This window comes from Tachypleus tridentatus, chromosome 6, assembly GCF_004210375.1.
Source record: "Tachypleus tridentatus isolate NWPU-2018 chromosome 6, ASM421037v1, whole genome shotgun sequence".
Classification (NCBI taxonomy): domain Eukaryota; kingdom Metazoa; phylum Arthropoda; class Merostomata; order Xiphosura; family Limulidae; genus Tachypleus; species Tachypleus tridentatus.
The window spans coordinates 18,805,461-18,877,549 of record NC_134830.1 but is presented as its reverse complement, the minus strand read 5'-3'; the positions used below and the strand labels follow the sequence as shown (position 1 = coordinate 18,877,549).

General features: G+C 34.7%; 1 protein-coding gene across 1 annotated transcript; it reads left to right on the top strand.

The window, feature by feature from the left end:
• The first annotated feature begins 12,448 nt into the window (after window positions 1–12,448).
• On the top strand, window positions 12,449–56,442 carry LOC143252035 (nose resistant to fluoxetine protein 6-like). Its single transcript, XM_076503584.1, has 13 exons — window positions 12,449–12,484; window positions 16,959–17,055; window positions 23,451–23,605; window positions 24,498–24,674; window positions 27,938–28,031; window positions 30,920–31,012; window positions 35,923–36,091; window positions 37,229–37,308; window positions 39,347–39,463; window positions 40,848–40,980; window positions 44,638–44,824; window positions 46,137–46,279; window positions 56,176–56,442. Coding segments are annotated over exons 2-13 (1,482 nt in total). The 5' UTR covers window positions 12,449–12,484; window positions 16,959–17,053; the 3' UTR covers window positions 56,308–56,442.
• Window positions 56,443–72,089: the final 15,647 nt, after the last annotated feature.

The window sequence follows — 72,089 nt, the reverse complement described above, 5'->3', positions numbered from 1 at the left end:
AGGGTCGCGGGTTCGAATCCCTGTCGCACCAAACATGCTCGCCCTTTCAGCCGTGGAGCATTATAATGTATCAATCAATCCCACTATTCGTTGGTAAAAGATTAGCCCAAGAGTTGGGGGTGGGTGATGATGACTAGTTGCCTTTCCTCTAGTCTTACACTGCTAAATTAAGATGAGCTAGCGCAGCTAGCCCTCGTGTAGCGTTAAGCGAAATTAAAAACAACAACAAACAAAACTCGCTTAAGCTAGCTAGCTTGGCTGGCCTTACGCTGCTTATAAGCTGACTCTTTGCCAACGAAGATACATGATGTCCTCGTAGAAATACTAAATCAGTGAAGTTGAACGGTTTGTAATTTTCAAAATCTATAAACACTCGCTTATTATTCGGAAAACTACAAATAATAAGGTCAGTCACAATTATAGATTCCGAGGCTTATAGTTTACTGATTGTAGTTAACCAAAAATAATCTATTACTACCTCTTGGTACATCGGTTTATAAACTTTCAGCAAGGTTCCAGAAAGTTCAATTGGCAACAATGTTGACAAACGCATTGTTGGTTATTACTCTCGAGAATCTTTTGCAAATTTAGAGAACAGGCGGAACTTGTGCAAAACATTTAACTATGAACGTTAAGTACATTAAAGTGAAACAAAAGCGAATATTAAAATAAATGTATAACAGTTAATCCGTTCGTGTAATTCTTAGAAAATTGAACTGGTGTGAGATATGTCCATATTGCTTAGAAAAGTGGACCAATATGTTATTTAGGTCATTGTAAAGTTTATTGTGGCGTTCATATAATTAGATCAATTTGTGTTTTGTCCGTGGTGCTCAGATAATTAAACCAGTATGAGATTTTAACATGATGCTCTGAGAAATGAGGCAAATGTATGGTTTGTTCATGATGCTTAGAAGAACAAAATATTATTATTTTACTCCCTGGTATTTAGACAAACAATTTAATATTGTAAAACTGTTTACCTCATCAGAAAAGTATAATAAGCTATTTTTTTATAAATTGCCGGCATGGCCAGGTGGTTAAGGCACTTAACTCGTAATCTAAGGGTCTTGGGTGCGAATCCGTGTCGCACCAAACATGCTCACCTTTTCACCCGTGGGGGCAATATAATGTGACGGTCAATCCCACTACTCGTTGGTAAAAGTGGGTGGTGATGACTAGCTGCCTTCACTCTAGTCTTAAACTGCTAAATTAGGGACGGATAGTGCAGGTAGCCCTCGTGTAGCTTTGCGCGAAATTCAAAAACAAAAGAAACTTTATAAATGTCCGATTGTTGTTACGCAGAATATAAATATAATTTTAGTTGCGATATATATATATGTTGTACAACATAGCTGGCTACAATATTATTTTAACTTACATTATACTTACGCGCAGGATTAAGTTATTTTTAAAGCTTTGATACTTTGCCTCGTTTGTTACGTGTTGAAAGTTACAAGAAGCACACTTTGATGTCGGTGATAACAATCAGTTCTTAGAAGCGTTTATTTAACAATTGTAAAAGAAACGAGGGAAACTTCGTTAGTTTTCTTTGAAACTGACACCAAATAAAACAAAGTGTACATGATCACGTGCTAACCTCACATCGGTGTAACTCGTTGACGTGTTATCCTCAAGACAGCTTTAACGCAATAAAACCAGAAACCTCGAGACTGACGCAGTCTGATATGTAAACAAGTTACTGAAGGCCATCCACCCACCCACAATTGACACGTGCCGTCCGAATGAAGTTAAAAGTACAAACGGTTACGTCATTTTGCGTTTTTATCCTTTTTAGGCTAGATATATAATTAGATAGGATGTTTGGACAAAATTAATGATACACTGAAAGTGAGTTCTATTTGTCTGTTTAATTAAAGAATAATTTTCGGAATATAAATGGGTTCAAAGTTTTCAAGGGATTCAACATGATGTAGTCCCACAAATCACTGCATACGACCTCATTAGAGCTTATTAGACACAAGTTTATTAACTAATTGTTATTTTAATGAAACGTCCTGTTACCATAACGAGATACCTGTCTTGAAAGGAATAATATTAGGTTAAGTCATCTTAAGGCACAGGACCACAATTTGTACAAATAGAGATAAATGATTGGGGCAAAATATATAACTTAATACATCAAATCTGCGATCATGATGATTGTATGACCATCTGAAAGATACGCGCATGACACAGGAGCTTATATGTTTTGGTAGTTTTTGTTTGTAATTAATCACAAAGCTACACAATGGGCTATCTGTTCTCTGCCTCCACGGGTATCGAAACTCGATTTCTGGCATTGTTATTTTGCAGACATACCACCATGCTATTGGGAGACTTAAAGATGTGTATGCGTAATAACGTATGCAATGTACGTTATTAATACAAATTTGATCAAAATATTTGCTTATTTTCTAATAAATAACATCATTTCCTAGCGAGTAAAGAAAATTATTAACGTTAATCTGCTTAATACAGAACGTATTAGTCCCCCGCTGGTACAGCGGTAAGTCTACGAATTTACAACGCAAAAATCAGAAGTTCGTTCCCCTCGGTGAACTCAGCAGATAGCCAGACACACACACACACAGAACGTATTAATAACACTTAGGTATCAATCTAAGCAATATGTGTTATATCAATATGTGTAATTTGTATAATGAGGCAGATTCTATGGACATCATGAACGATTTATTAGAACAGCAAACAATTTTATGAGACACTTATAAAAAGATTTATTATACAGCAGTTAACTTATCACTATTAAACACCTTACTAAAACAAGTATAATGACATAATATAACATTAAACTATTATAAACTAGGGAGTACTAGTCTGTTGGACGGAAGTTATGTAAATTAAAGAAAGATTATCTTGGACGTGAAAAGTTTCTTCCCTTACATGACATTGCAAAAAAAAAAACAACAACAACAACAACAACAACAATAAAAAAAAACACAAAAACGCCCATAAAAACTTCAAAACACAAAATTTGATACTGCAAATTTGCATGTATCTCAACATGGACACAACAAACCTTTACACAAATTTGGTGAAGAGCCATCAACAAGGGACGAAGTAGTTGCAAAAACCCGTGATGGGCAGAACACAGATTGCCCATTTCGTAGCTTTGTGCTTAAACTTAAAAAACAAAAAAAACAAATGTGCTTGTAGTTAACCACAACATTAAGTACTGATATTCAGAAATATTTGTTTGTATTAAACCACAACACTAAGGCTCAGTATTTGGGATTTATTTGTAGTTACCCAAAGTGTCAGGTTTTTCTACTTATGTGTGTGGGCAGGATTCTTTACAGTAGGTGTCTGTGATTGTTAGCGATATATTTCAACAATAAATAAACAACACACAATCCACTTGTTTTAAAATAATATATTAAAACAAATCAAACATATATACAAATGTTCGTCATACAATTAATTCACCACAGTTGTACTCAGAACCATAAATAATCGTCTCTTTTCATCAAAATCTACGAAGGCTGGTTCAGATACTTTAGATCACAACTAACAAAACGAACTATTCTCCTTTGCTTTGTTGTTACAAATCAGTGAAAATTTCAATTACATTACAGTGTTGGTTACCACAGCTGTAACCAGAGCTTTATATAATTGTTTCTTTTTGTCAAAAATACACATAGGTTTGTTCATTTACTTTCAAACACAACTAACAAGACAAATTATTCTCCTCTGTTCTGTTATTACAATACAATCTGCGATGACTTCACTTTATAAATCGCCACTTCACACTCTTATGGCAAAACATACAAACAAATACTCTACATCTATTTGACTATATCTCTAACTAACTTCATCTGAACTAACTTAAACTTCCTTTTGGACGCGCGTCTATAAACATTCCGACTAAGGCCTAGGACTTTCTGTACACGACCAGATATGATGTAATGATTCTCGAGAACACTTAGAAGGTGCTTGTGACGTGTCGCAAGCGGTAATTCACAACTAAACTACACAACGTACGATTCGCACAGTTACGTAAATAAACTTATGATAAACAACAGCTTCTAAAAAGAACTAAATCTAACCCTCACGACACATAAACAAAGTAAATTATAACGTTCACATTAAATCTGAAGATAAAATGAAACAGCCACGTATATCTAACACAACTTTGTGCATTAATGTCACCAAGGCTTTAGTAGTATTTAGAAACAGCAATGAGGATCAGTATTTTGGCCTTAATTAAGAATCAATATTCTCAAAGTTAACCTTTTTAAACACAGCATTGAGGATTAATATTCTGTATTTACTTGTAGTTAACCACATATTTATGAATTGTTATTTTGAAGGCTTTACTTATATATATATATAAAACATATATTACAATCAGTGTATTAAAATAATACCTTTGACCATACAGGAACTATAACTACAAAAGTAACACTCCCACTGTTTTACATAGTTTTTATACCTACAACCCTGTTCATCTAACCATAGTGTTGAGGATAAGTATTCTAAAGACTTTTCTTGCATTTTAATACAACATTGAAAAGCAGAATTGTAAAAGGTTTAGTTGTACACAAACATAAGTTACATAACACTGATGATCAACGTTATGGAGAATTTATTTGTATTTAACGAAGATTTGTAACACCAGTATTGTAACCTTCTAGTTAACCACAGCTTTGAATATTAGTATTCTAAAGCTTTACTTGTAATTTACCACAGTATTGTGGATCAGTATATTGAAGGCTTTTCATGGGTTCATGAAAAGCACGTCTACACGTTTTTTCCACGTTACTCTGGCGTTCAAAGGTTCTTCGCGTTAATAAATCTTTAATTTTCTAGATTAAACTTTATAGCGTGTTTGTACATTTTCTCGGATTCAGAAGATAAAGGCAAGTGATCTTGTTAAAACACTGTTTTTTGCTGGACGTTATAAGTTACCAATCAGCAACCTTCTTGGATTCTAACTCGTTACACGAAGTACTAATTTGCTGTTTCCCCTACCTTTTAATAATATCAATGAACTCAGCAATCAGACACGTTGTCTTTCATGTTATCTGGAAGTGTGGTAAGTATGAAAGACACCTCTAATGTTACGTATGAATATGGACACGTCCTTTCAAAGACGGCTCAGCATGGCCAGGTGGTTAAGGCGCTCGACTCGCAATTTGAGGACCGCGGGTTCGAATCCCGTTCCCACCAAACATGCTCGCCCTTTCAGCCGTGGGAGTGCTATAATGTTACGTACAATCCCATTATTCGTTGGTAAAGGAGCAGCCAAAGAGTTGGCAGTGGGTGATGATGGCTAGCTGCCTTTCCTTTAGTCTTGTAGTCTTGAGTCTCAAAGCTCGTGTAGCTTTGAGAAAAATCCAAAATAAACCAAACAAACAGTAATTCTAAAACCACTAAAAATAGTTTAATGTCTGGTAGTCTTTCATGATTCTTGTGTAGTTAAAACTAATCCAGCAAATAACGTTACAAAGGCTTAGTTGTAATGTCTGAAGTTGTTCAAAGAGACAATTATTATATTTCGAGTGAGTAACCTACGTACCTGGTTATGGTGCCTAGAGCAAACTATGTAGTGTCTAAAGTAGACCATGTTGGTGACTGTTGTATTTATAATAAACCACGTTAGTGATTGTGGTATCTAAAGTAGACCATGTTGGTGACTGTTGTATTTATAATAAACCACGTTAGTGATTGTGGTATCTAAGGTAGACCATGTTGGTGACTATAGTATTTATAATAATCCACGTTAGTGATGAAGTATTTATAATAACCCACGTTAGTGATTGTGGTATCTAAAGTAGACCATGTTGGTGACTATAGTATTTATAATAATCCACGTTAGTGATGAAGTATCTAAAGTAGACCGTGTTGGTAACTATAGTATTTATAATAATCCACGTTAGTGATGAAGTATCTAAAGTAGACCGTGTTGGTGACTATAGTATTTATAATAATCCACGTTAGTGATTGTGGTATCTAAAGTAGACCGTGTTGGTGACTGTAGTATTTATAATAATCCACGTTAGTGATGAAGTATCTAAAGTAGACCGTGTTGGTGACTATAGTATTTATAATAATCCACGTTAGTGATTGTGGTATCTAAAGTAGACCGTGTTGGTGACTGTAGTATTTATAATAATCCACGTTAGTGATTGTGGTATCTAAAGTAGACCATGTTGGTGACTGTAGTATTTATAATAATCCACGTTAGTGATGAAGTATCTAAAGTAGACCGTGTTGGTGACTATAGTATTTATAATAATCCACGTTAGTGATGAAGTATCTAAAGTAGACCGTGTTGGTGACTATAGTATTTATAATAATCCACGTTAGTGATTGTGGTATCTAAAGTAGACCGTGTTGGTGACTGTAGTATTTATAATAATCCACGTTAGTGATTGTGGTATCTAAAGTAGACCATGTTGGTGACTGTAGTATTTATAATAATCCACGTTAGTGATTGTGGTATCTAAAGTAGACCATGTTGGTGACTGTAGTATTTATAATAATCCACGTTAGTGATTGTGGTATCTAAAGTAGACCATGTTGGTGACTGTAGTATTTATAATAATCCACGTTAGTGATTGTGGTATCTAAAGTAGACCACGTTGGTGACTATAGTATTTATAATAATCCACGTTAGTGATTGTGGTATGTAAAGTAGACCACGTTGGTAACTGTAGTATTTATAATAATCCACGTTAGTGATTGTGGTATGTAAAGTAGACCACGTTGGTGACTGTAGTATTTATAATAATCCACGTTAGTGATTGTGGTATCTAAAGTAGACCATGTTGGTGACTGTAGTATTTATAATAATCCACGTTAGTGATTGTGGTATCTAAAGTAGACCATGTTGGTGACTGTAGTATTTATAATAATCCACGTTAGTGATTGTGGTACCTAAAGTAGACCATGTTGTTGACTGTAGTATTTATAATAATCCACGTTAGTGATTGTGGTACCTAAAGTAGACCATGTTGTTGACTGTAGTATTTATAATAATCCACGTTAGTGATTGTGGTACCTAAAGTAGACCATGTTGTTGACTGTAGTATTTATAATAATCCACGTTAGTGATTGTGGTACCTAAAGTAGACCATGTTGTTGACTGTAGTATTTATAATAATCCACGTTAGTGATTGTGGTACCTAAAGTAGACCATGTTGTTGACTGTAGTATTTATAATAATCCACGTTAGTGATTGTGGTACCTAAAGTAGACCATGTTGTTGACTGTAGTATTTATAATAATCCACGTTAGTGATTGTGGTACCTAAAGTAGACCATGTTGTTGACTGTAGTATTTATAATAATCCACGTTAGTGATTGTGGTACCTAAAGTAGACCATGTTGTTGACTGTAGTATTTATAATAATCCACGTTAGTGATTGTGGTACCTAAAGTAGACCATGTTGTTGACTGTAGTATTTATAATAATCCACGTTAGTGATTGTGGTACCTAAAGTAGACCATGTTGTTGACTGTAGTATTTATAATAATCCACGTTAGTGATTGTGGTACCTAAAGTAGACCATGTTGTTGACTGTAGTATTTATAATAATCCACGTTAGTGATTGTGGTACCTAAAGTAGACCATGTTGTTGACTGTAGTATTTATAATAATCCACGTTAGTGATTGTGGTACCTAAAGTAGACCATGTTGTTGACTGTAGTATTTATAATAATCCACGTTAGTGATTGTGGTACCTAAAGTAGACCATGTTGTTGACTGTAGTATTTATAATAATCCACGTTAGTGATTGTGGTACCTAAAGTAGACCATGTTGTTGACTGTAGTATTTATAATAATCCACGTTAGTGATTGTGGTACCTAAAGTAGACCATGTTGTTGACTGTAGTATTTATAATAATCCACGTTAGTGATTGTGGTACCTAAAGTAGACCATGTTGTTGACTGTAGTATTTATAATAATCCACGTTAGTGATTGTGGTACCTAAAGTAGACCATGTTGTTGACTGTAGTATTTATAATAATCCACGTTAGTGATTGTGGTACCTAAAGTAGACCATGTTGTTGACTGTAGTATTTATAATAATCCACGTTAGTGATTGTGGTACCTAAAGTAGACCATGTTGTTGACTGTAGTATTTATAATAATCCACGTTAGTGATTGTGGTACCTAAAGTAGACCATGTTGTTGACTGTAGTATTTATAATAATCCACGTTAGTGATTGTGGTACCTAAAGTAGACCATGTTGTTGACTGTAGTATTTATAATAATCCACGTTAGTGATTGTGGTACCTAAAGTAGACCATGTTGTTGACTGTAGTATTTATAATAATCCACGTTAGTGATTGTGGTACCTAAAGTAGACCATGTTGTTGACTGTAGTATTTATAATAATCCACGTTAGTGATTGTGGTATCTAAAGTAGACCATGTTGTTGACTGTAGTATTTATAATAATCCACGTTAGTGATGAAGTATCTAAAGTAGACCATGTTGGTGACTGTAGTATTTATAATAATCCACGTTAGTGATTGTGGTATCTAAAGTAGACCATGTTGGTGACTGTTGTATTTATAATAATCCACGTTAGTGATTGTGGTATCTAAAGTAGACCATGTTGGTGACTGTAGTATTTATAATAATCCACGTTAGTGATTGTGGTACCTAAAGTAGACCATGTTGGTGACTGTAGTATTTATAATAATCCACGTTAGTGATTGTGGTACCTAAAGTAGACCATGTTGTTGACTGTAGTATTTATAATAATCCACGTTAGTGATTGTGGTACCTAAAGTAGACCATGTTGTTGACTGTAGTATTTATAATAATCCACGTTAGTGATTGTGGTACCTAAAGTAGACCATGTTGTTGACTGTAGTATTTATAATAATCCACGTTAGTGATTGTGGTACCTAAAGTAGACCATGTTGTTGACTGTAGTATTTATAATAATCCACGTTAGTGATTGTGGTACCTAAAGTAGACCATGTTGTTGACTGTAGTATTTATAATAATCCACGTTAGTGATTGTGGTACCTAAAGTAGACCATGTTGTTGACTGTAGTATTTATAATAATCCACGTTAGTGATTGTGGTACCTAAAGTAGACCATGTTGTTGACTGTAGTATTTATAATAATCCACGTTAGTGATTGTGGTACCTAAAGTAGACCATGTTGTTGACTGTAGTATTTATAATAATCCACGTTAGTGATTGTGGTACCTAAAGTAGACCATGTTGTTGACTGTAGTATTTATAATAATCCACGTTAGTGATTGTGGTACCTAAAAAGTAGACCATGTTGTTGACTGTAGTATTTATAATAATCCACGTTAGTGATTGTGGTACCTAAAGTAGACCATGTTGTTGACTGTAGTATTTATAATAATCCACGTTAGTGATTGTGGTACCTAAAGTAGACCATGTTGTTGACTGTAGTATTTATAATAATCCACGTTAGTGATTGTGGTACCTAAAGTAGACCATGTTGTTGACTGTAGTATTTATAATAATCCACGTTAGTGATTGTGGTACCTAAAGTAGACCATGTTGTTGACTGTAGTATTTATAATAATCCACGTTAGTGATTGTGGTACCTAAAGTAGACCATGTTGTTGACTGTAGTATTTATAATAATCCACGTTAGTGATTGTGGTACCTAAAGTAGACCATGTTGTTGACTGTAGTATTTATAATAATCCACGTTAGTGATTGTGGTACCTAAAGTAGACCATGTTGTTGACTGTAGTATTTATAATAATCCACGTTAGTGATTGTGGTACCTAAAGTAGACCATGTTGTTGACTGTAGTATTTATAATAATCCACGTTAGTGATTGTGGTACCTAAAGTAGACCATGTTGTTGACTGTAGTATTTATAATAATCCACGTTAGTGATTGTGGTACCTAAAGTAGACCATGTTGTTGACTGTAGTATTTATAATAATCCACGTTAGTGATTGTGGTACCTAAAGTAGACCATGTTGTTGACTGTAGTATTTATAATAATCCACGTTAGTGATTTGTACCTAAAGTAGACCATGTTGTTGACTGTAGTATTTATAATAATCCACGTTAGTGATTGTGGTACCTAAAGTAGACCATGTTGTTGACTGTAGTATTTATAATAATCCACGTTAGTGATTGTGGTACCTAAAGTAGACCATGTTGTTGACTGTAGTATTTATAATAATCCACGTTAGTGATGAAGTATCTAAAGTAGACCATGTTGGTGACTGTAGTATTTATAATAATCCACGTTAGTGATTGTGGTATCTAAAGTAGACCATGTTGGTGACTGTAGTATTTATAATAATCCACGTATTAGTGATGTTGGTGAAGTATTTATAATAATCTAAAGTAGACCATGTTGGTGACTGTTGTATTTATAATAATCCACGTCAGTGATTGTGGTATCTAAAGTAGACCATGTTGGTGACTGTAGTATTTATAATAATCCACGTCAGATTATGAGTCGACAGCTTTAACCACCTGGCTAAGCTGGGCTTGGCTGACTTGATAGTTCGAACAATCAAAAGAGTAAATGTATGCAACTGATAAGCCTGTGTATTCTAATCATTAAAAATGTTTGCGTAATGAAGTTACACATTGTTAGCTGGATCAGTGTATGTAAGTTACGTGCATTAGGCATAGAGTTCCCAAAGCTTTCTCGAACCTTTACCACTTTTATTTTTTTAACTTCTCAGTTTTTATCATTCATTTGTTTTCTCTCTAGTGATTGATGCCCTCGGTAAGCCCTCTAGTGGAATAATGGAAGGCAGTGTGGTATTTCTTGGCTTTTATTCAGAATGTGTTATGACATCTGCTATCCCTCAACAAAACACGACAGTAGAAAACTTTCTCCCCTTCAGAGGAAAATATTGTCTACCAACCCTTTCATTTACAGGTACCACATCCACTCCACCTCAGGTAGGTGTGATGTGAAAACAAGAAATCATAACTATATTTCATGTAAGAAAGGTAACTAAACACTTCCAATAAAACCTAGCAGCTACACTAAATAAGACACAAGTTTCGTTTAAAAAATGTCGTGAACGCGACATTAACTTTCACTGCTAAAACTAACAGATTGTTCCTGAACAGTAGGTATGATTCGCCCACCATGCTTTACAGACACGTCAGGTAGGTGGATAAGTATTGTGGTATATGTGAAAGTTAGTTAAACATTCAGAACTACAAGAATGAGGTGAGGAAAAGCTATAGGCACATGAAGATGTAGAAATCATATAAGAGTAAATATCCTTAATGCTTAGCAGAGTAAAAATTACTAATTTAACTGTATGAGGAACACGATAGTCCGGTGCATAAAATGTTTTAACAGGATTACAAACGTTCTCTTGTTATGACTGTCAGAAAGTGTCAAACATCTTCTATATAAAACTTACATAGTGTTTACAGTGTCCAAAGTAGTCTTATCAGAACAGGCATCATCTGTCAGGTCTATACGAGGTGGTTTTCAATACTGAAGGAAGATGAACGAACTATGCCTCATTTTTTTAAACTCAGCATTGAGAAAGATAAACAAACTGTGCATAACTTCCATCAATGATCAGCACAACTTTGTGTGGTGAAGGGAAACAAGTACACCGTGTTCGTATTACGTCAACTGTGGAGATACATGATGGTGCTTAAAGATACAGGTGTTGGATCTAAGAGTCATATCAGAAAACGTTCAACAACAGAGTGATAGCTTGTTCTAGCAAATCAAACTTGTTACCATAAGCCAGTGGTTCCCAACCTTTTTTATGCCCCGCACCCCTAAAAATTTTTAATATGTTCTCGCACCCCTCACAGTAATTATTTATTTAAGAATAAAGGTGAAGGTGGCCAAAACAATTTTTATAATTAGTTTTTAATGATATATAAACAAGAAAACATATCTGTCGCAAACACTTTGAGTTTTCTTATAGAAAAGGCTATCTGCTGAGTTCACCAAGGGAAATCGAACCCCTGATTTTAGCGTTGTAAATCCATAGACTTACCACTGTACCAGCGGGGAACCTGTTGCAAACAAGCAGGGGCATTGGTTGTGAGTGATGGTTAACTGTTTCAACGTTGTTTTCTATTTTGCTGACACTAGGTTTACACAATTTCAAATATTTCCATGTCAAAGAAGCCCTCCAGTGGTTCAACGGTAAGTCTCAGGGCTTATAACGCTAAAAATTGGATTTTAATACCTGCGGATGGCAGAACGTAGATAGCCCAATGTGTAGTTTTGTGTTTAATGATAAAAAAACAAGCAATTTTATCAGAATAATATAAAACAAATTATTCAAATAGTAGATCTTATTTCTTGTTTAATGTTCAAACGACAAATATCTTTTCTAGGTTCTGATTCTTATTTAGAAACGTAATGAAGTCCGTTTCTTTTTTAAATAATTTCAGGGAATACCTGGACCCTCCTATACCGTTTTATCGTCTAGTAACCCAAAATTGGACTGTGTGTACCGTCGACGTGTTCTGTAGATGATGTTTCTCTTGCTTTTAACCTAGGTAAGTCTTGAGTTTTAGAATAATGTTCGAAATTTAGAGTAAACTTGAGTGCAACCATATTACGGCCTGATGATAAACTGATTAAAGCAGACGACATTTTAACATAACTTAGAATTTAGTGGCATATCCTCTAATTGGAACATTAATATTGTAAACTGAATCCCTAAAAATAATATTTTGATTTTCTGTTAAAGAATTGGAGCTTAAAACGATGTTAAGAATTAATTATAAGAATTTTAATGATTGTTTGTTCGATAAAATAGGAGAATCATTGGTGATGTTGGAAGTAGATTGCATTCTTATAGTTAAATAAGGTGCTTTTTACGCTAGTGTTTATCTCAGATATGTAACGAATATAGAGAAAACTTTGCGGATCATATGATATATGTGTAAAAAATATAGAAAATATACAATGATGTGAACTTCAGTAATAAAATGTTTAGCAAAAAATATTTTTTGTCAAAATATTATTAACAGATTAATAACCTTTACAATTCAGAAATGAAATGAGCTACGTTGTAAGTTTAGATACAAATGTTTACTTTATTTTGATCCTGAAATACTTGTTTTGTAATGTAAGTTGGTGCATCTTGGGTACATTGAGAAGTTTACCTGATTGTAAAATGGTCTATCTTAGGCAAATTATGAAGACAAATTATTGTAAAATGATATATTTTAGATATTGTGAAGGCTACCTGGTTTGAATATGATGTATCATGGATACGTTGTGAAAGTTAAATTATTGTAAAATTATATATTTTAGATGCTATGAAGGCTTCCTGGTTTGAATATGATGTATCATGGATACGTTGTGAAAGTTAAATTATTGTAATATGGTATATCTTGGATATATTATGAAGGCTAGATGTTGTATTTTAGACACTTTGTTTAGAAAGGGGTATATTTTGGAAAAATTATGAAGGCTTACATTATTATAAAATGGTATATCTTGGGTACGTTGTGGAAGCTAGATTGTTGTACCTACAGTCTTGGGTACATTGTGTAGGCTACATTATTGTAAAATGATATATTCTGGGTGTGTTGTGAAGGCTAGATGGCTGTAAGATATAACAGTTTACAACCATATGTCCTTTTCAACGTACGCAAGGTTAGATCTTTCAAGGTCTTGTTTCCTAAAAATAGGGCTTACGTTTTGTTCTTGCAGTATATATGACAACAGAAGAAAAGAGCAATTTTGAAATAAACAACATAAAGGGTATTTGGTACTACTATTGTAGACAAATATAACTTAGAAAGCTAAGGAACTTTGGAAATATCTTAAAACCTTGTAGAAGTAAGAGACTAAATAGTTTAGGTGATTATATGTCCAGTATCTATCTCGGAGATCGAACCATAAACTTTAGTGTTATAACTCCTCGAGCGTTAATGCTAAGCCACCACGGAAAGGCAAAATGGAATTAGCTTTTGTACACTATTAGCAGGTGTATTTTCATTCAAAACCAAATTTCTGTGAATCTCTACATGCAATTTTACTTTCGGATTATAATGCACTTATACTTTTAAAATAACTTTATTTTACAAAAAAAATTATTATTTTTTTTTCTGTAGCCAAATATGAATAACTTTATCACAAGCACAACCGTTCATTTGAAATAAAATATAACTGATTCGTACAACAGTTTCTTCCAGTCTCCACAACTGTCATTTGAGTTTTAAACAACTTTCAGTAAAAACCTCAATAAGAGCGAGAAAAGACTTTGGAACATGGGAATACAATAGTTACTTAAACCTAACAATAGACCACACATCCATTTTTCTCTCCAAGCTCACTCGATCATAAACAGGGGTGTGCAACAGGCGGCCCGCGGGCCACAACCCGGCCCGCCAAGCCATTTAGTGTGGCCCTAGTTGTTGTAATCTAACCATGTGGCCTGATCTGTAATCCAACACAAATGGAATATTTTTAAAAGCATCGATCCTACGGGATTCCCAGGCTTCGACTCGACAAACTTCTAAAATTATCTTTGCTAGAGAGGAGCAGGCCGAATTCGATTGGTCATGCCTCCTTAGGGCATGAATAGGTGACGTGCACTAGCACTATTGTCTACGACTCAACGTCATGTCCTGAACCTCGCCTTCGCCCGCTGGCGACAATTTTCCCTAACCTCTGCTGTCCGTCATTCATTATTGGTGAAAATTTTATTACCTTTTACAGTTACTACAAGAGATTGAAGGTAAATTGATTATTATTTAGCATATTGTTGTGACTTTACTGAATTTATTAAAATTTTTGCTTTCAGATGCATCTGATTCTATGTACAGTGTGACCTCGTTATTCGCGGGGGTTACGTTCTTTACCCTCCCGCGAATAGCGAAAAACCGCGAATATTGGATGCAGTTTTAAAACGTATATGTATGCGATTATATACTATATGAAATGCTTCCCAAACACTAATGATACTTATACTCATTGATGCAATAATAATGTAGCAATATTGCATACTGTTATGTATTTCACTAAATTGTACCGTGCGTTACCGGGCTGTGCTTTGCCGTTTGCGTTGTTGGGGAAGCTGAGGCAGTCAGCCAGTAGCAGTCCAATCTTGTTTGGTGAAGACGACAATTGATAAAACGGCTTGATTGAGTAAATACAACAGAAATCTCCTCGAAAAGCCCTTTCAGTCTCTGTGACCTACAAAACGCAGTTCGCGCATAACCCGCGAATATGCGGGGCCGCGAATGGCGAACCGCGAATAGGCGAGGTCACACTGTATTTTGCTATTCTCAATTAATTTAAGTACCGGAAGGCTATGATCGGATGCCAATTTAGAAACATGTGTTTCTGTCCATAAGAGGTTCCATGTGTAAATAAATTCTATGTTTTTTCTACTTTGCTATTTTCGTGAGAATAATTTTGTTTTGATTTCAGGGCTAGTAAAATGTCAGCAGTTAAGAAACGAAAAATTGATGATGAGGGAAGGTTATTCAACAGTGAATGGTGCACAAAATATCTTGTTGTCCCACATAATCAAGGTGTTGTCTGCCTCGTCTGTCAAACTACAATTGCAGTCATGAAAGAGTACAATATTAAGCGACATTACGCAACTAAGCACTCCTCCCAGTTTGATGAAATTGTTGGTCAGGCACGAAAGGACAAAATTGAACATTCAAAACATCCATTGAAAAGCAACAAGGTGTTTTTACCACTTTCAAGAAAAATTCAGAACTGGTGACAAAACTGAGTTTTAAGCTTTGTGAATGTATGGCAGAAAAGGGAAAGCCTTTCAGTGATGGAGAATTTATTAAAATTGTTTAACAATATTCACAGAATATGCATGTCCAGAGAAAAATATTTGGTGGAGCAAACTAGCCTTTCCCGCTTTACTGTCTCACGCAGGACAAAAGATCTTTCAGAGGACATCAAAGAAACTTTGAAAGAGAGATTGAATTCGTGTGAAGCTTTCAGTCTGGCTTTGGATGAAAGCACTGATATCAATGACACATCCCAACTTGTCATTTTCATCAGAGCTGTTACTGCAGGCTTAGATGTTTTCGAAGAGTTTTTAGATATGGCAAGCCTTTCCTCCACAATCACAGGACAGGATATTTGTGAACAAGTGCTTAAGGTTGTAGAAAAGTTTGAACTGAATCCTTATAAATTATGTGGTGTTACAACAGATGGTGCTCCTTCCATGACAGGTAGGACAAATGGATTCACCAAGAAATTTCTAACTGCAATTGGAGCACAAGACGTAGTTGTAAGCCATTGCATTATTCACCAAGAGAGCTTGTGCACCAAAGTTCTGGATTTTGCAGAAGTCATGAAAAATGTCGTCCAATGCGTAAATTATATTCGAACACGAGGATTAAATCATCGACAATTTAAAACTTTTTTAGATGAGCTGGACAGTGAGTATTCAGATGTTGATGAACATTTGACCAGTCAGTTAAGAGTGGCAACCACTTCTGTCAAAGCTGATATTGACAAGCTCTGCAAGGACTCTAAATTTCAAGTGTCGCACTAAAATGATCACTCATGCAAAAATATAAAATATTATTGCTTGATTTTTTAGAATTTTTTTTAATTTATTGTGCATGTACATGAATAAGCTTGTTTTTTAAGTGGCCCCGCTTGATTGATGAAGTTGGTTATATGGCCCACCGACGAAAAATGTTGCACACCCCTGATCATAAACATTATTAAACCGCCGTAAAAGAACAAAAAAATATATTTTTGGCCAAGATTTTAACAAGACGGTTTGCTTCTTCTTTCCGTAAAAGGGGTGATAAATTTTTAAATCTAACTAGTAAACGATATGGTTGTTTTAGACTTCACAAATCTACCAGAAAGATAAAAAGAGATAATAAACGGAAAACAAAATGTGTAAAATATTCACCTGGATAAGAAAATGTAATACGTGTGTGTGTGTGAGCATATATGTACAAATCAGAAATAGTGCGAATACATTTAGATTTACAATACACTAATTACTGGATTTTTTTTTCTCTTTAGCTGTAAATCAAGAGGCACAGGGCTGGAGAGCTTCTATATCTCATTGTTACACGCATGAAAACAAGATATCAGATGATGCAGCTGCTATTGCTGTGATGTAAGTACACACAGATACGGACCAGCATGACTAGGTGGTTAGAGCACTTGACTGGCAATCTGAAGGTCGCAGGTTAGAATCCCTCTTACACCAAACATGCTGGCCTCTTCAGCCTTGGAGGCATTATAATGTGACTGTCATTCCCGCTATTTCTTGGTAAAAGAGTAACCCAAGAGTTGGTGGTGGGTGGTGATGACTAGCTACCTTCCCTCTAGTCTTACACTGCTAAATTAGGGACGGCTACCGCAGATAGCCCTCGTGTATCTTCGCGCGAAATTCAAAACAAACAAACAAACACATTTGAAGGTTCTACGAGGAAGAGGTATTTTGCACCTGACACTCATGGGTACCTAAAATTTTTTCTAACATACCAAAATACCTACAAAGAAGAAGCGACAGTTACAACAACTCGTATTTATGTGTTGTTCGTATCAGGTTTTGTAGTTCTGTGTCAAAATAGAATGATATAACACTTGGTGACAGATTGTAGAAAAGTTAAAACATTTTCAGTTCTGCTACAATTTAAAAAATTCACTTCGTTTCACTTTATTTGAGGTTTCTTGTTTACGAGTTTTAAACAAAGAGAACCTGTGTGTGCCTACATAGATAAATAGTTCGAGTTCTATAGTACATTATACCTATTCTACGGATAAAACATTCTTGCACGTATGTTTTCAAATTTTAATAACACAGGCCTGCGGTGGTTTAATCGTCTTGAAATTTTAACACGTTCTATAGTAATTTCTATACTCTGATTCTGTAAATGACATCGATTTTCCTCCATTACTTACAGATATTTCATTAAACGTCATATGTATTCTTTGAATCATTATCATTTATATTGAGTTACATTTTATTATGCTTAAAATGGTGACAACTAGTGGCCATAGATTTCTCTAGATTAATCACGACGTCACATCCTTATCGATCGTTCTAGAACCACCAGAAACGCACTACTAGTATATAAAAGGTTAACAGGTTGTGATGACGTGTCACATCTTCTTAGTATTTGTCTGTGCGTGCGCTTTGACTTTGGTCCCCCGCTGGTACAGCGGTAAGTCTACGGAGTTACAACGCTAAAATGAGGCGTTCGATTCCCCTCGGTGGGCTCAGCACGTAGCTCGATGTAGCTTTGCTTTAAGAAAACACACACACACACACACTTTAGCCCCCCAGTGGCTCAGCGGTATGCCTGCAGACTTACAACGCTAAACACCGTGTTTCGATACCCGTGGTGGGTAGAGCACAGATAGCCCATTGAGTAGCTTTGTGCTTAATTCAAAACAACAACAAAAATAAAGCTTTGACTTTACTTTTTTTTTTCAATGGCAACAAGAGGTTTTGTAAATAAACCAAACATATTCTGTGATATTTATGGTAAATGTGTTGTAAATTTTATCTAAGTGAGTGTTTTTATTCTTTCCAGTTTGTAAAAAAAATCCTTACATGATAGGATAAAATTAATATTATTTTAGAAATTTACGTAGCTGAATTATTGGAAATCCCTTACCAAAACAACTTTCATGAAGTTTAAATTCGCGGGCTTGTGTAAGTAACTATAACCTTAGTTATCGGGTTATTAAAATAGAGTAGTGGTTCTAGATTATTTAAGAGTTACAAAGTTCAGAGAATTACCTGACGTTTTGGATACTTCTTTAAAGGGGGTGACACTTTTTGTTTTGTTTAAAGTAAAAAAAAACAAAACAAACCACTGATATTTGATGTCCAGAAGTCATGTTTCACGATTTTCGAATAAATGCGTTTTTCCTTTCACACTTACAACCACTGATATCTCGTAAGCCAGTGTCTATGATTTGTTTGTTTGTTTTGAATTTCGCGCAAAGCTACTCTACTCGAGGGCTATCTGTGCTAGTCGTCCCTAATTTAGCAATGTAAGACTAGAGGGAAGGCAGCTAGTCATCACCACCCACCGCCAATTCTTGGGCTACTCTTTTTACCAATGAATAGTGGGATTGACCGTCACCTTATAACGCCGAAAAATGTATTTAACATCAGATTAATGTTGACGAAGAATATACATAACATCAAATGTTGTTCTTAAGATCATTAATCTCTTCAAATAAAATATTTTTGGACATTTGTAATAACAGTGTAATCATGTTTATTGCTTGTGTTGAATTTCGCGCAAAGCTACCCCAAGGCAATTTGTACTAGCCGTCTTTAATGTAGAAGCGACAGAGTAAGGTTTGGTTGGTTTGGTTTGGTTTTTGGAATTTCGCGCAAAGCTGCTCGAGGGCTATCTGTGCTAGCCGTCCCTAATTTAGCAGTGTAAGACTAGAGGGAAGGCAGTTAGTCATCACCATCCACCGCCAAGTCTTGGGCTACTCTTTTACCAACAAATAGTGGGATTGGCCATAACATTATAACGCCCCCGCGGCTGAAAGGGCGAGCATGTTTGTTGTGACGGGTATTCGAACTCGCGACCCTCAGATTACGAGTCGAGTGCTTTCATCACCTGGCCATGCCGGGCCTTATATTAAAGAAGAAACTATCAGCCAGAAAAATAGTATTTGTGATATTTCAATATAATAGTACAAACTCAAATAGCGCGGGACTAATTCTCTTAAGGGACTTCACTTACAAATTTGTCCCCCGTTGGCTTCCCTTAAAACTATTATCGAGTTATGTCAGGATGTATCAGGAAGTGTGATACTTGTTCAAGTCAGACAGTATTACAAAACGTTATATGATGCTATTCCAGAAGAATGGAAAGACTTGGTTGAAAGAGAGATTCCCCCAATTACAGGTACGACAAAATTTATTTTTGAGGTGTTTGATTCAGACGGTGAAAATGTTATCCACTTAAATGATCTTCCTGTTAAAAAACTGATTAAGTTAATATACCAGAACTCCATCCCCGCTACTGCATGGAAAGATATTTTAATATATACTAACTGGAAGAAAATAAATATACTTATCACCCATTTAAAGGCTTTATCTTTACTGATGTGGATTATTTATTTCATCACAATGCTCTAATGACGAACGATAAACTTGTTCATATGCAATAACATGATACTGGTTTATGTACATTTTGTGGTAAGGAAACTGAAACAGTGAGACATTTATATTGCCTGTGTCCAATGGTTCAACCCTTATGGACATTAGTTTTCGACACTATTTCCTTTATCATTCAAAAATCAGTACCAATGAGTCAGAAACAGCGAATTCTTGTTCAGGGCTTCCTAGAAGGATTAAGAAAAGATGACAGCCTACAGTGTGTGATTTTGATTACATTAGCTAAATATTGTATTATAACTGTTAGGAAAATTTGTTTAGCCAAAAATATCCATTTAAATCTGTTGTCATTTTATAATGGTCAGTGAAGAAAGAAAATAAGTTTTGATTATTCCACGTATGTTATTCGTAATAATGTCAATTCTTTCTTTCAATTTTATTCTAAACTTGTTTGCCCTTGTTAACAACGTTACATTATTGTGTGTCCTTTATTATTACCAATTACAGATAGTATTCGGTGCAATCAATTGTATATAACTGCGTATTTGATTGTTGTACTTGTTTTGTATGTAATATATGTGATTATGAGGCCTCATCAAGAGGTTTGTAAATAAAAAAACAAAACATTGTAGGCACAGATAGCCTAGCTGCTTTGTGCCATAAAACACCAAACTAACCAACTCAACTGTAAGTATTGTTCAAGTTTTACAGTAACTATTCGCGTTCGATGTGCTTCAGTATTGACTCGAACGTGAGAATATTTTTAAAATTTGTATATTTTCTCTAATCTATTAATTGGCGTGTTTGAATTGTTTCTATAATAAGACACCTGAAAGAAACTAACTGGAAAGTTAATTAGAATCAGGAACTGTGTAAAACTTCGTGTGTGGAATGGTGTAAGAATATATATTAAATATTAGAATGAACTTCGTGTGTGGAATGGTGTAAGAATATGTATTGAATATTAGGATGAACTTCGTGTGTGGAATGGTGTAAGAATATGTATTGAATATTAGGATGAACTTCGTGTGTGTAATGGCGTAAGAATATATATTGAATATTAGAATGAACTTCGTGTGTGGAATGGCGTAAGAATATATATTGAATATTAGAATGAACTTCGTGTGTGGAATGGTGTAAGAATATGTATTGAATATTAGGATGAACTTCGTGTGTGGAATGGCGTAAGAATATATATTGAATATTAGAATGAACTTCGTGTGTGGAATGGTGTAAGAATATGTATTGAATATTAGGATGAACTTCGTGTGTGGAATGGTGTAAGAATACATATTGAACATTAGAATTAACTTCGTGTGTGGAATGGTGTAAGAATACATATTGAATATTAGGATGAACTTCGTGTGTGGAATAGTGTAAGAATATGTATTGAATATTAGGATGAACTTCGTGTGTGGAATGGCGTAAGAATATATATTGAATATTAGGATGAACTTCGTGTGTGGAATGGCGTAAGAATATGTATTGAATATTAGGATGAACTTCGTGTGTGGAATGGCGTAAGAATATATATTGAATATTAGAATGAACTTCGTGTGTGGAATGGTGTAAGAATATGTATTGAATATTAGGATGAACTTCGTGTGTGGAATGGTGTAAGAATACATATTGAATATTAGAATGAACTTCGTGTGTGGAATGGTGTAAGAATACATATTGAATATTAGGATGAACTTCGTGTGTGGAATAGTGTAAGAATATGTATTGAATATTAGGATGAACTTCGTGTGTGGAATGGCGTAAGAATATATATTGAATATTGGAATGAACTTCGTGTGTGGAATGGTGTAAGAATACATATTGAATATTAGGATGAACTTCGTGTGTGGAATAGTGTAAGAATATGTATTGAATATTAGGATGAACTTCGTGTGTGGAATGGCGTAAGAATATATATTGAATATTGGAATGAACTTCGTGTGTGGAATGGCGTAAGAATATATATTGAATATTAGAATGAACTTCGTGTGTGGAATGGCGTAAGAATATATATTGAATATTAGAATGAACTTCGTGTGTGGAATGGTGTAAGAATATGTATTGAATATTAGGATGAACTTCGTGTGTGGAATGGTGTAAGAATACATATTGAACATTAGAATGAACTTCGTGTGTGGAATGGCGTAAGAATATGTATTGAATATTAGGATGAACTTCGTGTGTGGAATGGCGTAAGAATATATATTGAATATTAGGATGAACTTCGTGTGTGGAATGGCGTAAGAATATGTATTGAATATTAGGATGAACTTCGTGTGTGGAATGGCGTAAGAATATGTATTGAATATTAGGATGAACTTCGTGTGTGGAATGGCGTAAGAATATGTATTGAATATTAGAATGAACTTCGTGTGTGGAATGGCGTAAGAATATGTATTGAATATTAGAATGAACTTCGTGTGTGGAATGGTGTAAGAATACATATTGAATATTGGAATGAACTTCGTGTGTGGAATGGTGTAAGAATACATATTGAATATTGGAATGAACTTCGTGTGTGGAATGGTGTAAGAATACATATTGAATATTGGAATGAACTTCGTGTGTGGAATGGTGTAAGAATACATATTGAATATTGGAATGAACTTCGTGTGTGGAATGGTGTAAGAATACATATTGAATATTGGAATGAACTTCGTGTGTGGAATGGTGTAAGAATATATATTGAATATTAGAATGAACTTCCTGTTTTTTATTTTTACACGAGGCTTTAAAGTTTGTACAGTATAACACTTGTTAATTTTTTCACGACGTTTCACCTCGTGATGCCAGGTAAACTTGATGAAACGTTGTGAACAAAGTTTCTTTAATTATACAACCGATAAATGATGTAAGAATTGTAATTTGACTAATATTTAATGAACATTTCAACACAAATTATTATACGCTCCCCGAAAATATACATCACTATTAATATCCAATAAATGTTAGTGTTATAGCTCCTCGAGCATAGTGTTAATCCACCAGGAAGAGGCAGAATAGAATAAGCTTTTATACATCATACAGTTTGATTTTCATACAAAATATTTTTTCTATGAGTTTCTACATGCAATAATGATTATACGCTCCCTGATAAATATGCATCAGTATCCAATAAGTTAGGAGAATAACAGCCTCCAGATAATTAAAACAATTTATTTCAATCTATACTTTACCATTTAAGTTCCATCTGTGTGCACTAATGATGATAAAAATCAACAAAACAGTCTAATAACGTAGTTTGGTGTAACGTAACTTTCATTGTGAATATAGTGTCTGTTATTACAGATTAAAAATAAAGTTTGAGTGAAACTTGGGCATGCTGAAAAGTATAATTTAATCTACTTATTTGTGAACAACAATTTTTAGTACATAAACATAAATAAAGTTTAATACATTATTTTGTATGTTTTCAGGACAGTTCTCCTGGGTGTTGTAAGTCTCGTTGTTATCAGTACCGTCTTGGAAATGTTCATACACGAGGTTCGTGAAATTAACTTACGTCTCAGAAGAAAACAGATAAATGGATCTTTGGAGATTCTTTGTGACCAACAAGTTCAGTCAAATACAGGTAAGCCTATATTATTATATCTATGTCTACATTAATTGTGCTCTAAGAGAGTTAATTATCAACTATGGAGTTATCTCTAAACGATCGTACATTTTGGAACGACCGACAGGTGTGTAATCGTTAAAAAAGGTGTCTATTGTTAGTATTTTTGGAGTTACAAAGTGATATATATAAATTTTTAAACTTCAAAAATGACTGTCAAATGTTGGTCAAGATTTATGGAACATAGTCAGAGAGTAATGATTATATAATGTAAAAGTTGCGATATCAAGATGAAGACTTATGAAATATACCCAGTGAAAGAATCGGGTAGTAGTTCATACTGTGAAAAGTTGTAAGGGAAAGCTTAAAGTTTATGAAAAACAATTAGAGCAATGGTTAGGGAGTAATACGTTGCCAAGCATTGTTCGGACAGGGTCAGGACACTAAGCGAAACGTTCAGGGAGTATGTACGGCTTTAAGCCCATATTGTATTTTGAAAACACTCTTTATAACACTTTCTAATTTCTATTTCCATATGTATTGCTACTGCTTTATTTTATTTCTTTATGTGAGACTGGCGAATGGAAGTTAAGACTGATAGACGGTGTACCCCTACCGCAGTGTGGGTCCTACTTCTTCAGTCACCTCCAAAACCTAGGGTACATTCTACATCCCATATTACAGCTTTCACCCTGGAATCTTTTTAAATAGTAAAACGTTTTTGTTTATAAGTTTTTAATTTTTTGTTTCGACTTGTTTTTAGATTATAAACAAACTAATATAATTAATCAGAGGTTTGGATTTGCTGTTTTTAACGCAGTCCTTCCTTTTGATTTTGTTTACTTAACTTTATCAGCATAATTTTCTGTAATATATATGTTTATGTGTGTATGTATTTTTCTTGGTTCAGCCGACAAAGTAATTCAAGTACTGAGGGCGTTATCGTTGAAGAAAAATGCGGAGAAACTTCTCAATACCTCAACATCAGAAGAATCCATTGACATTTTACATGGCATTCGTTTTATAACCATTGTGTGGATCATTACGGGACATTCCTGTTCTTTCGCTGTTCAATGGCTCTTTTTCAGTAAGTGTTTTAAATTCCTGTAACCATTTTATACATACAATAATGATTATACGCTCCCTGATAGGTGTCATTTGTACAAAAGAAATATGAAGAAACAAATATAATGAGCTGTTTGTTAAACTTTATCACACTCGAATAAAACTAGGAAGGCTCATGTTTTTTCCATACACGTTTGAACTACATATTATTGATTCGTGTCTTAAAATAGTTCAAAGCAGTTTTAAAATGGTTAACTCTGATCTTTGTCTTTAGTTTTACCATAGCAATGTAATTCATGTGGACTGAATGTTATTTTAGCTTTACAATAGTAGCGTAATTCAAATATACAGATTTGTAATTTTAACCTTACCACACCAGTGGAATCCAAGTTGATTGATCTGTGATCTCAGCTTTTTATAGTAGTGTAATCCAAGTAGGTTAATCTGTGGTTTTAACTTTACTATAACTGTGAAATCCAATATAAGTTAGGCTTATCTGTGATTTGAATTATTTCGCACTGTTATAAAATTGGAAAGAGGAGAATAAACGCCAGAGAATAACATTTAAAGCCCGACACACACAGACTATAGTTCTGTTGAAATGTTGAACGAACGTGTTAACTCATGTTTGACTTTGTACGGTTCATGTTTACCAGAACTTGAAGGTTTGTAGTAGTTTACAACATCAAGAATTATAGTTTCAAGTATACAAGTATTTCTAAATACAACATTACGATTATTTTGACAAGAAAACTAGCACTTTTATTTCTTAGAGTAAGTCAATAATGAATATTAAATGTAATCTCTTTGGAAGAAGCAAAGTAAATAAATACATCAACTATTCTTAACCTATGACAAGAAAATGTCAATCCAGCTACATTACTTCCAGTTATATTTATAATGATAAAAGCGATTTTATGTGTAATTTGTAAACAAAACAAAACTCCTTTTCTGTTTCATTAAAAACTGTGGTTATTTCATACGGTCCCCCGCTTCTTCAGCGGTAAGTCTTTGGATTTAGAACGCTAAAAGCAGGGGTTCGATTCCCCTCGGTGGATACAGCAGATAGTTCGCTGTGGGTTTGGTATAAGAAAACAAACACACTTATTTCATATGACTAAAGTCAGGGTCGCTATGTAAATTGTACCTTAAACTTCACTTTGTTGTTAACTGTTTCCTCGTGCCTTTTGGACTCTATTTTTCTAAATCGTTTTGTTTTACATTTCACTGTTTTACACATGATAGCTTTGAGTAATCAGTTAGAGAAAGACTAGAGGTTTAAAACTATTAATATTGATGTGAAGTAACTCAGCTTCCTACTTAATGCTATTTATTGAATGACTAGTGATCTTATGTTGTCAACGGTTGAAATTACACGCATGGTCTAACCTTAAAGATACACAGAGACAAATATAAAGTAAAATGAAAGAAAAGTAAGATGTCTGTCTTGGCCTGTGTAGTTATTAAGACTACGATAGCTGTAAATCTGTGATGAGCAACGAGAAGTAGTGATCTGAATGAGGAATTATGAACTAAATAAACATATTTCTAATGCATTATCGTACGAGGACTACATAATTGTAATGAATTTCTACCATAGAGTACTGCAGAATAACATTTATTAACGTATCATGAAGACTGGACTATAAATATGTGCTGTAAATAATGAACCTTAAAAGGCATAACTTACAAGATTGTTAACATCACAAATAAAATGTGATGTTGTTATTAATAGTGATTATTAAATCTATTTTCTGCAGATAGCGCTCGTGTAGCTTTGTGCGAAATTCAAATTAAACTTCTGTAATATAGCTCATTTGTTTTCTTGTTCGTCCATGCATGGACTGAGCCCTGAAATGGACCTGAGTATGATGTTATACTTTTACTCTGGCCCAAAGCTTTAAAAAAAAAAAAAAAAAAAACCTAAAGACAGACGCTATAATCGTTCGGGAGGGAGGAAGAGGTCAAATGTACCTGACCCTCCTGGGTATTTAACAACATCAATACCCAAATACCCACACAGTCAAACTTGAACTTGAACTCATTTGTTTGTTGTTAAAACAAAGGTGCACAAGGTGCTGTCTGCATTATGTCTACTTTAGATATCAAATTTTAACGTTATGAGCCGTCAAACTTACACTGCTAAATCAAGGACGGCTAGCACAGATAGCCCTCTTGTAGCTTTGCGCGAAATTCAAAACACGCCAAACCAAATCGTCAAACGTAAGCTAAAATTCTTGATGCTGAGTGGTTTATACCTGTTGTTTGGGCCCGGCACGGCGAGGTGGTCAAGGCACACAATTCATAATCTGAGGGTTGCGGGTTCAAATCCCCGTCACACCAAGCATGCTCACTCTCCGAGCTGTGGGGACGTTATAATGTGACGGTCAATCCCACTATTTGTCGGTAAAAGAGGAGTCCAAGAGTTGGTCGTGGGTGGTGATGACTAGCAGCCTTCACTCTACTCTTACACTGCTAAATTAGGGACGGTTAGTGCAGATAGCCCTCGTGTAGCTTTGCGCGAAATTTAATAAACAAACCTGGTGTTTAAGACACTATTGAACATGTTTTTTCCCCAAACCTGGTGTTTAAGACACTATTGAACATGTTTGTTTTTCCCCTTTATTCATGCATTTCGACTTTTACGTCTTGTAACCCGTTACATTGTTTACATTGAATTGTTCTGTTGTTGATATCAATAAAATGTTTTCTAATTGTCAACAAGTGTCAACAGCGAAATATGGCCTAATGTAATATTATTTTGAACTTATTGTTAGCAATGTTTAAAAAAAAAGAGAACAAATTCATCTTTGTTTCTTATTTGAGCCAGTAATATTGATTCCAACAATGTATTATTTTGATAGTTTGGAATAACTTTTAAAATCTACCGGCCAAAACAAGAAACCCAAATATTCTGATGTATTTAGATACAGTGTTATTCAAGATTTGTAACAAATATTGCCAATGGAAACAAGAAATCAATATTTTTGTTAATTTTAAATTAGGCAAAGTAATATATAAATATAGGGCCACAATGACGACACATAGTAACTAAACCCTTTACAAAGACTATTAGTCTACTATTTTATTTTGGTGTCGGGTTAGAGAAATGCTGGTGTTTCGTACTTACCATCAATTGTGAGTGGCCTCATACACTCGCTAAGAAGAACAATTTCAGATCTATTTCATACTATATTTCGAAAGTAGAAACAGCTTTGTAAATAGAAGTAACTTTTATTTTATTTTGAATATTAATTATTTAATTGTTTCATTTACTCTTGACAGAAGGTGGCGTTAACATGAAAAGTATGTCCCAGACGTTTTGGATTCAACCTCTTGTAAATGGAACGTTATCTGTCGACACTTTCTTCTTTCTTAGGTACAAAATTATATCTAGATACTAAATAGTATTTGATATTTACTTAATCAGAGGCATTATTTAGTAAATTTATTACGTTCGAAAAATTTGTAAATATACAAAAAAATTATAGAACGTAGTAAAAACATCTGTAAAATACAAAGAAACAAACATGATAGCAGTATTGTAATCTATTTATTTTTTAACGGTAACTCCTAACACTGTTATAAACCTTAGGCTCGGGGTGTTATCTTAACGTATGTTTGGAAAACTCGAGAAAACCCGAGGTTACTGGTGATTAACGTTATTTAATTCTCGGTGTGTGTTGATAGTTTAACTTTTTATACAATATACATAAAAAAAAGAACTTATATTGTCAATGAGTTTTAATGGGCAAACTACGCCTTCTTGTTATTAGTCTTTGGCGCAAGGTTTCAGCTACCTGTTTCAAGGCTTCACTTAATACGTTTGTATAGTTCATAAGCCTATACATATGAACGGGAAGGTAAAATATTGTAAAATGATAATCATAGAATACAACATTGTTGTTGTTACAAAGACAAAAACAACAATAATAAAAGTTATTGTTTATAGTCCTGACGTAGGACTATCAACTAGTTCAAAAGCGAGGGATTAAAACTAAAAATATTAATCTTGAGTGGAGTTTCTTATACAATATTGCTATAAGCGTAAATAAAATCACGACTTTTATCTCCAGAATGTAACTTTATTAGCTCAATATTTCGCTATTACGCCTTTCTTAGGAGCTATCGATATCCTACAAATAAAGTAATCAAGTTAAATCACTAAATATAGTGTCTTTTATTGCTAAATTAAACACGATTAGCGCAGATAATTCTCGTGTTTCTTTGTGTAAAATTCAGTACAAACCAAAATCTGTTATTTCTAGCTATCATATCATTCGAATGAGTGCAAATAAGTTGTTTTTTTTCCACTGAATGACATGAACCAGTATGACTTACATATTCAACTAGTGCAGAACTATGGATTTCATCATAGTAGGCATAGAATAAATTAACATAATGTTTTTAACATTTCTCTTATGTTAATTATTCTAAATTTTAAGTTTCTTTTAGCTTGACTAATGTATGCACAACCACATTCACCTTTAATTTTATAAATATAGGTTTTCTCAATTAGATTTAGTTTGTCTTTAGTTTTGTTTAATATTTATCCATTTTTTCCGATTGTGGGGACATTATAATGTGACGGTCAATTCCACTATTCGTTGGTAAAAGAGTAGCCCAAGAGTTGGCGGTGGGTAGTGATGACTAGTTGTCTTCCCTCTAGTCTTACACTGCTAAGTTAGGGACGGCTAGCGCAGATAGCCCTCGTGTAGCTTTGCGCGAAATTCCAAACAAACCAAACTACCAAATATTGATTTTAATTTAGTTTTTTGATTATCATTTATGATTTTATTAATTTTTCTCACAACTATATCAACAATACGAAGCGAGAAACTTTTAATTAATACTACATACTTAATTAACAACAGTTTGTTTTTTAAATGTATCGGATTACAATATAGCTTCAAATACCTGTTATCGTAAGAATAAAAATCTGACATTTTTGTGACTTCATGACATGATTCTTGGTGTGACGACATAACAGAAAACGCTTATGATAAAACGTAATTTCTCGCTGATTTTTGTTTCTCTTAACTAATACGTCCAAAACCGGTAAACTATTATTTACTTCAATTTAAGTGATTAGGGAAAACCAACAATATTTCTAAACGACGTCGCTTCACTACGAAAGTATCATCGATATATTTAACCCATATTTCTGGTTTAAGCTTAGTATTGCGTAGAGTAACAGTTCTAAATCTATCCAAGAAAAATATCACAAAATAAGAGAAGCAATTGCAAATTCATAAATAGGCATTTAGAGATCTTATTATTAAATTGAAAAAAAATGAATTTTAAAATTAAAATGACTGGTATATTGTTTACTCGTAATTTGTCTTCAAAACAATTAATATTTTGATCAATTGGTACTTTTGTGAAAAATGATACTATAATTAAAGATGGAATTATATCATCATTATTTAGACTTACCTTACTAATTTTTCTACAAATTTTATGTAAAGTTTGATTGTTTGGAATTAAGCACAAAGTTACACAATGGGCTATCTGTGCTCTGCCCACCACGAGTATCGAAACTCGGTTTCTAGCGGTGTGAGTCCGCAGGCATACCGATGTGCCACTAGGGGGCATGTTTAATAGTATAAGTGTTTTTGTCACTAAGGAAAATTCACATGCTAAAATTTAGCTACATTCAAGTCATACGACGTCATAGAAAATGTCGTATGTTTACAGATCTATTAAAGCTATGTTCTAATCCAGAGCATTTGAAAAATGAACAGGCATTAATAAAATAAGTAGCATTATAAATTAATTTCTTGCTCAATATAGTTGATACAGCTTAAGAAAATTTAACAAAATCACAAATGATAATAAAAAAGTTAACTAAAGCCAATATTTGATAAATTAGATAAAATGGAGCTGTTGTTTCAACCATATGTCCAAGGTTCGTCATGTCAAATTAAAAAACATAAAACAAAACATTACTTTCTTATTGTTCTGGTATCTCGATATGTGGTTAACATTCGTAACAGATGTTAGATTTTACAATATATTAAAACTGTCTTGTGAACTAACAATATCATTCTGTAACTTGAATTCAAATGAAAGAAAATGTTGTACTCTATATAAGTGAATTTCAATATCTTACCGACATCAGTCACTTTATCGGAAGAGTTTTGGACTAATCTTTAATACTATTCTTTCTCTTTTTGCCTGAAAGACATACAAAATTTATATATAATTTGAACACTAGATGGAAGTGGATTTCCATGGTTATTAATCATACGGTGTTTCTGTGTTTAGTGGTTTCTTGGTAACATTATTGACATTAAAACAACTGACAAAATCGGAAGGAAAACTTCCCCTGGCGTGGTTTTATTTTCATCGTTACTGGCGGTAAGTGTCATATTGTATAATGTTTTATCATGTTTATAAAAAAAAAAGTAAATCAAATTACACGTTTATAGTTTACATTTACTGGTACTATGAGACAATGTGATGGGCTTGTTTGTAAAGAACACAAAACTTTATACATTTAGAAATACAAGTAACGTCTCTGATGGATGTCAGTAGTTATGCCGGAGATAAAACGATACCTTCTAAGGATTGCATAACTATTATGCAATATGCCAATACCTGAGTGTTACATAACTATTTAATAATATGCAAAAGACCTGTACCTCGAGTACTACTCACTAGGAGTGGCATCAGAGGGCGCGTTGATATAATGTAGTCTTAAAACAAATAATGTTGATTTTACATTTCCGCTTTATAAGTAAAGTATTAAATAAGTTTTACAAAGGCGAACAATGTTGTTAATAGTAGTATTTCTATAAATGTTTTTTACTATAAATAAAACTATTATTAATTTACCATAATAAAAGGTTCTTGACAACATATCTTTTTAACACTGTATTATTTTCACAGTAAGTATTTTGCAATATGATCTACGTAAAAGAGACATATCTATTATGGACTTATTTACATGAATACGTTTCACAACAAAAACCACGAACAAACGTATTAATATCCTTATGGTATCTAAATTTAGATAACAGTTTTCCTTTTCGACACGTGTCGACAAAAATAATAAGCATTACACAAATAATATTGTCTTCACACCAATGATTAGAGTCCGTGCACGTTCAACAGTTCTTCTTGGTGGTTTTCTTATGTTGAGGTTATGTGAAGGTAGGCCTAATGGATCACATTATTCTCCCTTCTCATCAGACCCAACATGGCCAAGTGGGTTAAGGCGTTCGACTCGTAATCTGAGGGTCGCGGGTTCGAATCCCTCTCGCAGCAAACATGCTCGCCCTTACAGCCGTGGGGGTGTTTTAATGTTACGATCAATCCCACTATTCGCTGGTAGAAGAGTAGCGCAAGAGTTGGCGGTGGGTGGTGATAACTAGCTGCTAGGAACGGCTAGCGCAAATAGCCCTCGTGTAGCTTTGCGCGAAATTCAAAAATAAATCCTTTTTCATCTCCAACTATGTAAATAAAGACCCAGTGGCTACAAGCTTTATATGACTAGGGTCCAGAATGATCACTTACAATTGTTTTTCTGTATGGTCAGGTTGTGTATCACAGATAAACAGACCTCCAAGTTTCTTAGACATCGGTTATGAGGTTTCTAGACTGATCTATTTCAAAAACTTGACATAGGTTAGAACATTTATAATGTTAAATAAGGAGCTACCAAAATGTATTTAAAGTTGCAAATATTCCTGTTTCACTAAATTAAACTGTGAATCTCCAGTAGATAAATCACATGTAAAATCAAATACAAACAGTATACGTCCTCCCGATTATTGGTCATATCTTACATGAATTCACTGGTCTCGAAATTGTTTTCCCTTTCTACCAAGTAATGTTTCATAGTTTTGTACATATAAAGTTCTGCATCAAAGTCTGACTGTAAAGGTAAGCAGGAATCTGTTTGCCATCCATATTGATTTATATGAACTTGATATTGTGCTGTATGAAACTGTATGGATATTTCTTCCAAGATTTGTCAGTTGAATCGTTTTCAATAGATTCTATAATAAGACGTGGCGGTGCTTGACCTAAAATCACATTATCAATAGATTCTCGTAAGTTTCCTTATCGAATTAAAAACGATTTGTATTCTATATATATTTCAATGGATATTTAGTTATTCCTTTCTCAAATGTTTTAATGTGCCACAAAATGATTGATGCACTGATCTTGACTTTTCGAGCATAGGTAGAAATATGCTGTTTTAAAATTTTGAGTCCTGTTTCAACATTATACAAAACTTGTACCATTGAGCAACAACTTGTTCGGTAAAGAGATGATCAAATGTATTCCAGTGATCATGTTGACTGTATCACTACCACGTGCATCCACGTGGAGTCTTTGATTCCGTCATCCTCATCATCATTAAGATTATCAATTCTACCCACAATGTATTTTATTTACATACTAAATGTCAAATTACTGCTCTTAGGTTGTCTATTATTACCAAGTAAAGTTTCTATATTGGCCTGATAGGCGTAAAGTTGTGAAACATACATGAGCTAGTTATTTAGATGTAAATTCACAAAGAATGAAGTAACATGTTTACAGGTGCAGAGGTGTTTACACCTCTTTTTATATTGGTACTATCAGACTTGACAATCTTTGACTTTACATGAAGATATGATTTTGCAGGATATAATAACTATTTATCTCCTGGTCGTGATATAGAAAATTCAATAAGTCCTCTGTTGGACACTGAATATAAAGAATAATATTCAGTGTACTGATGTTCTTCAATCAGTGTTTTTATGGAAGGGAGAGAAAATAAGTAAAGTTCAGTCTGGACACTCACAAGGATTTTCACGTGGTAGGAGAGTCGTGATTACTTGTTGAAAACGTCAATGTCCTTCGTGTATCAGCTTTAGATATTCTGAACACGAGGACTCGGTATGGTCGGATGGTTAGGGCGCTTGACTCGCAATCTGAGGGCCGCGGGTTCGAATCCTCGTCTCATCAAACATGCTCGCCCTTTCAACCGTGGGAGCGTTATTATGTTATAATCAATCTCACTATTCGTTGGTAAAAGAGTATCCCAAGAGTTAGTGGTGAATGGTAATGACTAGCTGCCTTTCCTCTAGTCTTACACTGCTAAATTGAGGACAGCTAGCGCAGATAGCTCTCAAAACACGCCAAATCAAATCGTCAAACGTAAGCTAAAATTACAAGTTACTAAATATATATCCAAATTCGTGTCCTCGTTGCCATTGGCTACCAGCATGTTAAGGTAAACCGTTTCTCAGTTGGTAATCACAATAGACATCATAGACAGCTGGTTTATGTTAGCAAGGTAGAGATTTAAATAAGCGTTCTTTTCAGGATGAATTGGTGATATATAATAATTACAGTAATGAATTAATGATGATTTTTTTACATATAAAACGTAGGAAAATGTAAAAGTGCAATTAAATATAATCAGTACGTCAAATGTGTATTAAATCATACAGTCGTCTGTCTAGTTCAATATTTATCGAAATGATACGTTAGACGTGACAAAAACTTTTCAGAAGTATTTGAAATGTGTTAGTAATACTCGCCTCCTATAGAAACACATGTAATACGTAAATGAAAACTATAAATATAAATCGAGACAAGTTAACACCTGTATGCAGTTCTACAGAAGTATTGTAACATAAATTAATATGTTTATAAAACACACACAGAGACGTTATGCCTAACAATACCACTCATCCTTGTTAAACGTGTATCAGGAAATACTATAACATACCTTGTGTACAATGAAATATTTTGTCAAAAACAATGAAAATTGTTATTATATGAGTACGGTAATAGTTTATGTAAACCATAAGGGCAAACAGTAATACTGTACGTTAAATTATTGCATGATATTTTGAGAGGTTGTCACGAAATATCCGTCTTTTTCAGATATTGGCAAAAGTATGATTAGATGTTGAAGCGATAATTATAATTAGTATGTTAAATGTGATAGTAACACTGTCCAGCTCTAGAAACAGTAAAAAATTATTAGACATAGAAGCAAAAACATTTAGAAGTAATGAATTAGTGACGTATTTATACATAAAGCAATAGATAATTGTAAAAGTATGCTAGATATGTAAAGTAAAATACCATTAATTAATCAATGAACTTATGAACTGTGCTTACATTTTCATTAGTAGCATCATCTGCCTATAGAACCTTAGCAATGGTGTTCGCCAGTAGAACTTTGTTAAGACAATTTGCTCTGGTATCGAACTGTGATATCACTCACTCTTCTAAAAACATGACCTCTGATGCCTCTTTGTGGCCTTAGTAACGTGTGCTGTTGTATTAGATAACCGTCGTTGTCAGATGTCATGGCTGCTTGATAACTTATGCCTATCATGGCGGCCAAGCAACGTGCTCGTAATAATGCTTAATCTCATTTCTCTTTGTGGAACTGAAACCATAACACAGTAGCACCCTCTGGTGTCACTTCGTGGAACTATGACATCATCTTCTATTCCCTCTTCCCCTCTATTCCTTGAGGTCAACACAATTAAATAACTAGGTAGATTGTTAATGTATTTGGTAATATTGTATACATCAGCAGTAAAATATGGAATACGTCAAATAGGCTTAACAGTTACAAATGTGTTGATTTTATGCTTGTATATCAAGCCTAAATTTGGCATTATTTTGTTCATTAAAACTCCGGCATGCTTATATTTACCTGTAGTCTTCGGATTTATTTTTAAATTTCTAGTTTCGATCGAGTTTTATACGAAAATATGAAAACGTTTCAGTTGTAAGTTCTGTTTTAAATATTGATTGATTATTGGAGCGACATACAAGACGCATATTAACTTTTATATTGTCTAATAGCATTTTATAATAATCCTTGAATAATTTGTCTCGTTATCACTGATTTTCTTGATCTTATTTTTCAATTAAAAGTAAATAACTGTTCTTAAGAAACTTTCCACACGTCAAAATCCCACATAAGTCGACTATTAGATATGTAGCTCTGTCTCTTATTTAAGCATGTATTAGCTCTAAGATAATAAAAAGCATTATTAATTTTTAAGCAATTGTATATAAACGTTAAATAAAGTGAATCTTTTTAAATACCAAACCAAATTAGCTGGACAAAAATTCTATCAAATATTTTTGCGCGTGAGCAATTTGCACTTTTCAAAGAAACAAAATGTTACGATTAGCAGGCAATTTAAAATTATAACATAGGTGTATATGCATGCATGTATGTATGTATGTATATACAGTTTGTTTTTAATCAATGTTTTGTTTCGTTTTTCCATAATATACAGCATGACCCCTTTGATGATGGCTATTATCGCTTTTTCTGCTGTACTTTTACGGTATGTGGGGGAAGGTCCAGCTTGGCTGGACACTATCATAATGTACGACACCTGGTGTAAAAAAAATTGGTGGTTGAACGCTCTCTACCTTCATAATTTCATCAACACTAATAATATGGTAAGATATAGCTTACAGTAGAAATGTAATGAATAGATATACTTGAAAATGCGATAAAATATATCTTTGTTACAATGCTGTCACTTTATACAATAGAAGTGTAATAAACAGAGACACTTGAAAATGTGGTAAGAAGCAGTTTTGTTACAGTACCTCACCTATATGTAATAAAAATTACATATGAAACATAAAGAGAGACACTTGAAAATGTTGTAAGAAGCAGTTTTGTTACAGTACCTCACCTATATGTAATAAAAATTACATATGAAACAGAAATAGCTTTGTTAAAGCTCCTTAGATTTATACTATAGAAGTACAATGAAAACTAAATACAGAACTGTGGTAAGAAACATCTTTGTTATGGTGTTTCAACTTTATCCAATAGGAGTGTAATAAAAATTACACCTAAAAATATGGCAAGAAATAACTTTGTTCAGTTCTACAGCTTTATTGAAAAGAAATGTAATGAGAAAAACATGGAAACATGGTAAAAAATAGCAGTAGGATTGTAATGAAACTTACAAATAAGAATATATTAAGAAGTAACTGTTACAGTTACTAAACTTTATACAGTAGACTAAACATTCATATTAAACCACTTGTTAATGTATCATCTATCCATTATAAATCGTTGGTAATAAATATTTTCTGGTAACTTCTGTCAATGTGACCTACACCAGGACGTTATGTTTTCGTGTCTTAACTTTCCATTATGTATAATGCATACTTCTATTTTCGTCTCTTAACTTTCCATTATGCATAATGCATACTTCTATTCAGGTTACGAAGTTCTCTGATGTATAGGTTTACTTATTCGTTGCTTTCTTTCATACACTCATCAACTAAGTTGTAGGTTTCTAAATCATTATCTGAACTTAACAGAGAAATATTTACATTTCGTAACTTTTAATTGATCTGAGTAACAGAAATATTTCAATTATATTGAATATCATTGTCTATTCATAAGAAATGTTTATTCATTTTCAAAATAACGTAGTTTTGATATATATTTCATAATGTAGTTGTTGTAAAGCACTGTGTAAGAAATGCCTACTAACACCGTCATACTACATTGTCATACTGTGAAACACGTATTACAGGCGCTAATGACTCAGTGTTGTGTTAATTTTCTTCCAGTGCCTAAGTCACACGTGGTATTCTGCAGTGGATTTTCAGTTGTATATTATCTCTCCGTTAATTATTTATCCACTTTACAGGTAAGTTAATCAAAGTTTAATGCTTATAATTATTATCAAAATATACAATTATATTAATTACACAATAACAAAATCTACCCTTATATAGTATTGTTTTAGTAAATTAAATGTACGGGAGTTAAAACATGCTTTAAAAACCCGGAAAACATTAGGACTTTATATCAGCACGCAGGATATGCTTTGAGGGTAGTCATTTTCATTTTACTGTTGTGTGTTATTGATAGATGCTTTTAGTTAGCGTTTATAAGTCGATCTACAAATACTTTGCACTATTTGAGTGCATACAGTTGAAGAAACTTTATTGTAGGTTAAGTGTATGATAGACTGCCTATCTCTAGAGATCAGAAGAGACTTTCATTACATTAGACTGCAGCTTTCCGTGATAATATAGCAGGTGTACTTTCCTGTCTTAATAAGTCTGTCGACAACAATTTTCTAATGTGACAGAATCTTTAACACTCCTACGAAAAGTGGGGCCTAATAGGCTCCAGAGCAACTTGAAAGGTTATTAATATTAGGCTAATAATTTTGTATTTAAATGAAATTGCTATTTAAATCCATTAATGAATGGATTAACGAGATTCCCACTGTCCCTATCTACTATCTAGCGAAACCACAGCCAGGGGAACGGGCTTGGAGAAATCAGGACTAGAAACGTCTTTTCGTAGGAGTGTTAAACGACTACACAATTCACTAGGTGTATCTATTGCATTCGTCGACCAGGTTTCATTTTCTCTTACACGTATGCGAGGATAACAGTTTATTACACTGAGGTCTTTTGTGAGCTAAAATAGGTGTACTAACGGTAACCAGTTCCAAGTTGTAGATACAATTCTGATAGCTACTATCGTTTCTGTTTTGTTATATGTTCCATAAAGGGCTTATAGAAGTTTAAAAATTCTATATTTATTATATTAGTTATTCTTCAGTTTTTGGTGGTTATTATGTTTCTTTTTTATCCATTTTCTTAGCAACGTTGAGGTGCTTTTAGATAGAACGAAAACTTTAAGTTTTATTTTTGTACTTCATATTGACATCGGCCTGATATGGACAGGTGAGTTAAGGCGTTCGACTCGTAATATGAGGGTCGCGGGTTCAAATACCCGTCACACCAAATATGATCGATCTTTCAGCCATGGGGGCGTTATAATGTGAGGGTTAATCCTACTATTCGTTGGTAAAAGAGTAGCCCAAAAGTTGGCGGTGGATGATGATGACTAGCTGCCCTCCCTCTAGTCTTATACTACTAAATTAGAGACAACTAGCGCAGATAGCCCTCGTGTAGCTTTCCGCGAAATTCAAAGATTTTTGTATTTATTTACAACATTATTTCGTAACGTATGTTGTCTTAACATATTCTTAGTTGGAAAGGATGTTAATATATCTTCACCAAAGTGTTGTTTTATTATATGTGGAATATTAAACATGTGCTAGATATCTACTTTCACCAGTTTAAAATTAGTAAAAACAAGTAACTGTTACTTTGGTATTAGTTTTTTTGGATAATTCAATTGGCAATCGTTTACTCCTGCACGCGAAAAACAAACAAAACCTGAGTTTCCTGAGTTGTTATTGCAAATAAATATGGGAAGATAATTCAATATTTTACGTAATACGGTTTATCTAAAGGGATAAACAAAAGAAAATACGTAAAAGTTACAGAAATTTCGTTTCCCTGCAGACTTCTCCTTTAGTGCTTTCAATTAATGTGGCATTAACGTTTTTACTCTCCGTATCAAACACTTCTCAAAATAAATGCTATTCAAATAACACCAATAGGACCGTTCCAAGTGTTCCCTGAAAGCAGTGAGTACCAGCGCAGGTGATAGCAACTAGAAAGATAACATTAGAAGAGAAATTCATACGACAAAAGCGCAGACATAACATGATTTTATCTGTTATTAGATAAAAGGTTTTTAACTTTTGTCCGTGAACGTTCTTCTTATGGTAGTTGAGATTTCCATCTATTTATTTAACATGATTGCCTTGTTTCAGCGTCTTGTATCAATCATTTCATCATTAACCATTTCGCCGACAGGGGTCTACGATGGGGACTTCCAGTGCTACTAGGATTCTTTATAGCAACTTCGGTATTAACAGGTGTTATTACAGGCACTCAACACCTACCACCTATTCCAGTATTAAACGATGCCATGTAAGTCTTAGTTTGTTGTGACTCTACTAGCAATATTAGCTTCATTATAAATTGGTAAGAAAGGTGATTTTATTAAGTTTGAAAGTATGCCGGAAAACGTCTTATGATATAAATTTTGACTGCAGAGACCTTCAGTTATAAGTGTGTGTCTATTTACAACACTGTCTACAGCTTCAAGTTTTCATATACTAAATTGTTGGTACTTTATGTATTTCTGAGTGTTAAACACAAAATCAAGCTTGTTCAGGTACACTTCTTTCGTTTTACACCATCTTACACCAAATCCTTTTACACCTACCTTGTTCCGTATTAGTGTTCCACTTTTACTTACTATAATTTATTACTATTTCAAATAACCGGAAATTTGAACTTATAAGTTAATTAAATGTTAATATGTATCGAAATTATGATACTTACCAACAAGATTGATACACAGAACTTTATTTTTTATACAAATATATCTTAATATGCAAACAAAAATATATAATTTATAATAACGGTTATCACTAATAGTTATTACAAATGACGATTTCAACACAAGAGTGTTACAAACTTACAGACAAATACTGAGACTTATATTCAGTCTATAACCGAATATTTTATCGATGATACAGGCCCATAACGAGCAAATTAATTCTGAGTCGATAGTGTCACACCTCGTTTAAGTTAGTTAGCTTGGTTAGCCTAACGGCCTTGCAAGCTGACTTTTCCAGGAAAGATATTTATTATCCTCGTAGAAATAATAATGTCCAATGTAATTCATTGAAGTAATGTTCGCAATCTATAAACATTCCTGGTCCAATTATGTAGTTTCCGATTAATAGGTGTTCATCAAAATTATAGCTTCTGGCGACGATAGCGCACTGACTACAGCTGTACAATAATATTTTCTTCTATCTCTCGCTCGCTAGCTGCTTTTTATACGAATCACACGAGACTAGAACGTTTACCAAAGTTCGCTTGGCAACAGTACTATCAGTCACTAGTATTACGTACACACTTGCTGCATTGTTACTTCTTACGCTCAAGAACCTTCTACAAAGTTCGAGAACAGGCGGGACTTTAACAATGCATAGTGAAGAATATAGTTCACATGTAAACAATAAAACTATACAGAAACAAGTGTAGGCGCTAAAATAAATATAAATCTGTTACATCTCCCTCCTTAGATAATTAAAAATTGTCTAACGCCAATTTTTAATTAAGATATTACACACTTGTATATATATATATGTAGTTCTTTTACACTGCTAAATATTGGAAGAAACAACATAATTTAAAAAAGAAAATACTTCAGTTGAGTTTAAGTAAAGAGTAGAACTATCGAAATATTTTATCTTGATAACCTCTTTGTAACAGGTTCCATAACTTTACTGTTTTACAGCCCAGCGAATGTGTTAGACAGGTTCTCATCCATCATGTACATCAAACCTTACTGCAGAGCTGGACCGTACTTGGTGGGCATGGCATTAGGATACATATTATTTAAGTTTCCAGGTGATATTGTATTAAAAAAGGTAAACAACTAATATAAAAGTAAAATTAAAGAACCAAGATCTCTGTACCAGTGTTACCTTCTTTAGACAGGCATATAATGTTAAATATTAAAACTTTCTTTGGGATACTGTAATTAAAGAAATTAGGGTTTCTTAAATATACTTATGTTTTTCACACTTAAAACTGTTTTATAGGAAGGCTTTGTCTGCTAAGGTAATGGGTGCATAAGTGACAAACACATATTTAAACTGAGAAACCTTAGGTTGAACTTTTTGTCTAGGAAATTGACAATAAACAGGTTTTATCCAATATTTTCCACACAATCAGTTGCAAAGTAACTTTTCAGAACGAGATCTCTGCGTATATTTTAAACTATTTATAATAAATGTTGATACTACCTCCCTCTTTATTAATTCATTATTAGGCGAAACAGCATAGCCAGGTGATTAAGGCGTTCGAAGTGCAGTCTGAGGGTCGAGGGTTCGAATCCCCATCTCATCAAACATGCTCGCCCTTTCAACCGTGGGGGCGTTATAATGTGACGGTCAATCCAACTATTCGTTGGTTAGCCCAAGAGTTGGCGGTGGGTAGTGATGACTAGCTCTCTTCCCTCTGGTCTTGCACTGCTAATTTAGGAACGGTTAGCGCAGATAGACCTTGTGAGGCTTTGCGCGAAATTCAAAAACAAACAAGACGAAACAGTAAACATGTTTTTTTTCTTAGTCTTTTTACTCAGACATTAACACAACAGTTCACTCTTGTCACTAACTGAGCCTATAGTAGTTTTTATTTACTATTAAACTGCACGACAAGACAGTGCGATACATCTCACTAGAGCACATTATTACCAACGCTCTCCTGTGTTCTGAGGAAAGTGTTTCTCAAGTTGTAAGGCACTTCTCTACAACACTTATGCTGATAATATGTTATTATTTTACAGTGCAAAAAAGAAACAGATTAGTACGTCATTAAAATTATAAATATGCAGCCAGTCTAAAGTCGAAATATTGGTTTGAATTTCGCGCAAAGCTACACGAGGGCTATCCGCGCTAGGCGTCCGTAATTTAGGAGTGGAAGACTAAAGGCAAGACAACTAGTCATCACAACCCACCGCCAACTCTTAGGCTACTCTTTTTCCAACGAATGATAGGATTAACCGTCACATTATAACGCTCCCACGGCTAAAAGGCCGAACATATTTGGTGTAACGAGGATTCGAACATGCGATCCTCAGATTTCTAGTGAAGTGTCCTAACCACCAGGCCATGCTGCTCAAGTCGAAAAAGAATAAAATAACTCCTTATGTTAGACTACTATTTGATGACGTAAAACCGACTCATAACAATATGGATATTATAACTTGTATAAACTTTACTATTATAAGAGACCTTATGGTATTTCTTTTTTGCTGACACAAACTATGACGATGAGCCTTGAATAAGTGAAACTGTAATCCACAACAGAGCGTACAGCCAATCAAGGAATGCATTAGGTCTCACTGCATAGACTTTCTTTTCAATTTCACCTCTGTTGAAAAAAAATTAATACGTATGTAAAAAAACAACTCTTATATTTTAACATCCGCGTGATTACCCTAACGACTTCTGTATCACGGAAACAAACCTTTAATGGTTTACTCACTCTATTCAATAGCTTCGTTCCAAGTAGTTTTAAATTGTATATTTACTTCGTAAAACCTGCAATATCCGTTCTATTTTAATCTTCGTGCGGAAATTTCTTTCTTTAAAAATTATTATTAAAGGAGATTTTACAACACATTTTGAATACAATGGTTTGCAAGTTTCTAATCAGTCATTTATAATTTAAATCCAAATGTATCTTATTTCAAAAATGTGTCTTTTTGCCATGCACCCCTTATCTTGTTAGAAACTTATAAGATGTGACGTGCTTGTAAAAAATATCTCCCTATTTCATTTCTTCAACTTTTGAAATAAAGTGTCATGTTCATGAAAACTGACAAAGTACAATCATTTTAACACGATATGTTTAATGTCAGTCAATGATAGAAAGTCCAAAAATGTTGGTTTACGTGTCACTGTCAGGCCTTACAAGATGGAGGGTCAGGGGGCTGCAATCCCGAGGTAGGGGTAAATATGGGAAAAGGATAATATATTCTCATTTTGATAATATGCTTAAGAAAACATCGCAGTACTGCGGGAACTGGATTTGCCTCAAAAAATAACTTATTTTCCAAAAAACTGTTAATTCTCAACACATTTGGCTTCCACCCACCAGAACAATTCTTCATACGCCCATGAATGTACCATGAATTTATGTAGACTTCAAAAGTAATAAAAGTTTAAAAAGACGTGTAGCAAAATTTTAATAATACCTCGCCAGGATGACTAACGGGTAGTTCAAACAGCAGCGTTAGTCACCTGAAGTTGGCCTTTCTAGTCCTGGTGTTGAGTTATTTGACATTACGGCCATTTTCTAATTTCAAATCAAACTAGAGAGACTGTGATTCTTAAAAGGGGACCACATTAAAAAAGGTACAATGTATAAATTAAAAAGCTTAAATGACATTAAAAAGATTAATGGTATTTAAAAAACTAAAAACTTTACCAAAGTGGACAGTGTCACTATCACCAATAACACTGTCTAACGTTATGGACAAACCTTGGGACAGAACATGTTTAAAATAGCCAGGTGGGTTAAGGCGTTCGACTTGTAATCTGAGGGTCATGGGTTCGAATCCTCGTTGCGCCAAATATGCTCGCCCTTTCAGCCGTGGGGGCGTTATAATGTGGCGGTCAATCCCACTATTCGCTCGTAAAAGAGTAGCCCAAGAGTTAGAGGTGGGTGGTGATGACTAGGTACCTTCCCTCTAGTCTTAGATTGCTAAACTAGGGATGGCAAGCGCAGATAGCCCTCTTGTAGCTTTGCGCGAAATTCAAAACAAAACAAACAAATACTTCAGAGGTGAGCCCATCGAACTATGGATAACTTATAAATGTATAAAATAGGGCCACCAACTAACTAGACATCTTACTGAAAGGGCAAAAGAATATCTATACATGTATACCAGTACATGGACATTGCCCTGAAAAGGGTTGGTGTAATTCAACCCACTCTGACCCAAAAAGCAGTAACTAACACCATCAAACACTACATGACTACACAGGTAAAGGAAGGAGGAAGAGTTCAAAGGGCACCTGACCCATCAGAGTACATATGATACCCAAAACCCGAGAAAAGGAGGCCCGGGGTCCGACCTGACTCTCGACCTCCCTGGTCACTGTTGTACTAAGTGTGAAAAGGTCACAACAAGTCTTTGTAATCTGAATATTGTTAATATTCTGTGTTGTATCTTAATAGGAAGATCCTTAATAGGAAGATAACGCATAGATTTGAAAATATCGACGTTTACCAAGTAATACTTTCATGTATATCAGAAGAACGGCTCCTTATTTGCATGTTTTGTTTTGAATGTTGAGTTTGAAATATAATTAAAGTTGTTTTTTAACTGTTTCTATACTACAATGAACTTTAAAAAATACTAGACAGATTTGTTTGTGCAATTTTTTTATGAGGAGTAGACATCTTTTATTGAAGTGTTAAACAACGAATTAATATGGCGTTGCTTTAAAGGTCACTGGTACTGAAACTATGTTAAATCTGTTTCCGATCTGTAATATACTACTCTTAAATTACAGAAATACGTGGTTTTGGGCTGGTTCCTTGCTGCTACTTGTAATATTCTAGTCCTTTACGGGATGTGGCCTGTTTATAAGGGTAATCTTCCCTCTGACTTGTCCTCCGCTATGTATAGTGCTCTCGCACGCACAGCATGGGCTGTTGGGCTGGCCTGGCTGACCTTTGCTTGTAAAATAGGATACGGGGGTAAGTAGTTAGTTTATTTATCGCCCGATCAGTGCACTGTATTATATGATAATATATAATAATATGATGCACTGTATTATCTGGTAATATGTAAGAATATGAATAAATAAAATGTATTTTCTGTTTTAATTGTTATCTTACTAACGTAAACAGAAACATTGTTTATTTCTATATTATCTAAGAGCTAAAAAAAAAACTGTTTCAGAAAGTGGGATGTTTTCGCGACTGTAAAGTGTCAAAATTCAGCGTATACGTGTTGCTAAGCTCCTGGTGTCTATTGTGTGCTGTCCACAGTGAACTTCAGAAAATTTACCTCATTAATATTTACGTAAATTCTTATACGTGTGTTATATTTACACCGTTATTACGTTACATAAATATATAAATCTCTTAAGGAACTGGTTTATATTTTTGTGTCTTTTGTTTTTGCTGGAGTAACATTGGTGATCAAAGAAGTTCGCGTAACAGTATGTTGGTCAAAAGTGACGTACAACCTTCAACTGAGATTGAATATAATATAGATTGTACCAAGGTTTGTCGTGTAACTAGAAACCGGTAAAGTTGATTTGTTTTTAGTGTTAGAAGAAACTCTGCTTTAGATATCTTTAGTTTTTATCCTAGTATTAAATGGTTTTGTGACACACACACACTTTGCCGCTTCCTTAGCGTTATTATTTTTACAATACTGTGTTCAAAACAAATAGTGTTTGGGAAAGCTGCCGTTTGGCGTCTGGCTTGCGGATAATCGAGATGTAAATAAAAATTCAATCTTTTACCATTGGAACATCGCACATTTTTAGTTACTTATTACACAACTATCTTACGATATAACAAGCCTTTCAAAGAGTGGATTTTCTAAGAGTAATACAAAGCCAGTTGATAAGTAAGACTCCACATAAATGTTTTTTGCAACTTTATATGTGCGAAACAAGTTTAATTCATTTCAAAGAACTAATTAAATAATGAAACACAAAATTCGTCAATCCTTTTACATTTTTAGCGGTTTCTAACCTTCCCTGGCAACTCTTCGAAAATCGTTACTAAAAACAAAAGTTAAAACTTCCAAATATATCTTTTCGGCTCAGCACACGTGCACTGCAGACGTATTTGTAGCTACATTTGTGTTATTTTTATAACTTTATCTAGTAATTGATTCTGAATAGTAATCAGAGAAGTTACGAAACGGTAAAATGCACGGTTTTTATTTGTTTATATCTATGGTTTCGCAAGTATTTTTTAGTACTAAGTTGTTTGGCAGAGTCGATGCTCTTGTGTGTTTTATTTAAAGTGTATTGATTATCTTTCTATATAGGTTTTATAAAAACGTTCCTATCCTGGAGACCGTTCATTCCGCTGAGTCGTCTGACGTACAGCGCGTACCTAATTCACCCTGTTATTATGTCTGTGATTTACGGCGTACAGAACGTGCTAGTAGATGCAACTTTCAGCTACGCGGTGAGAAAAGATAAACGTTTATTTCTTCCGAGTCTTATTAATTTCTGAAGATATTTGTTAAAAGTCTATGTTTATAAAAGCAAATAATAATTCTCTCTTTGGTTTGTTTGTTTTCAAACTTCGCGCAAAGCTACACGAGGGTTATCTGCACGAGACGTCCCTAATTTAGCAGTGTAAGGCTACAGGGAGGGCAGCTAGTCATTACCACCCACCACCAACTCTTGGGCTACTCTTTTACCAACAAATAGTGGGATTAACCTTGACATTATAACGCCGCCACGGCTGAAAGGATGAGCATGTTTGGTGAGACGGGGATTCGAACCCGGGGTCCTCAAATTACGAGTCGAGTGCCTTAACTACCTGGCCATGCCAAGATTTCTCTCTTTGAACTGTTTTTACGTTTCATCACCTCTCCCCTTCTGCCGTCTACCGTTGATGAAGATTCAAAGTTTCGTGACGCACAGTGAAATTTTGAATTTTTAAGCATATTTAATGAGATTGGTTAGGATCAAATTCACATAATCTAAAAAATATTTCATGTACATTCGAATATAGAAAATTAAGTTTACTTATGTGCGTTTAAGTACAAAACTACGCAATGTATTATTTATGTTGGGCCTATTGTGGGTATCGAACCAAGATTTCTAGCGTTATAAACTCTTAAGCTTATCACTGGGTCATCAGAAGGTTTAAATTTTTAAGGCGGACAAACACCAAGTATAATAACTTTTTAAGAGAGAAAAACAAAATTAATACTGTTATTTTTTTCTTTACTTTACATTGGTAGAAGTTATGCGAGTGGTAAATAACCACTCAGGTAAGTGGTTTTGGTTTCTTTTTCATTTACAGGATTGTTGTTCGCAAACAAAGGCGATAGATACCAATATATTTTTAAAAAAGGGGGAGAAAGGTTTACGTGTAAGTGATGTTCAAATATTAAACAAATATAAATATTACTTACTTTGTGATCAAACCCTTCGTCTTTATCTAGTGACAACAACCACCATGTGACTTTAATACGAGTAAAGGTGTAATTTAGACATAGTACAAATATCACTGAGGTATAAGGTAGGAGTATGTGGTATTTTCAACATGAACGACATATAGTCTAAAAGGCCATCCCTAGTTTGAGCTGCCGAGTCCTGTTGGTCAACAGTTGCTTGCACATATTTACTGTTCCAGTTGAAGATAGTTCCTGATTATGTTACGCATTGGAGCACGTGGACAACTTTTGTCATTTACCTTTGCGTTTGTTACTTTTTGTTTATCACAATTGGGCACGACCTATTGCAAGTCTCTTTTTAGATGATCCTGATACCTTAAGCTAATCTTTATTCCTTTGTTTTCCAATGCTGTTAAGTAAAAGAAATAATGCCGTCTTGAAAAATTCTAAATTCCCGAATTGACCACATCCTCATGATCTGATATGAAAGGATATTTTGCATCGTAAAGAGCTGTTACATACTCTTATCATAAGTGGCTTTTTAATCAATTGTGATCGTCACGTGGTTTGATGATTTACATATTCAGTATCAATTTAATATAAAATAATTAACCCTCTTTAATTCATACAAATAGATTCCTTAAAGGCTGGCCTTTCGATACAAAAAATTCACTAGTCTATGTATGTGGCAAATTATGTATTCTGATTTGAATTCTGTTTGATTTTCGTGTAAACTATACTGGAAGATATTTTAAATTTGTGAAACTTAACCCCTCGGTGTGGATTCCTGTACGTGGTGAGGGGACCTCCCAGGGAAGGTTCTGTTCTATCTGGTTACCTTCTCTGGGATCTAAACATCCACCCACGTGTTTGCCGTGCGTGGCGACCCGTGAAGGGGAGGAGAAGATCCTGGTGGTTGAGGGGTCCAACCCTAACACACCACTTTGGCCTCGAATTCCTGTAGACGGGCGGCCTTTGGGTGGCCCCCCTTGGGTCAATCGGCTGGTCCACTTGGGCTAGAGTCAACCAAGTACCAGTGTTGGAAGTTCTCAACGGGTGTTGTGGACATTGTGCCTGATGCTGGTGTTTGGGTATAGTGCTCACGAAACCCTGGCGTTGCTGCATTGTCCTTGCGTGACTTTGTAGTGCGTCCCCTTGTAGGGCTCCATGGTGGGTGGGGTCAGTGGGTACCGAAATTTTTTCCTTTTCCTATGGATCCTCAAAAAATTTAAATAAAATTGTAAAAAAACAGTCAATGGGTAAGCGACCACGTCTTGAATACTCAGAACAGCAATCTTCAACATCAGTAACACATGTACCTCATTTTCTTATATTACATTCTCTTTCGGAAAAACCTTTAGGGCAAATGTCCCCTTTTTTTATTCAAAAGGGACTAGAGGGACTTGCTGGCTCTCCAAAATCAGTAAAGAAACTTCGATCTGGTGACATATTAGTTGAAACATCCACATCCCAACACAGTGAACTCCTGTTGAAATCAAAGGCAATTGGGGATATACCTATTGAGGTTACACCCCATGCTGCCTTGAATTCTTCACGAGGAGTTATTGTTGAAAGGGATTTGAAGAACGTTCCCGAGTCAGAGATTCTCGCTGGTCTCTCCACTCAAGGAGTTTCTGCAGTGAGGCGCATCTCCACTCGCAAAGATGGAATTACACTGCCAACAAATACCCTCGTTTTAACATTTACTTCACCACGTGCACCAGCCACCATCAAGGCAGGTTATCTCATTTGCAGGGTTCGGCCATACATACCAAACCCTCTTCGATGTTTCCAATGTCAGAGATTCGGCCACTCAAAGACATCTTGTCGTGGTTCCCTGACATGTGCTCGTTGTGGAGGCAAGGACCACGATGCCTATGACTGTGACATGAACCCACATTGCGTAAACTGCAATGGTTCTCACCCTCATACTTTCATTCTTGCCCAAAATGGTTGGAGGAAAAGAGGTGCAGCGTTTGAAAACGACACATAACATTAGTTATCCTGAGGCTCGGAAATTGCTGTCCACAACTCCATCTCGGACATATGCTGCTGCACTTCATTCCACAACTACAGTGGGAGTGCAGACAGATCTCTCTGTGCCTCCAAAAGAATCGTTTTCAAAACAAATGAAAAGCCTTTTGACCTCCGTGGTTAAAAGGTTGATGAATCAACTACCACACCTATCTCTGTCCCTCCCATACCTTCCAACACACCTCAAGATTCACGTCCTTCAGTTTCAAATACAGGCATTTCTTCTGATACATCTTTTTCTCCCACCACAAGAGACAAAACAATTATTCGTTCGCGTCCTCAGTCACTGGATTCCCCTTCCAATAACAAAAACGTGCCCACCCGACACAGAGCAGGATCCATGGAGGTTGATAGACCTCCTCCAACTAAAGACAGTAAAGAAAAAAAGACGTGGTCGTAAACCGAAGGGTTCTCCAGCCACTTCACCTACCCGTTCTTAAAATGGCCACCTTGATACAATGGAACTGTCGAGGTTTACGTTCTAATCTGGATGATATCAAAACGTTGATTGCTTCCTACCATCCTGTTTGTCTTTCTTTACAAGAAACATTTCTCAAAACTGCTGATACTGTCTCCATTCGGCAGTTTTCTCTGTACAGAAATGACAGGTTGTGTGATGGTCGAGTACATGGAGGGGGTGGCACTGTTGGTTGATCAACACGTGCCCACCCTGTCTTTGTCACTCAACACACCCTTGGAGGCTGTAGCCATCCGTATTTCCTTGGGTCATACCATCACTGTTTGTTCTCTGTACCTGTCCCCTGGAAAGACATATGATCAATCAGATCTGGATGCTCTCGTTGAACAATTGCCATCTCCGTTTCTAATCCTAGGGGATTTTAATGGACATCATCCCCTCTGGGGAAGTGCTATTATTGATGGGAGGGGCCGATCTGTAGAGCAAATGCTCTCTGATCACAATCTTTCTCTTTTCAATACTGGTTCTTCCACTTACTTTCACACACCTTGTCAATCCTTTACTGCTATTGATCTCTCAGTTTGCTCCCCTTCATTATTCTCCCATTTTTCATGGAGGGTTGACAGTAATCCACTAGACAGTGATCATTTTCCGATCCTTTTGAGAGAGACTGGCCGTGGTCGATGCCACCCTACCCGCGTGCCCCGGTGGAAGCTGGATCAGGCAGACTGGTCCACTTTCACTGCTCTCGCAGAACTTGATCCTGCCATCGTAAATCAGCCATCAATAGACGACTGTGTAGCAGCGGTAACTGACTGTATTACACATGCAGCTGCTCAGTGTATTCCTAAAACCTCGACACGTTTTCCACGATATCCTCGTCCGTGGTGGAATCCTGCTTGCCACTTAGCACGGAAGGCTCAAAAGCGGGCCTGGGATACTTTTCGTAGATATCCCACACTTTCAAACCGGGTTGCTTTCCAACGGGCCCGTGCACATGCTAGGTGGGTAAGACGTCACAGCCAGAAGGAATCTTGGATTAAGTTCACAACCAGTATATCTTCTACCACCAGTTCCAAGATCATATGGGACAGGATTCGAAAGGTTAATGGACACTACAATTCTATCCCCCCCTCTCGATCTTACTCTCTGATGGTCAGGAGGTGACTGATGTTCGGAACATCGCTAACACTCTAGGTGAAAGCTTTTGCCGGGTATCTAGCACTTCTGCTTGTTCCTCCACCTTCCTGGCCATCAAGACTCGGGCGGAGCGATCACCTCTTTCCTTTCGAACTAACTGTTTCTTTGACTATAATCGTCCTTTTACCCTGGTGGAACTAAAAAATGGCCCTTCATCGGTCTGCCAGTACGTCTGTTGGACCTGATGATATTCATTATGACATGCTGCACCATTTATCTCCTGCTTCTCTTAATGTCCTTCTGATTGTTTTCAACCGGATCTGGCAGAAGAATGTTTTTCCTGATGCTTGGCGCCAGGCTATTATTTTACCTTTCTCTAAGCCAGGAAAGATCCCAAGATTCCTTCAAACTACCGTCCAATTGCTTTGACGAGCTGTCTCTGTAAGACATTAGAAAGGATGGTTAATGCTCGTCTTGTTTGGTTCCTTGAATCAAACAACCTCCTCTCGCCCACCCAGTGTGGGTTCCGTCGACAGCACTCCACCACAGACCACCTAATTCGTCTTGAAACATCTATCAGAGAAGCCTTTCTCAACCGCCAACATCTTGTATCAATATTCTTTGACATAGAGAAGGCTTACGACACAACATGGAGGTATGGCGTTTTGCGAGACCTCCATACATATGGGTTACGTGGCCATCTACCCATGTTTATTAAAAAATTTTTAATGGACAGGAGATTCCAGGTTCGTGTGGGTTCGACACTTTCCCGTTCTTTTGTACAGGAACTTGGAGTCCCTCAAGGATGTGTATTGAGTGTTACACTCTTCAGTATAAAGATAAATGCCATCACTGAACAACTCCCTCTCACTGTTGCGAATGGGCTGTATGTCGATGACTTTCACATCTCATGTCAGTCGTCAAACATGAGATATATTGAGCGGCAACTACAAACCGCCCTCAATTGTGTACGGAAGTGGACTATGGCGAACGGCTTTAATTTCTCTCTCTCCAAAACTGTGTGCATGCACTTTTGCCGTCGACGGGTATTCACCCTGATCCTGAACTTCATATCGGTGGAGTTTTGCTGCCAGTTGTCCGGAGACCAAGTTCTTGGGGCTTATCTTTGATCGTAAACTGACCTTTATACCACACTTAAAGCAGCTTCGGGTCAAATGCACAAGAGCACTGAACATCCTCCGTGTTCTCTCTTCTACCAGTTGGGGCAGATCGCTGTTCAATGTTAAAGGTATATCGTGCTCTTATTAGATCGAAACTCGATTATGGATCAATGGTCTATGGCTCTGCCAGACCCTCAGCCTTAAAGATGCTGGACCCCGTTCATCACCAAGGACTTCGACTCTGCACTGGGGCTTTCCGTACCTCTCCAGTTCAAAGTATATACATTGAATCTCATGAACCTTCTCTACACCTTCGCCGTTTGCAACTATCTTTACAATATACTTCGAAACTTCATTCCTTACCAAAGCATCCCACCTGGAAATGTGTTTTCCTTCCTCGGTGGGCAGTACTTTTTCAGAACAGACGATCTGTCATTGCTCCGTTTGGCCTTCGCATCCGGAAGCAATTGGATGAATTGGGTCTGTCCTTGGATAACATTGCATGTTCCACAGGTCGGCCCATCCCACCATGGCTTATTACAGCCCCCAAATGTGACCTTTCTTTCAGTCACCTAAAAAAGGCAGATACTCCAGATTGGAAGTACCGTCTTTTATTCAATGAATATCTTTCAAACAATCATTCAGTTCCTATTTATACAGATGGTTCCAAATCAGGTAATTCAGTGGGCTCTGCTATGGTTTGCTATGGATCAGTAGTTGCACGCAGAATCCCTTCTACAGCTTCTGTGTTCACTGCTGAACTGTATGCCATATCTCTTGCCCTGGATCATATTGCAGCTGAGCAGTACTCCAACTGCACTATTTATACTGATTCGCTTAGTTCTATACTTGCCTTGGAATCGCTACACGTTGACTCACATCCTATTCTCGCTGATATTCGTAACCGACTGGCCCGTTTCTCATTAGCAGCTACTTCAATCCAGTTTTCTGGATACCAGGCCATGTTGGTATTCGCGGGAACGAGCTTGCAGACATGGCAGCTAAATATGTCTGCTTCAGCACCATCACTCCTATGCCTATTCCGTACATGGACTATGGTGTTATCTTCAAGGGTCGGCTCCGTGCCAGCTGGCAGTCCACTTGGAGTGAGCAACGTGACAACAAACTTTTCAAATCAAACCCAAAATTGGACTTTGGCCATCTAGCTTCCGTAAAGTTCGGAAGGAGGAAGTTGTTCTCACTAGGCTACGCATTGGTCACAGTTTTTTAACTCATCATTTTCTTTTATCTAGAACTGATGCACCAATGTGTAATTTGTGTAACACTCAAATCACTATCAGCCACATTTTACTTTCTTGCCATCGTTACAATTCTCAACGACGGCAATATTTTAAACATATTTTTTCCCAGGGTCAATCTGTAACATTGGACAGAGTTATTGGTGATGGTGACTCTGTCCACCTTGATAATGTTTTTAATTTTTTAATGACCATTAACCTTTTTAATCTCATTTAAGTGTTGCATGTTTATTCATTACACCTTTTTAATTGTGGTTCCTTTTTTACAGTTTTAATCTCTCTCATTCAATTTGACATTGGACAATGGCCAGAACATTAAATAACTCGACACCAGGACTGGAAAGACCAACTTCAGGTGACTAACGCTCCTGTTTGAACTATCCGTTTGAACTACTCGTTAGTCATCCTGGCGAGTTGTTATTATACTTTTACTGCATATCATTTCACACTTTTACTAATTAACTTTTTAGTACTGACCATATTGACTCATAACCCGGAACCAGGACTGGAAAGACCAACTTCAGGTGACTGACGGTGGTTTTTATACTTACCTGTTAGTCTTCCTGGCGGGTTACGATCATTACCATTCTGCTACAGGTAGTTCTTTACAACTTTGTTGACTGGATGTCAACATTGGTTTTTACGCCATTTTCTGTCTTAATTGCCGTTTTGCTTTTATCTTCAATTACTTCTACAAATTTTACTCCATTTACTTGACTTTATCCTTTTACTGGACATTTGGCTACTCATTATTACGATTTTGCGGAGTGTCTTTTAAAACTTTTACTTTCTTTTACATTTTGATAATAGCTGCTATGTCACATAACCCAGAACCAGGACTGGAAAGACCAACTTCAGGTGACTGACGGTGATTCTTGAACTTACCTGTTAGTCTTCCTGGCGGGTTATGATCATTACCTTTTTGCTAGAGTCAATACCTTACAACTTCTTATACTCTGCCTTCTATCTTAACATTGTAGACTAGGTGTCAACATTGGTTTTATACTTTTTTGTTTTACCTACATTTCCATTTATGTCTATTACTACATTTATTTATTTATTTTTTTACATTTTTACCGAATGTCTGGCGCAGATAGCCTCGCTGCTTTGTGCCATAAAACACTAAATCAATCAATCAAATTTAAACCTTTCGTTTTTATAATATAATCAAACTTTTAAATAAAGATATTAGATAATTTGGATTATAATAACTTATTTGTGTAATTTTTCCAGATAAACAAACGTTGTTGTTGTATTGAATTAAGCACAAAGCTACACAATGGGCTATCTGTGCTCTGCCCACCACGGGTATCGAAACCCGGTTTTTAGCGTTGTAAGTCTGCAGACATACCGCTGAGCCGCTGGGGGGCATAAACGGACGATATTGTTAAAAAGATACAGTATCTCTCAGTTAGTTTGTATATTATTAAAACATAGGTGTTCTGTTCACATAAAAAGATCCTTTATTAGAGGTTCATTATTAAACTTTGAAAATAAATATTAGTTCAAGGTACTTCTTTTATTCTGTTCCGTTTCTAGATTCCTAATACTTAAAAGTTTCATAATAATTTCTGAATCAAAGAAAGATATGCACACAAAAAGACAATTGTGCTGTCGATAAATACATTGTATAAACTTCTGTCTCTTATCCTGGTTTTAAACAATTTTGACTTACGATGAGTTTATACTTCGATGAGTGTCGAAAGGTGGTAGTGTATGACAAACACTTTCCAGAACACTTTGAGGGTGGTGCTGTGTGACAAATTTACTCCAAACCTGTTGAAAATGATGATGCTATATAACAAAATTACTCCAAACCTGTTGGAAAATGATGATGCTATATAACAAAATTACCCAAACCTGTTGGAAAATGATGATGCTATATAACAAAATTACTCCAAACCTGTTGGAAAATGATGATGCTATATAACAAAATTACTCCAAACCTGTTGGAAAATGATGATGCTATATAACAAAATTACTCCAAACCTGTTGGAAAATGATGATGTTATATAACAAAATTACTCAAACCTGTTGGAAAATGATGATGCTATATAACAAAATTACTCCAAAAATTGGAAATTCGTGTTTAATAACAAACTTGTTCCAGACCACTTGAAACATGGTCTTTTTGTGGACTTCTCTAACTTACGCTAGACTTCTTGAAAGGTGGTGGTGTATGTCAAACTTACCTTATGATTTGTTTGTGTGACAAACTTTATTTACAAACAAACCGTCTTCACTTTATGCAAATCATCCAAATTCTAGACATCTTGCATGCTGCATGGAATAAGGTTTATCTAGTTTCTAATGTTATATATGAAAGAATAGCTTAAGTTATTTATTTCATAGAATGGATCCGATTTCTCAAGAACCAACTTTTAATTCGAAGCTCCGTCATCTTTAACGACTTGAGAAGTAGTTACAGTTTTGGACTCAGAAGTTCAAACTCTTTCAATTGATTTATTTGACCACGCCCAAGGTCTCGTACATTAATTCACTTTAATCTCGCCTAAAAGAATTTCAGCTTGAGGGTAGACTGATAGGGATCCTGAAAAATAATGAAATCGAATCGGGTGTAGACGCGCCCCCTGCTTGGCACACACACAAAAATATAGCTAATAAAAGGGTCTCGTACGTTAATTTACTCCAATCCTGCCTAAAATAATTGCAGTACCGCGGCTGTTGAGGATTCCCTCTTGTTTTAAATAGTGTTATCCCCCACACTTTAGTATTAATTATGACGCCCCCTTGATAAACTGAAAAATTTATAAATTATAATATACCAACTAGTTGGAAAATAAAATGCAGAATTTGTGTTGTTGTCTTTACAAATATGGAAAATTGACAAGTTTAAGAAGATAAATGATTTGTTTGAAGTATTAATTTCTTGTCTATATTTCCTCTCAAATAAAACAAAATAAAAGGTTATGAATTCGTCAAATACATAATAATATACTGATTTATTTGTCTTTTTCCAGATGTACCTGATCTTTGGAAATATTCTCACAACCTTTATTGTAGCCTTTGTATTGTCACTGATCTTTGAATTTCCTTTTGCTGGTCTGGAAAAATTCCTTTTACACAGCAGAAAAACGACTGAGAGGTCGTGAAATAACCAAAGTGGGTAAATCGTGTCTACCTTGTAAGGATGTTGGGATGAACGACCATGATTTATTATATTACCAGATGTACTGATGGGTATTAATGTTAAAAACAATAATCATGTGTGTGTAATAAATTTTGTTCATTCCAGTTTTGGGGTTTAGTCGTATATTTATAGTTTTTGTGACTTATTATTGGCCTCGTTTCTAATCATATGAAATTGTTTCTCAGCCTTCCGTTTCGCATGTTTCTTAGAAATGATCAGATATTAAAATCGATGTCTAGAACCTACGTAAGCGTTGGTACTCAGATTTCCGAAGAAGCAAAAATTTAATCACGTGTCTAAATCAGACTCCCATTAATATCCAAACTGTGTAACTTGGAAGAAGTAACCGTTTAAAAATAAGTCAAGAAATTACGCTATTGTTCAGGCACAACTGAAGGCCTTTGGGGATACAGAACGTTAACCACGTATCAAACTCGCTGTCACTTCCAGAAATATTCAAGTTAGTTTTAAACTCAAAGAATAAATAAACTTTTAATATTAAAGCAAACAACGGACTATTTGCCAATAAAAGACGAAGCTGCACAATGGGTAGAGAAATCCGGTTTCTTGCAAAGTGAGTCTGCAAACATCCAACTGTGTTACTGAGGGGGGACATTATAATGTAGCAACTGTATCGATTTATATAGAGATGTTCTTGCAGTAGTGAAGGATAAGTGAATAGAACGTATTTACAAGTTCTGTGACTGATGATTTGAGTAAATGTTAAAACATTCTAACGGGTGAATGTTTTAGGTCTTTGAGAAAAACAAATTACTAAGTTTTTTCTGAACAAATAAAACATTAATTTATGAATTCGACAAATAACAGTTATTTAAATTTTTTGCATGGCTAAATCTAGCATTTAAGATAACAATAACATAATACACAAAAGTAAAAGTTATCGATACCTCCGTGTAAATTAACAGTAAAATCACCCGATCCTCAAATCCTGCCAGAAGATGCGTGCACTCAGCAGGAATTGGAAACTTCCTCGCGCTTTTCGTAAAGGTGGTGAATTATACAAAAGAAAAACAGTTGTAGTTACCAAATGTAATAACCATGAAAATACGAAAAGGTGTCGTGAATACACCAATCATAGTCCAGAAACACTAATGCTTCAAATCAGCAAGATAATCGACACCCCACCATATTAATCAAAGATAAAACCTTCCCAGAACTGTTAACCCTAAACTAAAACTAATAACGTATAAATCAACAACAGGATGATGATAACTGAGAATTTCTCAAAATAAGGTCATAATTATGAGAGAAAAGCCTGGATTTACATATATTAAAACACATTTAACGTGGAACTTGTGCATTATGTATACATATATACAGTGATAGTAACTAGTTACATGGCTACAGTTAACACTGGCATGATGTATTAGGTTTCAGTGGACATGACCAAAAATTGCCAGAAATACAGAAAGAAACAACTCGTTAAAACCATAAGTAGCAAAATATATGGAAACAAGCAACTACACTCAAATCATCAGCATCTAAATATATGGAAACAAACAAGTACACTAAACCTAAAAGTAATTAGAAATAAGGAAACATAAAAGTACACTCAACCCGTAAGTAGTTACATATAAGCAATAAACAACTTCATTCAAACCACCATACATACGGAAACAACAAGTACATTAAAACCTTCAATAATACGATATATGGAAACAAACAGTTACACAGAAACCACAGGTAATAATATATACAGGAACAATTACACTGAAATCACCAGTAATAATATATACAGAAACAAACAACTACACTGAAACCACAGGTAATAATATATACAGAAACAAATAGCTACACTGAAACCACCGATAATAATATATACAGAAACAAATAGCTACACTGAAACCACCGATAATAATATATACAGAAACAAATAGCTATAGTGAAACTACCTATAATAATATATACAGAAACAAATAGCTATACTGAAACCACCAGTAATAATATATACAGAAACAAATAGCTACACTGAAACCACCGATAATAATATATACAGATACAAATAGCTACACTGAAACCACCGATAATAATATATACAGATACAAATAGCTACACTGAAACCACCGATAATAATATATACAGAAACAAATAGCTACACTGAAACCACCGATAATAATATATACAGAAACAAATAGCTACACTGAAACCACCGATAATAATATATACAGATACAAATAGCTACACTGAAACCACCGATAATAATATATACAGAAACAAATAGCTACACTGAAACCACCGATAATAATATATACAGAAACAATTACACTGAAACCACCTATAATAATATATACAGATACAAATAGCTACACTGAAACCACCGATAATGTAATAATACAGATACAAATAGCTACACTGAAACCACCGATAATAATATATACAGAAACAAATAGCTACACTGAAACCACCGATAATAATATATACAGAAACAAATAGCTACACTGAAACCACCGATAATAATATATACAGAAACAAATGGCTATACTGGAAACCATCAGTAATAATATATACAGAAACAAATAGCTACACTGAAACCACCGATAATAATATATACAGATACAAATAGCTACACTGGAAACCACCGATAATAATATATACAGAAACAAATGGCTACACTGGAACCACCGATAATAATATATACAGAAACAAATAGCTACACTGAAACCACCGATAATAATATATACAGATACAAATAGCTACACTGAAACCACCGATAATAATATATACAGAAACAAATAGCTACACTGAAACCACCGATAATAATATATACAGAAACAATTACACTGAAACCACCTATAATAATATATACAGATACAAATAGCTACACTGAAACCACCGATAATAATATATACAGATACAAATAGCTACACTGAAACCACCGATAATAATATATACAGAAACAAATAGCTACACTGAAACCACCGATAATAATATATACAGAAACAAATAGCTATACTGAAACCACCAGTAATAATATATACAGATACAAATAGCTACACTGAAACCACCGATAATAATATATACAGAAACAAATAGCTACACTGAAACCACCGATAATAATATATACAGAAACAAATAGCTACACTGAAACCACCGATAATAATATATACAGAAACAATTACACTGAAAACCACCTATAATAATATATACAGATACAAATAGCTACACTGAAACCACCGATAATAATATATACAGATACAAATAGCTACACTGAAACCACCGATAATAATATATACAGAAACAAATAGCTACACTGAAACTACCTATAATAATATATACAGAAACAACTAGCTACACTGAAACCACCTATAATAATATATACAGAAACAAATAGCTATAGTGAAACTACCTATAATAATATATACAGAAACAAATAGCTACACTGAAACCACCTATAATAATATACACAGAAACAAATAGCTACACTGAAACCACCTATAATAATATATACAGAAACAAATAGCTACACTGAAACCACCTATAATAATATATACAGAAACAAATAGCTACACTGAAACCACCTATAATAATATATACAGAAACAAATAGCTATAGTGAAACTACCTATAATAATATATACAGAAACAAATAGCTATACTGAAACCACCAGTAATAATATATACAGAAACAAATAGCTTCACTGAAACCACCAGTAATAATATACACAGAAACAAATAGCTACACTGAAACCACCTATAATAATATATACAGAAACAAATAGCTATACTGAAACCACCAGTAATAATATATACAGAAACAAATAGCTATACTGAAACCACCAGTAATAATATATACAGAAACAAATAGCTATACTGAAACCACCAGTAATAATATATACAGAAACAAATAGCTACACTGAAACCACCAGTAATAATATACACAGAAACAACTAGCTACACTGAAACCACCTATAATAATATATACAGAAACAAATAGCTATAGTGAAACTACCTATAATAATATATACAGAAACAAATAGCTATACTGAAACCACCAGTAATAATATATACAGAAACAAATAGCTACACTGAAACCACCCATAATAATATATACAAATACAAATAGCTACACTGAAACCACCTATAATAATATATACAGAAACAAATAGCTATAGTGAAACTACCTATAATAATATATACAGAAACAAATAGCTATACTGAAACCACCAGTAATAATATATACAGAAACAAATAGCTACACTGAAACCACCTATAATAATATATACAGAAACAAATAGCTACACTGAAACCACCTATAATAATATATACAGAAACAAATAGCTACACTGAAACCACCCATAATAATATATACAGAAACAAATAGCTATACTGAAACCACTTATAATAATATATACAGAAACAAATAGCTACACTGAAACCACCTATAATAATATACACAGAAACAAATAGCTATACTGAAACCACCAGTAATAATATATACAGAAACAAATAGCTACACTGAAACCACATATAATAATATATACAGAAACAAATAGCTACACTGAAACCACCAGTAATAATATATACAGAAACAAATAGCTACACTGAAACCACCCATAATAATATATACAGAAACAAATAGCTATACTGAAACCACCAGTAATAATATATACAGAAACAAATAGCTACACTGAAACCACCGATAATATATACAGAAACAAATAGCTACACTGAAACCACCGATAATAATATATACAGAAACAAATAGCTACACTGAACCACCGATAATAATATATACAGAAACAAATAGCTACACTGAAACCACCAGTAATAGTATATATACAGAAACAAATAGCTATATACTGAAACCACCTATAATAATATATACAGAAACAAATAGCTATACTGGAAACCACCAGTAATAATATATACAGAAACAAATAGCTACACTGAAACCACCGATAATAATATATACAGAAACAAATAGCTACACTGAAACCACCTATAATAATATATACAGAAACAAATAGCTATACTGAAACCACCAGTAATAATATATACAGAAACAAATAGCTACACTGAAACCACCTATAATAATATATACAGAAACAAATAGCTACACTGAAACCACCTATAATAATATGTGCAGAAACAAATAGCTACACTGGAAACCACCAGTAATAATATATATACAGAAACAAATAGCTACACTGAAACCACCGATAATAATATATACAGAAACAAATAGCTATACTGAAACCACCTATAATAATATATACAGAAACAAATAGCTACACTGAAACCACCTATAATAATATACACAGAAACAAATAGCTATACTGAAACCACCAGTAATAATATATACAGAAACAAATAGCTACACTGGAAACCACCTATAATAATATATATACAGAAACAAATAGCTACACTGAAACCACCAGTAATAATATATACAGAAACAAATAGCTACACTGAAACCACCCATAATAATATATACAGAAACAAATAGCTATACTGAAACCACCAGTAATAATATATACAGAAACAAATAGCTACACTGAAACCACCAGTAATAATATATACAGAAACAAATAGCTACACTGAAACCACCGATAATATATACAGAAACAAATAGCTACACTGAAACCACCGATAATAATATATACAGAAACAAATAGCTACACTGAAACCACCGATAATAATATATACAGAAACAAATAGCTACACTGAAACCACCAGTAATAATATATACAGAAACAAATAGCTATACTGAAACCACCTATAATAATATATACAGAAACAAATAGCTATACTGAAACCACCAGTAATAATATATACAGAAACAAATAGCTACACTGAAACCACCGATAATAATATATACAGAAACAAATAGCTACACTGAAACCACCTATAATAATATATACAGAAACAAATAGCTATACTGAAACCACCAGTAATAATATATACAGAAACAAATAGCTACACTGAAACTACCTATAATAATATATACAGAAACAACTAGCTACACTGAAACCACCTATAATAATATATACAGAAACAAATAGCTACACTGGAAACCACCTATAATAATATATACAGAAACAAATAGCTACACTGAAACCACCTATAATAATATATACAGATACAAATAGCTACACTGAAACCACCTATAATAATATATACAGAAACAAATAGCTACACTGAAACCACCTATAATAATATATACAGAAACAAATAGCTATAGTGAAACTACCTATAATAATATATACAGAAACAAATAGCTATACTGAAACCACCAGTAATAATATATACAGAAACAAATAGCTACACTGAAACCACCAGTAATAATATACACAGAAACAAATAGCTACACTGAAACCACCTATAATAATATATACAGAAACAAATAGCTATAGTGAAACTACCTATAATAATATATACAGAAACAAATAGCTATACTGAAACCACCAGTAATAATATATACAGAAACAAATAGCTATAATGAAACCACCAGTAATAATATATACAGAAACAAATAGCTATACTGAAACCACCAGTGATAATATATACAGAAACAAACAGTTACATCAAAAACCATCACTAAGCACATATACCAACCTGATTCAAATATTTCTTTCCAGCCATATTTGAATAATCATTACAAAACATTTACTCGTAATTACCAAGCATGTTTCTCGACTCAAACATTTAATTACTACAAAAAAGATTAATTATTATCAGTTGATGTCTCAACTTACAAACTAATTTTCGACACTCGGTACATACTTAACGACACTGCGCTTAAAAAACATTGACAATTAACAAATATACATTAGTGGGAATTGAAACAGGAGTAAATAAACAGTACTAAACATGTGAACTAAAATCAACAAACAACAGTATGCATCGCAAAAACAATAAACAAACAATAGTAGGTATCGCAACAACAGTAAACATACAACAGTAGGTATCGCAACAACAGTAAACAAACAATAGTAGGTATCGCAACAACAGTAAACAAACAATAGTAGGCATCCAACAACAGTAAACATACAACAGTAGGCATTGCAACAACAGTATGCATCGCAAAAACAATAAACAAACAATAGTAGGTATCGCAACAACAATAAACATACAATAATAGGCATCCAACAACAGTAAGCATACAACAGTAGGCATTGCAACAACAGTAAACAATCAACAGTATGTGTCGCAAAAACAGTAAACAAACAATAGTAGGCATCGCAACAACAGTAAACAAACAATATTAGGCATCCAACAACAGTAAACATACAACAGTACGCATTGCAACAACAGTAAACAAACAATAGTAGGCATCTAACAACAGTAAACATACAACAGTAGGTATCGCAAAACAGTAAACAAACAATAGTAGGTATCGCAACAACAGTAAACAAACAATAGTAGGCATCCAACAACAGTAAACATACAACAGTAGGCATTGCAACAACAGTATGCATCCAACAACAGTAAACATACAACAGTAGGCATTGCAACAACAGTAAACAAACAACAGTATGCATCGCAAAAACAGTAAACAAACAATAGTAGGTATCGCAACAACAGTAAGCATACAACAGTAGGCATTGCAACAACAGTAAACAAACAACAGTATGTATCGAAAAAACAGTAAACAAAGAATAGTAGGCATCGCGCAACAACAGTAAAACAAACAATGAGTAGGCATCGCAAAGCAGCAGCAGTAAAACAAACAATAGTGGGTATCGCAACAACAGTAAACATACAACAGTAGGCATTGCAACAACAGTAAACATACAACAGTAGGCATTGCAACAACAGTAAACAAACAACAGTATGCATCGCAAAAACAGTAAACAAACAATAGTAGGTATCGCAACAACAGTAAGCATACAACAGTAGGCATTGCAACAACAGTAAACAAACAACAGTATGTATCGCAAAAACAGTAAACAAACAATAGTAGGCATCGCAACAACAGTAAACAAACAATAGTAGGCATCGCAACAGCAGTAAACAAACAATAGTAGGTATCGCAACAACAGTAAACATACAACAGTAGGCATTGCAACAACAGTAAACATACAACAGTAGGCATTGCAACAACAGTAAAACAAACAACAGTATGTATCGCAGAAAAACAGTAAACAAACAATAGTAGGCATCGCAACAACAGTAAACAAACAGTAGTAGGCATCGCACCAACGGTAAACAAACAATAGTAGGCATCGCAACAACAGTAACTAAACAATAGTAGGCATTGCAACAACAGTAAACAAACAATAGTAGGCATCGCACCAACGGTAAACAAACAATAGTAGGCATTGGAACAACAGTAAATAAACAATAGTAGGCATTGCAACAACAGTAAACAAACAATAGTAGGCATTGCAACAACAGTAAACAAACAATAGTAGGCATTGCAACAACAGTAAACAAACAATAGTAGGCATCGCAACAACAGTAAATAAACAATAGTAGGCATTGCAACAACAGTAACTAAACAATAGTAGGCATTGCAACAACAGTAAACAAACAATAGTAGGCATTGCAACAACAGTAAACAAACAATAGTAGGCATTGCAACAACAGTAAACAAACAATAGTAGGCATCGCAACAACAGTAAATAAACAATAGTAGGCATGGGAGTTTTGGTTTGGTTTCAAATTTCGCGCAAACATACACTAGATTATCTGCGCTCGGCGTCCCTAATTTACTAGTCTAAGACTAGAAGGGAAGCAGCTAATCATCACCACCCACCGCCAACTATTGGGATACTCTTTTACCAACGAATAGTAGGATTGGTCGTAACATTATAACGCTTCAACGGCTAAAAAGGCAAACACGTTTGGTGTTTGATGGGGATTCAAATCAGCGATCCTCGGATTACGAGTCGAGTGCATTAACCACTTGGCCATGCCGGGCCTGCATGAGAATACAAATAAACAAACTGCAGAGGAAATCGTGTTTGTTTGTTTTTATGTCATCATAGATGTTGAAGGGCTTTTTTTTTCATATAGCTAAGAAATTTTTATATTTTTGCATTATTTAGTATTTTTTATAGATTTAAAGACGTCCAGTTAAAAAAAAAATCATTGAAATTCCGGTAAATATTGGGTTGAAGCTTTTCTTACTGGTTTACTTTTACCTTCTCTTCGAGACTGCTGCTTTTGCATTTTTTGTAATATAGGGAAACTTTGTGGTTTTTAAAATCGTAAAAGATTGTAATGGAATAATTATATTTAAGCAAACAGTCTGCCATTTTGAAACCAGAACAATGAATGAGCAAGTGTAAAATATGTTATTGAAGCTAAAATAGCAACAAACTAATTATTAAGTTTCGTATTGAAGTGAATCAAAGAGAATGACATTTGTTTAATTGATCATACATTTGTATATTTTAAGTGTTACCTACTAAGCCTAAATGTACTAATTTTAAGATTGTATTTTCAAAAATCGTAACTTCAGTTCATAAACGATACGTTTTCTTTGCTTGTTTGGACAGTACAGTACATAATTCCCCTACTTTGTGGCCCGACATGGCCAGGTGGTTAAGGCACTCGACTCGTAATCTGAGGGTAGTGGGTTTGAATCCCCGTCGCACCAAACATGCTCGCCCTTTCAGCTGTGGGGGCTTTATAATGTGACCTTTAATCCCATTATTCATTGTTAAAAGAGTAGCCCAAGAGTTGGCGGTGTGTGGTGATGATTAGTTGCCTTCCCTCTAGTCTTACACTGCTAAATTGTGAACGGCTAGCACATATAGCCCTCGAGTAGCTTTGCGCGAAATTCAAAACAAACCAAACCTCTACTTTGTATAGTAACTATTTTTTATCATAACGAAAATAATTAGCAAATTGATACATGGTCGAAATAAAACTACTAATTTTTAATAGGCAACTAAATTACACTAATTTACAATTCAAATATGTTTGTTTAAATGTTTACAAATATTTACCATAAAAGCGAGAGACGATTGTACAGAAACTAGTTGCTGTTTTTTTCGTCACGATAACTGTCGAACAATAAAAACCTGCTGAAATTACTTTAAACGATAATTTAGTAATAGACTTTTCTAACAACAGGACATTTATATTCATCGGTTCAATCTTGCATAAAAACATATTTAAAAATGAGCTTCCTCGTGTATGACAAGAATGACCTTAGTTTATGTTCTTTACCGTTTGCAAAGTAATTGACCTATAGAAGACTTATTCCAGGGTAAAGCTAGTCAATATATACTGGGGGAACGTGCGAAACTCACACTTAGTATAATTACGTTAAGAAAACCAAGTGTGTGTATCAATCTTGTTGGGAATTATCCTAAAGTTAATACATATTGACATTCTTTAACCGCTAAATTCAAATTAAAATTTCTTATTTGAAATTGTAGTATGTAACATATTAATCGGAGACGCATTTTATATGAATTAAAATAAGTAACAAACCACAGGTTGAGAAACGTTCAGACTCTCTAGGAAGAGCTGGTCATCCTACTGAACTATCCATTTATAGAAGTTACATCCATCCTAACAACAGTAACTGTAGTAACAGAATGTGTCAAGTAATATCATCCCCCTATAGAAATTTAATAATACTTTCTGCCTTTTTACAACACATGCAATAATACTAAATATATAAATGAAACTTATAAATAGAAGCTGAAATCTGTATGTAATCCTACTAAAGCAGAATAATATGATCTACCCATACATCTGCCATCTGCTTTTCTAAAACACACACCTTACGCCAAGTAAGACCACCTATCTATATAAAGACCATCCACCTATACATACACTATCTTTAGTTATAGAATCCATTTATAGAACCTTAGTAACAACTTCTACCTGTGGCAACAAGTTCTCTGATGACGAACTATGATGTGGACATCTCTTATACAGCAACGTGTTCTGATGCCAAATCGTGGAAATAGGTTGTTCTTGTTTATAACTAAGCACAAAGCTACACAATGGGCTACCTGTGCTCTGACCACCACGGATATCGAAACCTGGTTTCCAGAGTTGTAAGTTCACAGACATGCCGCTGTGCCACTGGGGAGTGTGGAACTATGACCCTCTAACAAGGATTCTAGCAACACTCCAGTTACAGCTACTTTGACGTCATCATTTCTGTCCCTCCCCTTCGGTGAGTTAGCGTCCTTTGTCTATAACGTAATAATTAAATAATCATCAGAGGATATTTTACACTTGTAAACTTGATGATTGGCTTTTGAAACTTTTGCCAGTTGGAAATCTTTTCAGGTCTGTACAATCTGATATAGTTTTGCAAAATTATTAAGACAAGGAAGTTATGATACTAATGATATAATTATTCAGACCATTATCCTTGTCTTTATTTTCACAAATTTTCGATAAGCGAATTCTCTAGCTGTCGTCAAGTGTCACTTCTGATATTTTTATGTGTCACAAACCGGAACGATTTCGAAAAATAATCAGGATCCGAACCACCGAACCTATTATCCTGAATACGGGCACTCTAACCATTACCTACCAAAAGGACACTTTTTCGGATGGTTTGGAAGTACCTCCATTTTGTATCTTTAGGAATTTATTATGTTAAATATTACGATTTCAAATAGCCGAAAATTTGAAGTTAGCAGTTAATTGAATGTCGATATCATAGTCTTAAATAAACACAGCTTCACAAATTTAATAACATTATTTGAACATTAATATTCAGAAAAAAACCAGTAGAGCTAAATAAAAAGTGTTTTTAAACATTCTCGTCAACTATTTGCAAAAGAAGTCGGAGCGTAACCTAATAAAGAAGATATATATATGTATATATGTATTATCATTGGTGTTAATGTTGATAAAATGAATTAAACACAGTAAAGCCCCTACATAATTTTAAGTTTAATAATAGATTGTAGGTTATCGCGTTTTCACTGAATTATAGAACGCATTTTGGCTGTCTAGGATATATTTAATTTACAATATACAGTTTGTTTGTTTGTTTGTTTGTTTAGAAATTTCGCACAAAGCTACTCGAGGGCTATCTGTGCTAGCCGTCCCTAATTTAGCAGTGTAAGACTAGAGGGAAGGCAGCTAGTCATCACCACCCACCGCCAACTCTTGGGCTACTCTTTACCAACGAATAGTGGGATTGACCGTCACATTATACACCCCCACGGCTGGGAGGGCGAGCATGTTTAGCGCGACGCGGGCGCGAACTCGCGACCCTCGGATTACGAGTCGCACGCCTTACAATATACAGTTCATGTGGCAAAGTTAGATACTGTTCTACAGTACATGTGGCAAAGTTAGATACTGTTCTACAGTACATGTGGCAAAGTTAGATACTGTTCTACAGTTCATGTGGCAAAGTTAGATACTGTTCTACAGTACATGTGGTAAAGGTAGATACTGTTCTACAGTACATGTGGTAACGTTAGATACTGTTCTACAGTACATGTGGCAAAGTTAGATACTGTTCTACAGTACATGTGGCAAAGTTAGATACTGTTCGACAGTACATGTGGTAAAGTTAGATACTGTTCTACAGTACATGTGGCAAAGTTAGATACTGTTCTACAGTACATGTGGTAAAGTTAGATACTGTTCTACAGTACATGTGGTAAAGTTAGATACTGTTCTACAGTACATGTGGCAAAGTTAGATACTGTTCTACAGTACATGTGGTAAAGTTAGATACTGTTCTACAGTACATATGGTAAAGTTAGATACTGTTCTACAGCACATGTGGTAAAGTTAGATACTGTTCTACAGTACATGTGGTAAAGTTAGATACTGTTCTACAGCACATGTGGTAAAGTTAGATACTGTTCTACAGTACATGTGGTAAAGTTAGATACTGTTCTTGCTGCCTGTGGAACTGTCCAGTAAATAAGTGTTAACGTATCAAATATACAACAAGATTTAAAATAATCTAAAGCCATCTATCAAACTCTAAACACACTGACTACCACCCTGCTTACAAAGAAGCAACAAAACAATGAACACGTAATGCCGTTTTCTAAAAGCATTCTAGAAGATGTCATAAATTGGAATTATCGGAAAAAATATCACTAGAAACTGTTGGAAAAACAGCTACAGATAATAAAAAGAAATAACAGATCTGCAGTTCCAAAACTGGTTTAAAGATACAGCTAATGGAAACGAACTCTTGTGAAACACGTCATATTAATAGTAAAAACGCTATTGTACGAGTACAAAAAGACACTGAAATGTTCCACAAGTCATCAGCGAAAATATGAAATTTCAACCCAAAGCTATGTCACTCACGGTGAAATGTCCAAACGTTATTTTAAGTAGATAACGTACAGATAATACCTGTCTAGATATTTTAACAGCACCAGAAAAAGCTATATAAAGTGTCCTCTGGAAAGAATATCATGAACTATAGAGAAAATAAATAGTTTCCAAAATTCTAGAATACACGAGTGAAATCTTCTACAATTCGCCAGACAACGAACGTCTATCATTTACCAACCGATACCCAAAAGAAGATACAAATTACCAAGTAGATAATAAGAAGCAGTTACCAATCAGCAATCATCCATTCGACTAACAGAAGTATCAACCGCCAAAAACATCCACATCCACAGAGCAACAGATTTCCTACCCACATCATTAAGGAAAAGATAACATCTCACAAACAGAAAAAACAGCTTTAAAAGAGCTCCGAACAAACAACAATCTAATTATAAAAGAACCAGACAAATGGAACGATTATGTGATCTTAAACAAAAGCGGTTGGCAAACTAAAATAGAGGTATAATCTTCAAGACATATTTATAATCACTTCGTAAAAATATCCGACTAAGATAATGAAGGAATCCAAAGAGATACTTAAGCATCTAAAAATTTGAATCTAGCAGTTAATTGAATGTTGATGTAAATCAAACTTATGATATTTGCTGGTTAGGTTCTAAATTAGAACCTAGGTTAGGTTCTCCAACCAAATGCCAAATTAGCAAGATCCTTTTCTTGCTAATTGATCAGTTTGCTTCTAGCAGACGGAACTTTCCCAGCTGCATCACATTCCTCACATTCATCATTGTCATTCATCAATGAATTGTTAGTAGGACAATTATTCACAAGATTTCTGTCGGATCCAAAAATGTCCAAGACAAATCTATAATATCGTCATGGGTCACTTTCAATACATAAGAACGATATGCTTTTGTAACAACGATTTGATAAGCTACATCCCCGTTCTCTGAAGATGGTGCGTTTGGTGGCCTCCATTTACGCATGAGCACAACATTTCTCAAAAGTAACCATCTTAAGCTTTCTAAAGTTCATTCTTTGGGGAGGGGTTAAATAGTGAAGAGGTCGGTAGATACTTTTCTTGTTCGATGAAACTAGGTCTTATATTAAATAAATATTATGAAGAGAGATGTTGACAAAACCACCCTCAATATCCTGAACAATAACAGACTCACCAGTGGCAGAACTCGAATCTAAAGGCAATATATCCTCTAATAATGAATGTATTGCCCCAGTGTCATGTAACATACGTATGGTTATGGGATTAGCAGTGTTGTTTGTCAAACACACAGAACCAACAAACATAAAAGGTATAAATTCCTCCCTAACTACACCAGTCTTCATGTAAGTGGCTAAATCAACAACATTGGGTGATCTGGTGAAACTGCATCTATATGTGGACACGAACGGACTGGGTGTTGCCTCCTTTTCATTTTTTCTTTTTCAAACTCCAGCAATCAGGCATAGCCTGACCACATTTTTTACAAAAATGGAAGACAGGCCTCAACTGTTTTGGTGAAGATTTATTTTGTCTGTAATTTCGAACTACAGAAGTTGGATTCATCAGAAAAATCCCGAAACTTATTGGAGATAACAGTGTAATGGATTTAATGTTGTGCATTTATTTTACTACCTTCGCTTGTTTCTGTATAGTTTTTCTTTTTTCCATGTGACTTATATTCTTGACTATGTATTGTGTAAGTCCCCCACCTTCTCAAAGTTTGTAGAAGGTTCTTGAGTGTAAGAATCAACAATGTACAAGGTATGTATGTTTGTCAAGCGAGCTTTCATTAATACTCTACAGTTTCATGTGATTATTATATAAAAGCCGACGCGCCGAAAGATAAATAGTACTATTATTGGACAACTACAGTCAGTGCGCTATAGGCCTAGGAAGCTATAATTCTGGTTAACACTTATTAATCGGAAAACTAGAGAATTTGACCATGTACATTTATTGATTTCGAACACTACAAACTGTTCAACTTCAGTGAATTACTTAGAGAACGTTAGAATTTCTAGGAAAACATTAAATACTATCGACAGTGAAAACATAAATAAATATCTTCATTGGCAGGAAGCGAAATTGTAAGCGATGTGAGGCCAACAAAGCTAGCTAGCTTAAGTGAGGTATAACAATATAAACTGAATCGTAGATAAAATATTTAGTTCTAGACCGAATATAAGACTCAGTATTGTCTGTGAGTTTATAAAACTGTTGTTGTTATTTTGAATTTCGCGCAAACCTACATGAGGGCTACCTGCGCGAGCCGTCCCTAATTTAGTAGTGTAAGACTAGAGAGAAGGCAGCTATTCATCACAAACTTACCGCCAACCCTTGGCCTACTCTTTTACAAACGAATAGTGGGATTGACCATCACATTATAACGCCCCCACGGCTGAAATGGTGAGCATGTTTAGGTGCGACCGGGATTCGAACCCGCGACCCTCGAATTATGAGTCGAACGCCTTAACCCACCTGGCCATGCCGGGCCGTTGTAAAACTGTTGTATATAAATTGTCATTTGTAATA

What these genes read in the sequence shown, in the direction of transcription:
- LOC143252035 (XM_076503584.1), top strand. An exon ending in ACAAGTTCAGTCAAATACAG is followed by an intron (nt 23,606 to 24,497) that starts GTAAGCCTATAT and finishes TTCTTGGTTCAG; the next exon opens with CCGACAAAGTAATTCAAGTA. An exon ending in TGTTCAATGGCTCTTTTTCA is followed by an intron (nt 24,675 to 27,937) that starts GTAAGTGTTTTA and finishes TACTCTTGACAG; the next exon opens with AAGGTGGCGTTAACATGAAA.